At 36.3% G+C, this 59,438-nt stretch overlaps 1 protein-coding gene across 1 annotated transcript; it reads right to left on the reverse strand.

The window, feature by feature from the left end:
* Positions 1 to 12,878: 12,878 nt before the first annotated feature.
* Positions 12,879 to 54,268, reverse strand: LOC102855048 (transcription cofactor vestigial-like protein 3-like). Its single transcript, XM_006884486.1, has 4 exons — positions 53,773 to 54,268; positions 37,990 to 38,275; positions 21,793 to 22,334; positions 12,879 to 12,890 (listed from the first exon to the last, which is right to left on the reverse strand). The coding sequence occupies exons 1-4, from the start codon at positions 53,896 to 53,898 to the stop codon at positions 12,879 to 12,881; spliced, it is 966 nt and encodes a 321-aa protein (XP_006884548.1). The 5' UTR covers positions 53,899 to 54,268.
* Between the last annotated feature and the right edge of the window lie 5,170 nt (positions 54,269 to 59,438).

The raw sequence follows: 59,438 nt of genomic DNA on the forward strand, positions 1-59,438 counted from the left end.
AGTTCTCTGCTGATGTGCTGTTCCAGTCGTTTTTGGATAATCTTCAGTAGAATCATACTTGCATGTGAAATCAATGATATGCCTGTAGTTTTCTCAGTCAGTTGGGTCACCCTTCTTTGGAATGGGAACAAACATAGATCTCTTCCAGTCTGTTGGCCAAGTGGTTGTTCTCCAGATTTCTTGGCACAACTTGGTGAGCACATCAAGGGCAGCATCTGTTACCTGAAATATGTCAATTGGTATACCATCTATTCCTGAGGCCTTATTTTTTGCTATTCCCTTCAAAGCAGCTTGAACATCTTTCTTCATCACCATAGGCTCTTGCTCAAATATTATTTCATTAAATTTTTCTGTATCTGCCCAAATTAACCCAGGATATTAAGAAAAGTACGTTTTCTGTACATCCTGTGGTCATTAATGCTTCTTACTATATTCACTCCACCTAGAAACACTGAATGTGAACTTACTTATAAATGGGGGCTCTATGCCCACAATTCATTAATATGATACCATACAGGATAAAAACAGTTCTTAAGTCTAATAACTGATGTCCTTACAGCAAGGGTATCTGGAAATGCAGAGTAAGGGACATACAAAGGAAAACAGCCAGGAAAATAAAGATTTGGAGGGATATATATGTAAACCAAGGAATACGTAGGATCACCATCAAAGACTAGACATTGGCAAAGAGGATACAGATTGGTATGAAAGTTACTTCATAAAGTATCCAGAACACACCTTAACATCTGAGAAAATATTAGAAGCACAGCTTCTTAGTTTTATGGAAAATTTTGCAACCTACATTTAGCAAGTAATTTGTGGACCTGGTAGCAACTTTGGTTTTGTTTTTCTCTGCCTGGCAAAACAGAACATATTTGAGAAATAATACTGATTTTCCATGGTATGTGAATAAGTTTTAATTGGTAAAATATGAACCAAATGTTTAATATATGGCTATAATCATAGTATGGGGTAAGTTTATATAATGAAACAAAGCCACTATTCCATGGTTGGAAATTATGTAACATTTTGGCTAATATTAATGATTTTTTGAGTTGCCAGAAAAATAGCTCAACACATGTTAATTGTCTGTAAGAAGCAGACTGTGTATGGTATGGCAGTTATTTTTTGTTCTTTCTAAAAATGTTATACTATTTCAATTATGTGCATCTAAGCATCTTAGCTAATGATACTAAATCCTAAGAATCTTAGCAAAAAGAATATGCATACCTTAACCTAAGCTTTGTTTAGTTTCGTTTAGTTTTTCCGAAATCCTTCAAAATAAAAACATGACTTTATACAAGAATATTAAAGCTAGAATAGTATAAGAGACACTAATGAGATTAAACCAGTGGATTCACAGATGAAAACAATCTCAAGTCATAAATTTTGTGTTTATAGTGAAGAATCATGACTCCCTTTCCTTTTGGTAAATTTGGATATTGTTGAGGAAGTAGAAGTTATAAATAAAGTCAACTTTGCATGTCTATGGAAAGGCCTCATTAACTAATCTTTATTTTAAAAATTAATCTAAAGTGGCTTGGATGCATAGCACTGTTTATATTACATTAGGCAAAAGTACTGTTTATATTACTTTAGGCAAATCAGATAACATAAGAATGACACAGTATTTCAATGAAGTGTATTATATCTAAAAGGTGAATACTAGATTAGAATTTAGAATTCACACATATGAACACATAAACACACACACGGACAATCTATGAATGATAAGACATATATTCTGGCATTCATATACGCATGTCTATTAATACATTTGATCACAATCACAGATAAATGGTTTGCATTTAATTCCTTCTCGCCAGTCAATATTCTGAAATTGCTGGAGTCTATCTTTGAAGTCCTATAACCATCCCTTCTTCAGCTATCCCTTTTACTTTCCCATTCTAGGTATTATTTTCAACTCTAGTGGCTCTTCTAAAACATCTTCATAACAAATGTATTAAATATTTTCAATGGCAACAGAGTAGTTCTTATATACAAACGCATATTTCATAAGACTTGATTCCTTGCTTTAAAGACTTAAGGTCATGAGGTTATTCTAGCCTAATAATATCTTAATGCTTTTACTGGTAATGTAGTGAACAAGTGTGAGCTACTAAATTAAAGGTGAACAGTCCAAATCTGCTCGCAGCAACATGAGACAAAGATAGGCCATTTCCTCCCATTGAGATTTACAGCATTGGACATCAATAGAGAGTCAATACAAATCCAAACCACTTTTGACAGAAATGGGTTATATCCTTAAGTTCATTGTGTTTGTGCATCTTAAAAGTTTGCAGGCAAACATGCTAGACACAAAAATTGGTATGAAGCAACAGAAGAAGGAGTGTAAGATATAAGAAGAAATGGAATGTGTAGTTAATTGCTTTCATAAGCAACTACTTCATTTGCTGTGGGACAAGAAGAATTGACTGATGTTCAGGTATTATCACTGAATATTTTGATCAAAGATTTCCAAAGAAGAATCTTGACTGAAAAGCAAGAATGTAGAATATAACTTTAAATTTTCATGGTTTTGAGACTTTCTGGAGTCACTGACGCTGAAGAACTCCTGAAACTACTAACAACAACTTTACACTATAGCCTATAGAATAAAAGAAATTATAAGGACAAGAGCTGAAATCATTGAGGTAGAAAGCAGTAAAAAATTGAACCACCAACAAGACCAGGAGCTGTTTCTTCGAAAGGGCTAATAAGATTGACAAACAATTGGCAAACTTAACAAAAGAAAATAAATAAATAACTTGGATAATAAACAATAGAGATGACATCAAAACAGAACAATATTGGAATATTGTGAAAAGCTCTACTCAGATTTGACAAACTAGGGGAAATGGACAAGTTCTTTGAAACTCACACCCTACCCAGATTGACACAGACAGATGTAGACCAACACTTGAACAAATCCATCACAAAAGAAGAAATTAAGCAGGTCATAAAAATAATGCCCCTCAAAAAAAGTCCTGGACTAGATGGCTTCATAGCTGAATTCTACCAAACACTCAGAAAAGATCTATTACTCGTTCTACTTAAATTATTTCAAAAAATAGAAAATAAGGAACACTTCTAGAGTCATTGTATGAAGCAAGCATAACACTAATACCAAAACCATGCAAAGATATCACCATAAAAAGAAAACTACAGACCAATCTCTCATGAATATAGATGAAAAAAACTCTTCACAAAATTCTGGCCAATAGAAATAAGCAGCACTTAAAAAAATCATCCTGACGAAGTAAGATTTTAATAAATTATTCAAGAATGGTTCATTATAAGAAAAACAATCAATGTAATTCATCACCTCAACAAAACAAAGAACAGGAATCACATAATCCTGTCAATTAGGACATAAAAGGCCTTAGAAAAAATCCAGTACCTCTTCCTAATTAAAATACTCAGCAAAATAGAAACAGAGGCAATTTTCTCAGCTCAGTGAAAAGTATATACTCAAAACCAAGAGCCATCATGATTTTCAATGGAGAAAAACTAAAGGCATTCTTGTGAACAGGGAGGCAAAAATGTCCACTCTCACCACTCCTACTCAACATTGTATTGGAAGTACTTGCTAGAGCATTATAACAAGAGAAGAAGATAAGAGGCATCCAAATTGGCAAAGAGGTAGTAAAAATGCCACTATATGGAGATGACGTTACAGTGTATGTAAAATACCCCAAGGACTCAATTTATTAACTCTTAGACCTAGTAGACCAATTTTGTAGAGTGGCAGGATATACGATCAATGTATAAAAATCAATGCAATTACTCCAAAGTAATAAAAAAGACACAGACAACAACCAACTACAAATTGAGATACTTGGAAGCAAACTTAACCAGAGACACAAAAGACCTTAACAAAGAAAATTATAAACACTATTTTAAGAAACAATAAGAGACCTAGATAAATGGAAAATGTTAATGGATAGGAAGACTCAATATAGTGAAAATGACAGTTCTACCAAAAACAATACAATACATCTGTTCAATGCAATCCCAAAATAAATACCAAATTAATTTTTCAAACAGGTAGAAAACACAATTGGCAAGTTTATTTGGAAATAAATAAGACAATGAATAAGCAAAGCACTTCTAAAAAACAAGAATGAAGTGGGAAGCATAGCACTTTCTGATCATAAAATCTACAACACAGGTGGAATAACCAAAACAGTGTGGTACTGATACAATGAAGTATATAGACCAACGAAACAGAATCAAGAATGCAGAAATTAACTCATCTATTTACAATCACCTGGTGTTCTCAGGAAATAAGTCTTATCAAATGCAGAAACAGCAAACTTTTCAACAATTGTTGGAAAAACTGGACTTCTACCTGCAGAAAGTTAAAGCAGGATTTACACAGCACGCCACACACAAAAAGCGACTCAAAGTGGTTCAGAGTCCTAGGTGTAAATCTCCAAACCATATGATCCTAAGAGACCAAATGAGACTAAACTTGGAAGACCTAGCCTATTCTATAAATAGGCTTGCAAAATACAGCCAGAAATTCACGTGGAGAGGATAGCATCAGTGAGCGGACTTTTCCTAAAGATTAAGTCACTGCTTACATTGACTATTTTTCTTTTTTTTTTTTAAACAATTGGGTGACAAGAAAATCTACTACTGACTGGGAAAAAAAGTATTTGGCAATGTCATCCCAGACAATGGTCTCACAACAAAATTTAAATATTACTACAGGGCCTCCACAAGAAAAATACTGATAACTCAATTACAAAATAGGCCAAAGACATTGGAAGACTTTTCACAGAGGAAGACATTCAGATGGCCAATAGACATATGAAGATATCATTGGCAATAAGAGAGATGTAAGCCAAAACCACACTAAGATACCATCTCACTCCTGTATCAGTGGCAAAGCTTAACAGGACAACAAATAAAAAATGTGTGACAGGATATAGAGAGATTGAAACTCCCATGCACTGTTGGAGGGATTGAAAAAATGATACAACAATTTTAGAAGGCAATTTGGCATTTCCTCAAAAAACTGTACATAAAAATGCCCTATGACCCACTATTCTACTGCTAGGAATACACCGCAAGGAAAATAGAACCAAGACATTAAGGAAGATTTGTATTTATAGCAGCATTATTCACAACAGCAAGAAAATGTAAATAGCCCAGATGACCAACAACAAAAATGGACTGAGAAATAGTACATGTGCATGAGGGAACACTATGCAGCACTCAGGAGAATGATTTTGAAAAATAATATCTAACATGGGAGATACTGGAGGGCATTATGCTGAGTGAACTAAGTTATGTAAGGAGATACTGCGTAAGACCATTATTATAAAAATAGATTACTATTAAGATGTTTAGCATAGTCCAAAGCGAAGAGGGAGGACAGGTATGAAAGGTGGGGAAGGGGTAATCTTTCAAGGTCCCAGAGGTTGTTGGGCCAACCAAGAGGGCAAAAGAAAAGATTCAGTGGGGACCTGAAGAGCTGGGGTAATGGCTGGCATGGATCAATGGTGATTAATTTTATAAGACATAAAGTATGATAATGACAATACAAAACCCAATGTGAATGGTGGAATGCATGAAACACAATGTATAGAAATAAAACACAATGTGTAAAACTTTTGTATGTAAACCAGTTTAAAATTTAAAAATAAAAATCCCCTGAAGTCATCTTAAAAGAAACAAAATGCTTAGCTTAACTAATTAAAAAAAGTTTGTCTTGAATATTTATGCTCTTTTAAAAAATTATCTATATGGGATCAATTTGACAACAGATACCAGAAAGATTAAATAGAAACCCTGGGGGCAGTGAATTTATGTTAATGGAAGAGAAATAATTCTGAAAAGGAAGATGTAAATTGTTGTATAACTCAAAGTTTCAACAACTTTACTAAATTGTACATGAGGAAACTATTAAATGCTGGCATGATCTGCAACAACATACTAAATTGAGAAAAACATTATTGATAAAAGTTAAAAGAATGGCTTTTATTATGGGCAGAAATTAAGTTACATAGCATTTCCGAAAGAGAGTCATATCATGAGAAGATATAAATAAAATATGCCTTTCCTTAGGCACATCAGTTTAAAAAAACTTTTAACAAAATAATTTAACCTGAAAAATAAAATTACAAACCATTTTATGATAAAGAGAATATTCTCTCCAAGAGATATGTGCATAGCGGACAATTTTACCACATTTATTTCACCATGAGCCTTTTTTTTTTCCAATTTAGCCATTATTATCACATTCTGGAATTACTGTAATTATGATACTCCTGGAGCCGAGTTCTAAGATTGAGAAGGCAAAAAGATGCATTTTAAGATTGAGGGCATGTACAGATGCTTCACAATCATACCAGCATAGGGGACATTCCAACATGTCTAGATTTACTAGAGGAGGGAAAATAAGAATGATTTGAAGAAAGTGAAGAATAGAATTGAGCCAACTCAGGAAGCAAAATAAAAATTTAAGAAGACGCTCTAAAAATGAGGGGCTATTTAAAAATACAATCCTTACAGACCTGATTCTCCAAATTCTAGTCCCTTTCATCCTATGGAAAGATTTTTCTTTTCCTTTCAAACCGCTGAATTCCTTTTTTATTGTTGTTGTTCTTGGTATGTGCTGTCAAGTAAACTACAACTCAAACAATCCTATGAACAATAGATCCGAACCTTGGCCTATCCTGAGTCAACTTCATCATCTCCAACACATCTTACCCCTATTGTTGCAGTCACTGCATCTCACCCTGGATCTTCTTCTTCTTCAGTGATTTCCACACTTCCAAGAATAGTTGATGTCTTTCTCCAAGGAATGGTCTCTCCTGGCAACATGCCCCAAGGATATGACAGAGAATTACAAAATCCTTGCCTCCAAGAAGCAACCTGGTTTCACCCTCTCTGAGACAGACTTGTTTGTTCTTTTGGCAGTCCATGATATGTCAATACTCTTCTCCAGAAGCACAACTCAAAGGCATAGATTTTTATTTTCTTCTGTTATCCTTAGTTATTGTACAACTGTTAGATGTATAGTAAGCAATTGAGATGATCATAGCCTAGATAAGGCTTACCTTATTCTCTAGATTGCTATCATTGCTCGTTAGCACTTTGGAGAGGTCCATGACAGTAGACTTTCCTAAACTAACTACCTTATTCTCTAGATTGCTATCATTGCTCTTCAGCATTTTGGAGAGGTCCGTGACAGTAGACTTTCCTAAACCAAATCATCTTTTGATTTTCTGACTCCTAGTGCAAAAAATGTTTCTTTGGATCAGAGCAAGATAAAAAAAATTGTTAACAACTTCAACCCTCTCTACATTTATCATGATGCTATTCATTGGCCTGGTGGTGAGAATCTTTGTTTTCCTGATGGTGAGGTGGAATTCATATTGAAGATGAAGTCCTTGACCTTCTGCAGCAAACGCTACTTGTTCTTATTGTTGTTATTGTGTATGTAGAGTGGGAATCAACTCATAGCTGAATCTCCAGTGGGTTTTCAGATGCAGTTAATCGTAATTTGAGGAGATTGCCTACCCTTCCCCATAGAGCCGCTGGTGGCCTCAAACTGCATGCCTTAAGGATTGCAGTGCAGCTTCTTGCCACTAGGCCACCAGAGCTCCCTTATTCATATTATAAAGTATTAATTAAAATTAAATTCACCTTGAAGAATAATTGATATAATACAGAAATTTTCTTTTAAAGACTAAATGTACAGTTTTCTCAATCCAATACTCTTAGGTCTACACTCAAAGATCTGAAAAAACATTTCTTCATAAAATCTTATCCACAAAATGCTCATAGTATCCTTACTCATACAGTCAATACTAAGAAATAAATTTCCAACATCTACTATACTACCCAAGAAATGAAAAGATCTATTCAATAAACAGATAAAACTGTATATTTCTATTTCTATTTATATATTAACTTTATATCTTTCAATCGTAAGAAGAAATCAGTTACTATACATCTATAATAGGGACAAAATTTTAAAAACTCATTCTAGGTGAGAAAAGTGATGCATAAAAAATTCACATCTTATGATTCCATGTATATCAATACACTATAAAGGAAAATTCACAGAGGCATAAAGTATGTTAAAATATATTAGTGGTTACCAGATATAAGGGATGAAGGAAATAGTAGGAAGTGATTGCTAATAGACACATGTTTTTTATTAGAATGATAGAGATATTTTGGAATTAGACAGTGGTAATGGCTAAATAAAATTGTCTTGTTCTTTATTTAAGTTTTGCCTATGTCTACTTCTAAAACACCAGAGTTGCATAGCTGTGACAAAAAATACAAACCCGAAAGGGTGAAATATTTCTATCAGGGAGAAAAAGCTGGCTCATCATTGGATTTTGTATTACATATGACATTCTAAAATATTATTTTTACATTAAAAACTGCATCATGCCAATGATTCCACATGTTAACCTTGCATTTTAGAGTTGTCTATATCTTTCCAACATATTTATTAAATATGCATCATGAGTAAATAATCTACGTAGCTGGACTGTATGAAGAATGTGATATAAGGATACAAGGAAAGCCATTAACAACCTGCAATATGCACATAACACAACCGTGCTTGAAGGGAAGAATATGTGAAATAGTTACTGATAGAAAAACAGACTACAGCTCTTGGTATAGCAACGAAGGAAACAGAAGTCTTCACAACAGAATCAATAAATACTTTGTGAAAAAGGGGGTGATGAAATTGTCAATGATCTCATTTAACATGGATCCACAATCAATGTTCATAGAAGCAGCAGTAAAGAAATGGAAAATTAAATTTCTTTCAGCAATTTGCTGTCAAGAAGGTTCTAAAAGTGCTTAAGAGCAAAGATGTCAATTTGAGGAGTAACATTTGCTTGACAAAAGTCATGATATTTTCAACCAGGGAAAGTTGGTCAATTAATACAGAAGATAAAAAAAAATAATGCCTTTGAATTGTGATATTCCTGAAGAATCTTAACGTTATTATTAATCAAATAAAGAAATCTACACTGGAAAAAGTGTTGACCAGAATGTTCTATAGAAAAGGATAGAAGACTTAATCTCACATTGTTTGAGCATGTTATCAAAATGATCCAATGCCTGGTTAAAAACTACATGCTGGGTAATGTTGAATGTAAATGAAAAGGAAGAAGATCCTGAACAAGAAGAATTTTCACAGTGACTACAATAAAACACAAGAAAGATTGTGAGCATAGTGCTTGATAGAGCTTCATTCTTTTGTACAAAGGGTTAATATGAGTTATAGCTGCCTTAATCGTACCAAACAACAATTTATCCAGAATGTATACACATTGTCTTCGTTTCTTTAAAGGCTGCAAAACAAATATATCTTTAAAACAATGTAAACACAGGACCTCCTCTTCTAATGGCACTGTCCATGGGACACCTTTTCCTGATGCTGACACACATCATGGGACCTCCTGACACCAACATGCCATTGGATGGGAGTGCTGCTGGAACTTGAGTGAGTTACTTCGTGGAGGGTCACTGCGGTTTGGCTGGATCATGTGGGGCCCCTTAAACTCAATCAGAAGGGAGTGAAAAGCTGAAATTTATTCTTGAAGGAAAAAATTCTAGGCTTCCTAACTTTCCAATCAAGTCTCTGTGGCTCCTTACATCCAGTTCATCAACTGTCTTTAGCCCAGAGTACCTTGGGCTAGCCTAGCTGAAGCAGTTGTCTGACAGATGAGGTTGTTTTCACAGGTCTTTTCTCTACCAAACTGAAGCAGATCTTCCCTAGGGTCAGAAGACAGAGAGAAACTGAGGCATAATAGCTGTCCCACCCTCTTCTGGAGTGGTGACTTCAGATCAAGAGTTGGCTATCTCCTCAGACATGAAAAACTCTATGACAGCAATGTCACATAGGAAACAGGCTATCGCACACCCTATGCCAGCCAAAGCAAGATATCACCCCCAAAAAGTGACACATTGTCAATGGATTTCCTGAAGCCAGAAAGTCTGATGAAACTTTCTCACACAGAATTTAGAAGAAAAAAGTGCAACAATGAATGAATGGAAATCCAAAATCTCTGTAAATATTCAATAAAATTAATATTTTTTTTAAAAAAAGAACAATGATTGAATATTTTCAATGGGTAAAACACAAACTTGAAGAATTACAGGACACTGCAAGCAAAAAACAGGAGAAGCTTAAAAAAATTGAAAACAATACAGATAAAACAAATGAGGTATTAGGGGCTCTGGGAAAACAAGAAACTACAATCCAAAATATGAGTACCAATGTTTCAGATGCTGTCAACATGATGGAGGGACACAGGAACAGGGTTGAAGAAATGTAAAACAGAACCAGTGAAATAGAAGATAGAATTGTCACCACTGATCTGCTAGAACAAAAAGCAGAATCAAAAAGGAAGGAAAAAGAAGAAAACCTAAGAATAATGTGGGACACCTTTAAGAGAAATAACATAAGTGTACTTAAAATCCCAGAACAGGAAAAAGCAACTAAAGGCACCAAAACAGTTGTGGAAGAATTATTAGAAGAAAAAGTTACAGGCATCATGAAGACTGAGAGAATATATATTCAAGAAGCTGAGAGAACACAATATAGAATAGACACCAAAAGAAAAACTACAAGGCATATAATAGTCAAATTTACCAGAACCAAAGACAAGGAGAGAATCCTGAAAAGCAGTGAGGGAGAAACAAAGAGTAACCTAAAAAAAGAGAGCAAATAAGAATAAGTGCTGATTTCTCAGCAGAAACCATACAAGCAAAAAAGTCAATGACATATATAAAACACTCAAAGAACACAACTGTCAACTAAGAATATTGTTCTAGTAAAATTGTCTATCAAATATGAAGGAGAGACCAAGATATCCCCAGAAAAATGGAAACTAAGAGAGTTTGTAAAAACAAGACCAGTATTGCAGGAAACACATATAGGCATTCTTCTACAGAGGTGCCACACAAGGCAGGATGGACCACAGTAACTACCAAAAACACCAAAAAGAACTGTTGTTGTTGTTGTTGTTGTGTGCCGTCGAGTAGCTTGTGACTCATAGCGACCCTATGTACAACAACCCTAAACCCAGCTCTATCCTGTGCCAATCATACTGCCTCTGACAGACCCATCCTGATTATCCCAGTTAGTGAATCAATCCAACTCATAGAGGGTCTTCCCCTCCTGCACTGTTCCTCCACCCTATCAAGCACGATGTCCCTCTCCAAGGACCTGTTCCTCCTTACAACATGTCCAAAGTATGTCAGTGAAGCCCCAGAATCCTTGCTTCCAAGGAGTAGCCTGGTTTAACACACTCCAGGATGAATCTTTTTGTTTTCTTGGCAGTCCAGGGTACCCTCAATACTCTTCTCCAGCACCACAGCTCAAAGGCATCAATTCTCCTTCTATCCTCCTTAGTCATTGTCCAACTCTCTGATGCATAACAAGTGATTGCAAAGACCATGGCCTGTATCAGGCGCACCTTAGTCTCCAGAGAGACACTGTTGCTCCTGAGTACTTTAGAGAGGTCCCTAACAGCAGACTATCCCATCGCAATACGTTTTTTGATTTCCTGGCTGCTGGTGCCAAGAGTGTTGTCTGTGGAAGCTGTGACCAATTTCAATCTCTTCGCCATCCTTCCTGATACTGCCAATTGGTCCTGTGGTGAAAATCTTTGTCTTCTTGACACTGAGCTTCAGTCCATACTGAAGGCTGCAGTGCTTGACCCTCTGCAGCTAGCATTTCAGGTGCTCCTCAATTTCAGCAAGCAGAGTTGTGTCATCTGCATAATGCAGATTGTTAATACATCTTCCACCCATCCTGATGCCACACTTCTCCTCATAGAGCCCAGCCTCTCGGATAATCTGCTCTGCATACAGGTTGAAAAGGTATGGAAATAGGACACATCCCTGGTGTACACCCCAAAAAGAACCAAAAAAAAATTATAGCAACAAACGTTGCCTGTCAATAACCATACTGAATGTAAATGGCTTAAATGCACCACTGGAGAGTAGCAGACAGGATTAAAAAAAAATAAAAACCACACAAGAAAACAAACAAAATCCATAAATATGCTGTCTACAAGAGCTACTCCTGAAAAAAATGAAGATAAAGAAAGACTAAAAATAAAAGGGGGGGGGGAGATAACAAGCAAATGGCAACCAGAAAAAACCAGGAGTAGTGATTTTAATTTATAATAAAATAGATTTCAATGCAAAAATTATCATAAAGGACAAGGGGTCAATAGAACAAGAACACATAACAATAATAAACATCTATGCACCAAATGAAAGACCTGCAAAGTACCTAAAACAAACATTATCAAAACTGTAAAAGAAAATCAACAACATTATTATAGTAGTTAGAGACTTCAATACAGCAATCTCAAGAAAAGATAGAACTTCCAGAAAGAAACTCAACAAAGATGCTGAAGAATTAAACCACACAATAAACCAACATGATCTCATAGATATTTATAGGCTAATGCACCCCAAAAAAACACAGTATATGTTCTTCTCCAATGTGCTTGGAAAATTCTCCAGAATAGATCACATTTTAGGGTCAAAAAGTAAGCATCAATAATTCAAAAGCATAGAAAAAATACAAAGTATCTTCTCAGATCACAACAGTACAATACTAGAAATTAATAACAAGAGCATAAAGCAGGAAAAAACCATATGTTTGGAAGCTGAATAACTACAACACCTTGCTTGAACATGAGTGGGTATTAGAAGAAATAAAAAATGAAATAAAAAAGTTTCTTGACACAAATGACAATACAAATAAAAATACAACTTAATAAAACCTCTGGGAAATAGCCAAAGCAGTAATCAGAGGTCAATTTATAGCAATAAGCTAACACATTGAAAGACAGGGAAAAGTGACCATTGACACTCTAACGCAACACCTGCAACAAATTGAAAAAAACAAAACAAAACACAAAAAAAAACAACAACAGCAAGAAAAGCCAACACTCTCCAAAAAATCCCAGAAACAGAAACTCTAAAAATTAGGGTAGAAATAAGTGAAATAGAAAACAGAAAAACCATCAACAAAACCAGCAGTTGGTTCTCAAAAAGGTCAACAAAATTAACAAACCACTAGTGAAACTAACAAAAGAAAAGAAGGAAAGGATACAAATAATCCAAATATGAGATGAAATGGGCAATGTCACAACAGAAAAAAGGAAAGTAAAAATATTAACATACAAATATTATTAAAAACTATACTCAAACATATATGAATACCTAGAGGAAATGGACAAATGTTTAGAAAATCACAAACTACCTAAACTGACACAAAGTGAAATTGAATACATGAACAGACCAATTAAAAAAAAGTAATTTAAAAGGTATTAAAATAACTTCCAAGCAATAAAAGCCCTGGACCAGATGGTTTTACAAGTGAATTTTATTAAGCATTCAGAAAAGAACTATCATCACTTCTACATGAGCTATCTCAGAAAATAGAAAAAGATGGAATTCTCCCAGACTCATTCTATGAAGTAAACACATCCTTGACACCAAAGCCAGGTAAAGACACCACCAAATAGAAAACTAAAGGCCAACATCTCTCATAAACATAGATGCAAAAATCCTGAATAAAATCCTGGTAAGTAGAATCCAACAATACATTAAAAAAATGATTAACCATGACCAAATAGGATTCATAAAGGGTGTGCAATATTAGATGGTTCAACATAAGAAAAACAATCAGTATGATTCATCACATTAACAAAAACAAGAACCAAATGATCCTAATAATTGATGCAGAAAAAGCCTTTGACAAAATCCAACACTCTTTCCTGATTAAAACACTCAACAAAATAGGAATAAAAGGGAACTTCCTCAACACTGTAAAAAGTATATATGCAAACCCAAGAGCCAATACTGTTCTCAATGGAGAGTAGTTAAAGGCATTCTCTTTGAGAACATGAACAAGGCTAGAATGTCCACTATCACCTCTCTTTTTCAATATTGTATTAGAAGTCTTAGCCGTAGCAATAAGACAAGAGAAGGGAATAAGAGGTATCCAAATTGGAAAAGAGGAGGTAAAATTATCCTTATATGCATATGATATGATAGTATACTTAGAAAACCCTAAAGACTCATCAGGAAACTACTGGACATAGTTGACCAATTCAGCAAAGTGGCAGGATACAAGATCAACATTAAAAAAATCAATTGGATTTCTCTACAGTGACAAAGAGAATTTAGAACTGGAGCTAAGAAAATTAATATCCATCACAATAGATAATCACAAGATTAAACTTTGGAGTAAATCTAACTAGAAACACAAAGGATCTATTCAGAGAAAATTACAAAACACTACTACAAGAAACAAAGAAAGACCTGAAGAAGTGAAAGAATATCCCTTGCTCATGGATAGGAAGACGCAGTATTGTGAAAATAACAATTCTATCAAAGGCAATCTACATATTTACTGCAATCCCAATATAAATACTAATTCCATTCTTCAAAGAGATGGAAAAGGCAAGCTCCAATTTCCTTTGGAATAGAAAAAGAGGCCAAATAAGCAAAGCACTCCTTAAAAACAGAAACAAGGTAGAAGGAATCTCACTCCCTGATTTCAAATCCTGCTACACTGCTGTGGTGGTCGAGACATTGTGCTACTGGTACAACGACAGTAACATAGATCAACTGAATAGAATTGAGAACAAGAAATCAGCCCATCTACCTATGGTCAACTAATTTTTGACAAGGAGATGAAATCACTTAAGTGGGGAAATGACAGCGTTTTTAACAAATGGTGTTGGTGAAATTGGAAAACCATCTTCAGATAAACAAGATCCACACCATCATACACAAAAACGAACTCACAGTGGATCAAGGACCTGGGACTAAAATCAAGGACTATAAATTTCATTAGAGAAAAGCTTGGAAGAATCCTAGAAGCACTAATCTGAAACATAAACAATCTTCCAATTATCCTGTAAAAACATACAACCAGGAAAGGATAAAATTGATGAATGGGACCTTCTAGGAATCAAATCCATATGCATATCCAAAAACTTCTCCAATAGGGTGAAAAGGGAAGACACAAACTGGGAAAAAATATTTCGTAATGACATGTCTGACAAGGGATTTATATTTAGAATTTATAGAATACTTGAGCACCACAACAAGATTAAGGTAAACAAACCCAATTGCAAAATGGGCACAGATATAACCAGACACTTCACCAAAGAACATTCAGATGGTGAACAAGCACATGAAGAAATGTTCAAAATCTCTGGCTTTAAGAGAGTTGCAAATCAAAACAACTATGAGATATCATCTCACCTCAGGAAATATAGCAAAATTCAACAAAGCAGCAAACAACAAATGTTGGGAAGGTTGCGGAGAAACTGGAAATCTTATTCATTGTTGGTGGCAGTGTAAAATGGTGCAATCACTATGGAAGGCAGTATGACACTTTCTCAAAAAGTTGCAAATAGAAATATCATCTAACCCAGAAATTCCACTACTGGGAATATACCCTATAGAATCCAGAACTGCCACTAACGCAGATATATGCACACACATGTTTATTGCTGATTTGTTCACAATAGCAAAGAGTTGGAAACAACCCAAGTGCCCTTAAAAAAACAAATGGATAGAGAAGCGGTAGTATATTCACACCAAGGATTGTTATGAAGCACCAAAAAACAAAGAATTCATAAAAAATTATACAAAATGGGTGACTATGTAAGACATTATGCTGAGTGAAATATCTCATTCACAAAATGACAAATACTGCATAATGCCACTGCTATAAAGCAGGACTGATATGGGGTTTGGGGGGAAACTAAGAAAAGAGGGGATAATAAATGTACACATCATTGAAACAGATGAGGGAGAGAACTGTATAAAAAGAATATATGATTCGGTGCTATTGGCATGACAAGAGTCCAAATAAGAGCTGCATAGTAAAGTGGACTGGGGGTGGGGGGAGTGTATAACAATGAATTTTTTTTTTTCAAAGAAAAAAGCCAACTGGTGGGAGGAGCAAGGAGGAAATTGTACAACAATGAATAAATGGAAATCCAAGTTCTCTATAAACTTTCATTAAAATCGCAATAAAAAGGGGGGGGAACATTAACACCTCCTTGCTTAAGAAATTTTTATCTCTTACAAATTGCTCTCAAATAGATGAATTAATATGTTGGAGAAGGTGCAGCCAGAGTGCTCCATAGACGCAAGGATGATAGTTTTATCTCACATACATAAGACATATTGCTAAGAGAGATTTTTCTTTGCAGAGAGACAAAGTGCTTGGAAAGGTGGAGGGCTAGTGATAGAGAATAAAACTCTCCACCGGATGGACTGACACAATGACTGTAGCGGTGGACTCAAATGTGTTGGGTATTGTGGGGATGGCACAGGATAGGGTACGACACACATCTCTTATTCACGGGTATACTATGAGTCACGCTCAACTTAACAGCACCTGACAATGTAATAACAATAATTCACTTACTGTATAAATATGGCAGCTTAGGTAGCAGAACTTGAAGAAATTTTATGTCTTTCACATTTGAATCAAGGCTTGTGTCTTAGCTACTCAGCACCCAAGCAATACTACATTCAAGTCATGAGCTTATACTCTCTTCTGGGTTGTGTATATGGATGTTTAGAGGGAATCATCTCTTGCTTCAACCTCTTTACCTCTTTTCTGCTTGGATCTATTAAATGAGAACTATCCTTTTTCAACTGGAAGAGTTTAACAATAGTTAGTATTCTTTTGTTGTCTCTTGGGCCTTCACCATCAAATGGCGTGCCATCATATCCATTACCCTTCAAGATTGAGACATTATCTTCCCAGTCATTGGCAGCTCACAACTCAGAGTTTCTTTTTCTTTTTAGGGAACTGTATTCAAATGGAGAAAGCCACCTTCCCCAAAGTTATATTATTATTCAGGAGTCAGACAACAATCAATAACTGGATCAGTACAGGAATATGAAAGTTCAGCTTCCTTAACTCAAGACTGGGCTGCTGTGAAGAGTTATTCTAACTCCAGATATCTCTGTAGAATCTACAAAAGTCTCCATTGAAACTTTATCACAGTGTCATTACTGCCCAATTCTCTTATCCAAAGATATCATCTTGTGAGTATTCTTCAGTAAACCCATTATAAGCAATTTGAGTCTTAGAATCTGTTTTCTGTGGGACTTGACCTACAAACTCCTTCTAATGCGACAGATGTGATCTTTTATGTAATGTTTAAGTGCAAGAGAAGGAAATGGGCACATTAAGTCTCATCATGCAGAGGTGTGTGAGCTCCTCCTAATCCTGCCCTCAGTTGGGGAAATTGAGAATATGCCTCTGTTTCTGAGGTCTTTCCGGAACAACCTTTGATTTATTTTTATAATAACGGAAGGTCTGAGCTCTGGAGCAATATAAATATCCATGGTAATTTTCCTAAAGTCCAAATTTTCCCTTGATTTAGACCTCCCCAAATCTGAGCATAGTTTAAAATACTTAAGTGTTCAATTGTGACAGTAAAGTTCATTTTGGATCTTCAATTTTCTCTGATGAATGAATCATAAATAAACCAGAAATAAATATTTGATTTCTTTTTCTTAGTTTTCTTAATCGGATCAAAATGAATAGTGATGGTTGAATATGGTAATCATTGTCCTAAAATTATCCTGACACAAAGTAGAACTATATGGATTCTACAGAGAAACATTTATTCCTCCTTTCTGACAATTGGAACCACTTAATTTTCCTATACAGAGGTCTGCTGGCATAGTCCATAGAAAATTTCACTTCTAGCCCCAAAAAATGCACGTCCTAGGCAGTTCATACCCACCAGAGGCTCCATATGAGAAAGAAGTAGTCTCCTCCCTTTGTGATTTATACACTTGGAAACTGCTGGAAGGTCTCTACTGGTGGTAACCAATGCTCCAGCAGTTTGTTTAGATATTTTTTCTCTATGTACAGGAAATTACTACTTTTAGGCCCTTATAAATGGATGACTCAAATGTAAACTTGGGCACTTAACCATTGTGTCTATGACACTCAAAAATTCAATTAAAACTCATTGTCGTCTAATTGGAATGGACTCACAGATGGCCCATCATTAGATTCCAGAGGCTGTGAATTTAAGGAGCAGAGATTGTCCATCTTTCAATCACCAGAAAGGTGCTACCTTTGTGTTGTTGTTGTGCACCTTCAATTCAGAACTAACCTATAACTGACGCTCTAGTGTGTTATCAGAGGCAGTTAATTGCATGGGAGATTGCTCGTCCTTCTTTTATGGAGCAGCTGGTGGATTTGAACTGGGTGCTATTAGGATTGCAGCACAGCTTCTTGCCACTACGCCAGCAACTCTCTATAGATCATCACCAGATCTCCCCGTGACCTAGGAAAATAGGCTTCAAAGAACATAATTAACTCCGTTTATTTATAAATTAATCTAACAAGACCCATCTTGGATTTATCTTAAAGATTAAAAACAACAAGTATCTCATATAACTTTTTATATGCTGCAGTTAACTTCTGAGGAGTTGGTCTCATCCCCTGCACCATTCCCATGACCAATTACAGATTGGACCATTGTAATGCATAGCGTTGTCATTAGTTGCTGCTCAGAAATAAGGAGAGGACCTACTTCTGAGTCTTAGTCTGTAAATCTTGCTGAAAGCAATTTAGCATCATGGTAATATTCAAATTTCCACCAACAGATAGTTACTGAGTATGAAGAACAGAAATTGGAACTTGTCTCTCCTCCTTCATGAAAGCCCAAGGAGGCTGCCATCAAACCACTGCCACCTCTGATTTCTTATATAGTAGCTGCATAATAAATCTTAATCTACAACTCACAAAGTATCATCAACTATTATATTATATACTTAGATGAATCTCTTTAGATTTCCCAAAGAAGTAAAACCAAAATCTTCTCTGGAACACTTTTAAAGAGTTGAAATGACTTTCCTACTTCATGGACTATTTCAAACTAAATTAAAGGGTTAGCAGCACAACTTACTGAGAGTTCCCACAACTTGATTTTTTTGAACTCTGAATTCATTAGTCAGGTTCATACAAAAGTTGCAAGTACAAAGTAGGTGAAAATTGGCAGAGAATTACAGCATAGAATAACTACGAATCATAATCATCATAATTTCCTCCTCTATGTGATAAAACACATGTTTTATCAGGGATACCATCTCCCTTGGCTACTAGAACATTGTTACTCTGGCCACACAGTTACTACAGAAATGAAACAAAGAAAGCCTCCAGAATCTGGTTGCCCTTCGTGGCAGCTAGCAGAGATCTCAATCAGGTCTGGCTCCTGATCTCAGACAACTCTGAGTTGTCTTGATTCTGCTAATATATTACAAAGATAATGGCAAGCCTGTGAAAGTTGTTTCTCCACTCCCTCCTAAGAAGAAAAAAATGCTCTCTCTCTGTTGTTTCATTAAGAAAAATAACTTTGAATCCAATGATTCAATAAGAAGTTAAAAGGGTGAAGCAAGGCAATAACCAACACTGAAAAGCTCAATGGAGAACAATTAACCAGTATCAAAACATTATACTCCTATGAAGACAATTGTAATTGGATGCTGAATCTTCATTATGCTAAATAAGTCTATACTATGAATCATGATTCAGATTAAATATTTTGAAACTGCACAAAATAAGATATTTTTTTTTAAGTTTCTGGAAAGAAATTTCTAAAACTTCACCAAGTTTTTCAAGAAAAAAACTAGATTAAAAGTGAATCACCATAGAACATTTCTTGTTTGGAGCCACTGATGCCTGTAATTTTATTACTTCAAAGCTTTAAACTAGTAATTTACAAAAACCTTTTTCCTGTGTGCTGCGTAGTATGAATGTATCACAACTTTTCATTCCATTCATTTGTGGTTGGACATCAGGGCTGTTTTCATGTTCTTGCAATGGTGAATAATGCTGCTATGAACATTGGTGTACAAGTTTCCACTTGAGCCTCAGTTTTCATTTTCTTGGGATATATTCCAAGCAATGGAATAGCTGGGTCATATGGAATTTCTATGTTCAGCTATTTGAGGAAGTGCCAAATTGCCTTCCAGAATGGTTGTACCATTGAACAACCACATCAACAATGTAACAGAGTTCCTATCTCACTACATCCTCTCCAACATTTTTTTACTTGCTATCCTGTTAAACGTGGCTACTGGAATGAAATGGTATCTTACTGTGGTTTTGATTTGCATCTCTCTTATTGCCAGTGATTTGGAGTATTTCTTCTTATTTCTATTGGCCATTGAATATCTTCCTCTGTGAAAATCTTTCCATGTCTTCTGCCCATTTTGTAATTGGGTTATCATACTTTTTTCTTGTGGAGGCCCAGGAGTATTCTATAAACTTTCATTGTGAGACTCTTGTGTGAAGTGGTATTGAGAAGGACTGGAAAGCATTACGCTGAGCGAACTAACTCAGTCCCAAAAGGACAAATACTGCATAAAACCATTATTATAGAATGAGTACAAGGATCCAAGGGGGTGGGCAGAGAATAGAAGTGTGAAGATGGGGGGCTTAGGGTGTTAATCTATCATTTGTTTGATGCCGTTGAGTCGTAGATGACTCATAGGGTTGCACAATTCAATGGGTAGGTGGGGTAGAAGTAGTGGGAAGAATATTTTATGAAAACAATGCATTCAAACTTTGTAAATGAATCAGAATTTTAAAAAGCAACAACTTTATACTATTATAGTCAACTCAGTTCAAGAAAGAGAAGGCTCTGTGAAGAAATATTTCCCTAAGTATATATTTTATTATTGTGATGTGTACTGTCCAGTCAGAAACCACTCATAGCTGTTCCACCTGTGGGCTTTTAGAGGCAGTAAATCTCATGGGAGAAAACTGTTTGTCCTCCTATGAACAGTCATTGGATTTGAATCTATGTCTTTGGGTTGGTAGCACAATTTCTTTCCACTAAGCCACCAGATCTTCATATATACTTTTTACTGGTGTTTTGGGGTTTTGTTCTTTGTTTGTTTGTTTGTTTTTTTATTTTAGTTTCCTGTTACTTAAATCAGAGAGATAGAGAAGGAAGTTGAGCGAGAAACTGTGGGAAAGAAGGAAAAGAATACGAAGAGAAAAAGAAGGGTAAGACAAGCTCATTCCCTTAAAATGGGTTTCAAATAATTTTTCAGAAGAGTAAACTGTGTACTATATTTCAGAAAGTAATATATATATTTGTAGATATAAGTGAAATAAAAATCAAACTCACCATATTCAGTCCACTTCAACTGACAGAGACATTGTAGGACAGAGTGGAACTGTCCAATGGGTTTCCAAAGCTAAATCCCTCCGCTTTTTCCCATGTAATGGCTAGTGAGTTCAACTATGACATTTCAATTAGCAGCCTAACCCACTGTGCTACTAAGGCTCTCCAGATAAAATTAAGACTCCAGGAAAGGTAACGAAAAAAAAAATTACTAAAACAGAGTCATTTCTGAATTCTTTGAGGCACTATGCTTGGTAAAGTACTGAAAAAAGAAACACAGAGACACTTAAAGAATGTGTTCAATTCTTTGTTCAAAACATAACATACCAGAGATTCCAGCAGAAAAGAAAGATTATTATCTAAGCAATGATGGAAGAGTTCTGAGACCATTCTCAGGCTCTGCTTCATGAGATACTCATGCAAGTTTCTGCATGAAAGTGATACATCTTGCAAAATTATTAGGCTTTGTAAACATATTGACAAAGTGCAACTTTACATATGAAAGAAAGACACATCAAAGTTTTTTTTTTAAAATGCTTCCCCTTGGAAAAAAACTATCCTTCGGCTTAAAAAGAAAAATAAATAAATCCACCAGCTTACCTGTATCAAACCCCACAGTTGGCACTATGTCCACTGTTCCATGAAAGGCCCCGGCCCACGCTGAGGTAGCAGTGGTGACTGTAGTCAGATCTGTCTTTGTGATGTCACACTGAGGAGCAGGAATCCGGGCTGCACGTACTGATGGCATTAACAGAGGCCCGTACGGCGGGTCCAGCGTGGAACCAGCAGGAGGGTGGTGATGGTGGTGGTGGTGGTGGTGGCGGTGGTGCATGTGGGCATGGGGGTGGTGGTGCCGCATGTACATATCATGCATATGGCTGTAGGATGGGCTCACCTGAGATGCCAAAGGGTAGTGCCAGGACTCAGACACAGGGGGGTGAGGGCCTGGGCTAGTCTGATTCAAGCTGTGTCCTGGCCAAGGGCTGGGTTCTGCTGCAGTAAAGGTGCCTGGGGGTGCATTGACTTGGAAGTCGGGATGAACACCCCCTAAACAGGGTGCAGGTGGGGGCTGGTAAGAGCTGGTCCAAAAAGAAGTTGGAAAACTACTCCGCTGGCTTGAGAGAGTTGAACTGTCTAAGAAAACAAGAAAAATAATATATACATATTTATATAAGATTCAATTCTGGGATAGACTTGCCTTTACTTGTCCATTAATATTTCAAAGCTGAGTGATTTGTATGCAGCTATTTTCCCCCACAAAGTGTGAACTGATACCAAGTAAGCCTCCGGGCTCTCAGATCCCAAGTCAACACACAGTGTTAAAATTTGAGTCTTTCTTTATTTGTTCAATTGTCACAGTCTACCCTAGGATGTAAAAGTCTTGAATTTGAAAGCATCATTTCTACTGGATCAAGCCTGAGCAGAGGTCTTCATTATGCATTTAAAATGTAAAGAAACTTTATGCCATAGATGGTTTACCATAGGTTGTAAATTATGATTCTTTACATATGTGCTAGTTTGTGTGTGTGTATGTATACACACACATATTGTATAGCATTCTCTTCTAATTTCTTTTAAATGCAAATACAATTTTTATGCTATCAGAACATTTTAATGCAAAGTGTATCAAATTAATGTGTAACCACACTTAATTATACTCACCATCATTCATTTTCCATCCAGAAAAGTGTATTCCAAGTTTCTTCTAATTACTTCCCAAAGAGATCCAATGAATCTCTTAACTGAAAATCATAGCTAAGATTCAATAAACACTGATCAAATGTCCCCCATTATGCCAGAAGTTTGCAAGTGATGATCTCACTGAGTCTTGAAATAAATATTGATATCATCCCCATTTCACAGATGATGAAATTGAGGCAAAGAAAGCCAAGGCATTATAGTAGCAAAAACAAGACCCAGGAGCTCTAAGTAGTATTCATAAGTGTGCCACAAGAGGGCACACTTGTAACTATAACCTAGAATACCTAGAATTAGGTGAAGATCTGTGGTTATCAGGTTAGAGGAGATTCAAGAAATGGCAATAGACTTGAGGAGCTCATGGTGGTTGAAAATAAAGGAGAGAAATAAGAAATATAAAGTACTCACTGCAGCTCTGCATCAACTCAATTTTCTATTCAAATCAACATAGTTCTAGAAGTTGTAATAGTCTCAGAAATTTCAGGCATGTCCAGGCTGACTTTTTTATGGACAGTCTTCTGAGGCAGGCAGGCATGTGCACTGTGACATGATAGGTGCTGTCACAGGGCAAAAAATGACATGGGCCACCAAACCAAACCAACCAAGTGACAGCTAACCTGAAGTTGAGAAAATGACACGGTGACACCCCTGTGAAGAGGGAGAAGGGTATTTTATGCAAAGTGAATAGTGCAAGGTGGTGGTAGTGGGAGGTGGAACATTGCAAAAAAACGAAATAAAATGTGTTGCCTTTGAGGGAAGGAAAAGTTCAGAGGGTAGATGGAATTAAAATGAAATTGTAGGAACTACCAAGGCCAAGATGAGTGTAGTCTTGCTGGTCTAGAATGTAGACACAATCCTGAGGGAATTCTAGAGGGTGGTGGTGGGTTTTAACCAACTGACTGTAGACATAAAATATGAGTTTCTTGTTAGATGTTGTCCAGTCAAATACAACCACAGCAACCCTATAAATAGCAGACTGTGGCAGTCACTGTGTCAATTGATCTGGTTGACATTCTTCTTCTCCTTTACTAACCCTCTGCCTTTCCAAGTATCATTCAAGGAATAGCCCCTTCTAGTGACATGCCCAAAGTATGTGATGTGAAGCTTTGTCATCTTTAGCTCCAAAGAATACTCTGGATGCACCTTGTCTAAAACATATTTGTTTGTTCTGTTCATAGTTCATGGAATTTTCAAAACTCTTCTCCAACACCACAGCTCAAAGGTATCAATTCTTCTGTCAAACTTATTTATTGTCCAGATCTCAGATGCACAGCAAGTGATACCGTGGTGTGAATCAGGCACACCTTAGTCCCCAAACTGACATCATTATGCCTCAATAATTTGGAGAGGTTCCTAATAGAAGACTTTTCCAGTACACTGTATCCCTGATTTCCTGACTACTGGTAGCAAGGATGTTAACTGTGAATCCAAGTAAGATGAAGTTGTTGAGAGTTTCAATCTTTTCTCCATCTATCATGATGTTGCCAGTGGTTAGAATTTTTGTTTTCTTGATGTTGAGATTAATTCCACACTGAAGGCTGTATTATTTGATCGTCTGCACAAGTGCTTCAAGTCCTCCTCACAGCAAGCAAGGTTGTGTCATCTGCATAACGATAAGTTTTCCTCTGATCTTGAGGCTACATTCTTCTTCACAGAGTCCAACTTCTCAAATAATTTGTTAAGTATACATAATGAACAGACCTAGAGAGAGAATATAACTCTGATACACTCTCTTGTTAATTTAAACCATGCAGTATTCCCTTGGTCTGTTTACACAACAGCCTTTTTTTCTAGATATGTCTGTTGGTTTTTTAAAATTTTTTTATTATTAATTTCAGTGAAAATTTACAGAGACTTTGGATTTCCATTCATTCATTGTTGCACTTTTCTCCCTGCCCACCCCTCCCCTCCAGTACACTCCCCTCTTTGAAAAGTAAAATTCTTTCATTGTTTTACAATCCCTCCCCCCAGGTCCACTCCACTATGCAGCCTTTCCTCTGGACTCCCGTCATAACAAAAATACCTAATACCCCTTTTAAACTGTTTTCTCCCTCATCTGTTTCAATGCAGTATACATTATTTATCCCATCTTTCTCAGTCTCCCCTCAATCCCAATATAAGTCCTGTTTTACAACAGTGGCATCATGCAATATTTGTCCTTTTGTGACTGAGATACTTCACTCAGCATAATGTCCTCCAGGGTCACCCATTTTGAATAATATTGCATGACTTCCTTGTTTTTCAATGCAGCGTAGCATTCCATTGTGTGAATATACCACAGCTTCTCTATCCATTAGTTTGCTGATGAACACTTAGGTTGTTTCCAACTCCTTGCTATTGTGAATAAAGCTGCCATAAACATGGGTGTGCATTAGGTACAGGTTTTACATGAACACAATCAAGTACTCTAGTATTCCCATCCTCCTCAATGTTAGCCATAACTTGTTATGATCCATGCTGTCAAATGCCTTTCCATAATCAATAAAATATAAATATACATTCTTCTGGTATTCTTTACTTTCAGTCAGGATCCATGTGACATTAGCAATCATATTACCAGTGCCATGGCCTCTTCTAAATCATGCTGGAACTTCTGACACTTTCCTATCTGAACTTTTCTAGTAGATTTTGAATGATCTTCAGTAGTATTTTCAGTAGTATTTACTTGCATGTGATATTAATAATACTGTTTGAAAGTTTACACATTCAGTTGGATCATCTTTGTTGGGAATGGAAACAAATATGGACCTCTTCCAATCCATTGACCAGACAGCTGTCCTCCAAATTTCATGGCATAGACTGGTGAATGCATTCAGGGTTGCATCTGTTAGGTGAAACAAGTCAACTGGTATCCCACCAATACCTGGGGTCTTATTTTTTTTTGCCAATGCCTTCAACGAAGCTTCCACTTACTCCTTTTTTACCATTAGGTCCTGTTCAACTGCTAAGACCTGAAATTTTTCAGTGTCAATCAGTTCTTCATAAATTTGAAAAACAAATTTAAGCCTTGAGTCATAATATTGAAAGATGCAATGGTCAATGAACTGAATGACCCAGGACACATCTAAAGAAGTTGGAGGGAATACGCAGAGTCACAGAACCAAAAAGATCTGACTGAGTGATCTGAGTTTACAACAATCAATTCTCCAGGGGTAGTCTATACTGACAGTGTGATATGATTGAAATTTATACTGGCTTGTGAGTCTAGAGCTTGCCTCCAGAGCTATCTATTTCTTTATTTTATTTTTAACCTAATGGATTTCTTTTTAAATATCAATTTCTTCAAATTGGTATGCAAGCATTTGAATTAACTGAATACTAATTATTTCTAATATTATATTCGCATGAACTACTCTATAGAGTATTTCAATTTATAGATATAATAGGTTACTAAGAATACAAGGCACAAATGGACCATTATCCTATTTTTATACACAAGGTCCCATAAAAGAATCTTCCATTTTTGTTATTATGTGCCATTGAATTGACTGCAATTCAAAGACACTATGAACAACAGATCTGAACCTTGTCCTTTCCTGCTCCATCATCATGATTTTTGCCATACTTAAGCACTGTATAGCTGGCGGTCTTCTTCATTTCCTACTTTGAAGCCTTATTTCAATGGCAAGACTCTTTTTGATAGCACGCCTAAAGTATGTGAGATGGTGTTTCACCAGATTTGCCTCTACAGAGCATCCTGGTTGCAATTCCTCCAAGATAGGTTTGTTTGCTCTTTTGGTAGTCCATGGGGCATACAATGCTCTTTTGGCAGTCCATGGGGCATACAATACTCTTTACCAATGTCACAATTCAAAGGTATCAATTTATATTCTGTCACACTTATCCACTATCCAACTTTCGTATGCATTTGGGGAAAAAAATTAAAATACCATGGTTTAAGGCACACCTTAGGTCTTCAAACTGACTTTGTTGTTCTTTAGCACTTTGAAAAGGTCTTTGACAATAAACTGTCCCACTGCAACACAACTTTTGATTTTGTGACTGCTGTTACCAAGGATACTGAGTGTGGATCAGAGTAAAATGCAGTGGTTGACAGATCCAACCTCTTCTCCATTCACTGTGTTGTTTATTGGTACAGTGGTGAGGAACTTGTTTTCTTGATACTAAGGTGTAACCCAGATTGAAGGCCACAGTCTCCTTTCTTCTTCAGTATGTGCTTCAAGTCCTCTTTATTTTCTGCAAGCAAGGTTGTGCCACCTGTATAACACAGGTTCTTGATGAGTCTTCCTCAAGTCCCAACACCACATTCTTCTTTATATGGTCCAGCTTCCTTTGTCATACCTTCAACAGACTGAATGAGCATGAAAAAAGGATACACCCCTGATGCACACCTTTTGTGAGTTTTATACTGTTTAGTGTTCTTTTTATCTGTTTTGACAATTGTCTCTTGGTCTGTGTATAGGTTTTGCATGCGCACAAATATGTGTTCTATGATTCCCATTCTTCTCAATGTTATCCATAGTTTGTTATGATCTATGCAGTCAAATGCCTTTGCATAATCGTATCTCCCACTGAATGAAGGTTATTTAAAGAATTCTGAAATAGAAGTGTTAAAAAATTCTTATACAGCTTTGTTCTCATTTTGCAGGTTTCTAAGATACACCTTTTTTGCCTCAAGAAATTTACAAAAACTTGTGTCAACACTCTTATGTCATTTGACCACCATAATTAACCTGTAACTGTGGTGTTCAAATATTTCCTTTCTCTAGCATCTCTAAAAGCAAACTCTTCTAGCCCTGCACCTACACCATATTCATCTTCATTCACATCATTCATTCTGCACACAAAGAGCTCGCTATTCAGTCTCCCATTCAAGTCTCTCTCCTACAGTATCGCCATAGATCTCAAAGCTCCTAGAGACACCTAAGAAATTTATGTTTTCCATGAGGCAAAGTTCAGACTTTCCATTTCTAACTGAATGACCTTCTCAGAATCACAATCTATCAGAAAACAGCATTTACAATAAAATATATGGGCATTATATTTTTTTAGTCATTATCTTCCTATAACACATAAAATCTGCTTGATAAGGATAAGAGAGGGAACCTAGTGACAAGAAGCTGCTCTGAAATCCCAAAGATACATGGTTCAAATCCACCAGGTGCTCTATAGGAACAGGATGGACAATCTTCTCCTATGTTGATTAACTGCCTCTGAAAACCCATCAGAGGGTCAGCTATAGGTCTTTTCCAACCCTGCAGCACACAACAACAAGGATATGAAGGACAAAGGGCATAAGCTAGGAGAAGGAAATAAAATTTTCCTTACATTATGGCCATTTGTAGAATATTTCCATCACACTCACATTGAAAATAGCCAGTGACTAAAGTTAAAATTTTATAAGAGAGATCTATTGAGGATATTATATTATGTACTGCAGTTTTGCCACTACTAAACTGGCATTTATTGTCAATGCCCCATTTCTAAGTTTACCCATTAAATCAGCCTCTTGGTAGGATGAGATTCCCATTATGAAAACTGTTGAACTTCAGTCTACAAGGATCTGCCAAAAATAAAGTCTTCTTTATATTAGAATGTCAACATACATATCATTTCTCTCCTTTTCTTTCTTTTCATTTACATGTGCATGGAACCAATCTTATAGACATTTGAGTATTCAGGATATGCATTTAGAAATGTGAATAATGGACAAATTCTTTACCAAAAAATATTAGTGTACTATTTATGAGGCATTGTTCTGTGATTAGTGAACACATTATCATTGAAAGTGGAAATCTATTTTTAATATTGAAGTCTATAAAAATGGAACAAAGCTTTAAACTGCTCCAAGGAAAAACAAAATTAGAAGCAACTTAATATTTTCCTAGTCAGTACATCCCCTGAGATTAATATTAAATTTGCAGAAATATATGCAGATCTTTTAAAAAACATTGCTGGCATTTTAAAAGTAAGTGAAACAATACTGAAGAGAAAATATAGCCTTATGAATAAGTCTCTAGTTCAAAACCACTATTTGGTATCTTGCTTGTTAAAACAGAATCTTGATACAAAGAAACAGATGATATATTGTTGTTTCATGCTTGGGAATCAGTGTGCTTATTTCATATGTATGTAAATTTTTTTCATTACATGACTCTTTGCTTGGGAATACTTAATCACAGCCACATTTCTTGGATGAAAAAGCATATGAAAAACTTTGCATGAATATCTCCATACAGTATTACTTTTCAGGCCAGTGGAGGCAATGAAGAACTGTTAAATGTTAAGACTTCATGATGGTCTCAAGTTCTATGGTACTCAATTTTGGGGATGATGTGAACAGGGACAGCCTAGTATCTCAAAAAACCCTAAGTAAGCTTTGGGTTAGTAGGTTCAGTTTTCACTGAGATGAAAAATGTCTTTCTTTATATCTCTCTCACACACACTCTCACACTCCTCCATTTCTAAATAACAACAACAAAAAATGACAAAATTTATACATCCTCAGACACTGCATAGCCCACTCAGAATATAAACTGTATATTTGCCGTGCTGCCATTAATTTATACCAGAAAAATGTATCTTATAGATATGGAAGAGTTTGACATGGAGCATAAAAGTGGTTCATTCAATTCCATTATAAATGAGAAACATTTTACATTAACTCTATCTTTGAACCAATCTAAGAGCAAACAATTTCATCAATATGATTCAAAGTTTAATTTTAAATTGAAACATTTTATTGCTTAGTCAGTTTTGGAAAAAAATTAAAAGCAAACTGTTGTAGAAACCTTCAGAATAATCTCAAAGATCTTCAGGGAAAAACCCTCTTAAGAATGCTAATTTTAAAAAATAACATTTTAATAAGCTCAGTAAAAATATATTCTCAGATATTAAAATGTAAAGATTCTTCATATAATTCATACATTCTTGTTTTGCTTCCCATAGAAATAAAGTGTTAAGTCAGAAGTGAAATCGTTTATGTGCCAATATTTTCTGTCATTCAGGAGTTATGCATGAACTTTTTGTCCAAAAATTGTCCTCTAGCTACTTTGTACTATGATTGCTCAAAATGTCTCTCATGACTTTAAATTCGAAGTTGAGAGACCACCCTCTTCGGAGGCTGTAAGATGAGGTAAAATCAGACTTCACTATCTTCTCTAACTATCCTATTGTTAGTTCTAAACTTTCTAGTAGTGATAACTTCTAATACCTCCTGAAGAATCAACTCAATTCTTCCTTTATTTTCTGTGATCCTTTTGATGTTTAAAGTTAGTACTCATTTTAAGAGATCTTTTATAGAGAATGGATCACTTGTGATCTCCAAAGGAAACTGTGCTGAACCTAGGAAGGTAACTGTCCAGTGGCTCTATCCCAGCAGCAGGTCCTTGGGAGAAAGATAGACAATCTCCCTCATGATTTACTGCCTCTGAAAACTGACTCAAAGCCACACAATAACAAGTCTTTAAAATGAAGAATTTTCAAACAGAGAAAACTACAGCAAAGACAGCAAAGTTCTGTTTATAAATGGAAAGTAAATAACATTCTATCACAGAAGGCTAAAGAAAGCATTCTAATGATCACTTAATGCCTTTGTTATAAATAATAATATTATAATCTAAAGATTTCATACATCTCATTATATAACTCTTCACTTGGTTTTTGTTTCCCAATCCTAACATCATAGTTTGAATTTGTTTCATAAATTCATTTATATCTTAAAAATTTATTTCAGATTTTCCATATAGAAATACATTATCTTGAACATCAGGGAAAATGATGTGTGACAACTAGGTATGACATATGTAGGCTTAGTAAGAGATGAGCAGTAGAAATTGAAGGGTATGTTGCCTTTGTTTGGGTTACTCTTGTAAACCAATTTTATCCTAAAAATATATGATGTCTTTTGGTCTTCATATTACTCCACTCTTATACACTCTTTACTCAACCCTCAATCAGAGACTTTGCACTAACTGTGCCCTCTACCTGAAGCTATTTTCCCATAGATATTTATACATGAGCACTCTTATTTCCATCACATTTTTGTGCAAATGTAGCAACCTAAGAAAAAGTGTTTCCATTATAATTTCCACTAAAAGGGCACCTAGTATTGAAGAGTATGTAGTCTTTGATGGGGTTACCCTCATAAACCAACTTTGAGGAAATCTGTTGTCAAGGACCTCTCCAAATAAAGTTCAATAATACCTGCTGAAAGACTAAGTGCATCTGATCCAGGGTCTTTTATAATACTTCTTATGCATCTGAAAGTTAGACAATAAAAATGGAGGACAGAAGAATCGACGCCTTGGAGTTGTGCCATTGGTGATGAGCACTGAATAGCCCATGGATATCAAACAGTCAAACAAATATGTCTTGAAATAAGTGAAACCAGGGTCCTCCTCAGAGGCAAGGATGATGAAATTTAATCTCATATACTCTAGACATATTGCTAGGAAATGCTAGTCATTAGAAAAAACATTATTCTTGAAAAGATGAATGATAAGCAAAAGAGAGGAAGATCCTCAAGAAAGGGCACGACACAGTAACTGCAACAATGGATTCAAGCACATTTAAGATGATGATGATGGTGACTGGATATGACAGGGCAGGATTCAAATCTGCTGTTCTCATGATCAATAAGTTGTAAAAGTTGTTGTCGACTCAAGGGCAGTTGACAACAAAGTATTATAATATGTACTTATTTTTTTTATTGTTTCTTCAAATAAACTGTCAGTTCTATGCGTGCAGAACTGACATCTTCTGTTTAGCTTTTTTACTTCTGCATCTTTTTTTCCCCCTTTGTTTTGGTTTCTTGATGCCCTAGTTCAATTTTCGGAGTCTCTTCTGACATCAATTTCAGTTTCTTCTTTAGCCTCTGTAATGATCTCTCGATGGATGATATTCTTGTTGGCATCCCACAAAACAGTTGGTCTTTTGATCATTGGTGTTCAAGATCTCAAAACTATTCTGCAGATTATTTTGAAATTCAGGTGGAATAGACTTAAGACCAAGTTTCTGTTCTCATAGACTTGTTTTTTGGTTTTTTATTTATTTTTTTTTTTTTTGCTTCAATTTGAACTTGTACATGAGTAATCAATTGTCCATTCCACAATCCACACCTGGCCTAGTTTGGATAGCTGATATTGAGTTTCTCCAATGACTCCTTACACAAATATATCTGTGAAAGATGACTCTGATTCCTATGGAGTCCATCAGGTGATGTCCATGTGTAAAGTCATCACTTGCAGGGTTTTTATAAAGGTATTTACAATGAAGAAATCATTGAATATACAAATTTGACAGGGTTCAGACCTGTTGTTCATAGGTTATTAAGTCATACTTGACTCACAGCACCTAACAACAACAATTCACTGGCATAGAGCTAGCTGCAGCAATACCATGAGGGCCTAACACTCTCAGGAGTAGTGATACCAAAGTGGTTCAAGTATCTATGACAGCCCCCATTGGAAAAAAAGGATCGTGTCCATCTCGGTCAATGGGAGAAGAGAAGAGCTGTGAGAAGAGTCAAAGGGAACAGAGTCAGAAGGTTTGGAGCCACCCAAATTTGGAGGCAGATCAAGTGACAGGGCAGAACAAGTTGCTCTGCCGAAACCAGTTTAGCATCCTTGTTGTCAGGTGATATTTAGCGACTGCTGATTCATAGTGACCCAGTGTAAAACAAAACAAAATGCTGCCTGGTCCTGAGCCATCCTCATAACCATTGCTATGTTTGAGCCCATTGCTTCAGGCACTGGGTCAATTCATAATAATCATCATAAATTTTAAGTTTTAGAATAGAATTCCAGGCCGTTTTTGCTAGATCCCATTAAGTTGGTTATGACTCACAGCCACTCTATGTACTACAAAACTACCCAGTCATGTGCCATCCTTACAAACTTTGCTATATTGGAGACAACTACGACAATCAATGCTTCAACTATCTCCTTGAGATTCTCTTTTCCTTGATCTGTTACCTTACCAAACACAAAATCATACTATAGGGACATGTCTAAAGCAATTGAAATGATGTCTCACCATCTGTCCTTCTAAGGATCATTCTGATTATACTTTTCTAATCCAAATGTTTCCATTTTTCTGGAAGTTCATGGCATAGTCAGCATTTTTCACCAACATTATTAAATTAAAGGATGATATCCACCCCCACCTTCTTTATTGCCCAGGTTTCACGTGTGTATGAGGGAACTGAATATACTGTAACCTGGGCTAGGTACATCCTACTCCTCAAACTGTTATCTCTGCTATTTAAGATACTCAAGAGTTCATTTCAGCAGATTTTCCCAATACAGGACATCATTTGATTTCGTAAGTGCTGCTTCTATGGGCACTGGTAAGTAAAATAAAATTTTTACAACTTAAATTTTTTTCCTCCACTTTTCATGATGTTGTTTCCTTAGTTTATTTGTGAATTTTTTTCCCTTTCTTTCTGTTGAGATGTAGTCCTTAATGAAAGTTGTAGTCTTTGATTTTTATTCATAAGCACTTCAAGAGTTCTTCATTTTGAAAGCAATGTTGTTTCTTCTACTTAAAACAGACTATTAGCAAGTCTTCTTCCAACTCTGTTTTTGTATCCTTCCTCATATAGTCTATCTCATATTATTTGTCCACTAAACAAATTGATTAAGGTAAAAAATATAAATGCCTTTCTTGATTTTTAAACCAGATTTCAAATTTTTCTGTTCATATGATAGTTATATGATTTTTTAAAAATATACAATTTGTGTATATTCTACAGGAATGCAGTTTAAAGTACTATAATCTTCTTAGTGTTATTATTATAATGTAATTCATGTTATCCTGGATTTGTTATAATTCATACAAATAAAAAGCCTCTCCATAGTCAATAAAACACATATAACCATCTTCATGTTATATTTTATTTTATCCTGTAGTGCAATAAACTGACTATTCAAAATAGCTTTACTAGCCCATTGGCTTTGACTTTTGCTATATACCTCAGTGGAACTATGCTAATGATATGAATTATGCAAACAGAACCTTTTGAGTGGGAACATGCAAACAAGGTGTGAAAACTACAAATGATGGGATTGGTGAATGTTGAACTTCCTAAGAGTTTAAAGTGAACATATGCACTCATAAAAAATGGAAAGGCTGCTATTACCAAGAAAGAAGAATATTGTTTATCTTGTACGGTGTTACACTGCTGCCCTAACTTTTGGTGGACTTACTGGGATTTTCTATTCATAGGATCACAGCATTTTGCAATAAAAATACTTCTACTACTATTTTTCCAGTTTGACTATTTCCCTTCTTGTCAATTGTACTAGCGTTAACTTTTAGTACAATATTGCATAAGAACTGTGATAAAAGGTATCTTTATCTGGTTACTTTTCTCAAAGGAAATGCTCTCAATCTATCTCCATTGTAGATAATATTGACTGTTAGTTTTCCATGCTATTGTTGTTAGGTGCTGTTGAGTTCACTCTGACTAGTAGAACAGATCTAAACGACCTTGAATAACAGTGTTACATTCATAAAAGTTTCTAGTGCACTACTGTTGTTGTTATTGTTGTTGTGCACCACTAAGAAGTGACTGATAGCTGACATTCCAGGAGACTTTCGGAGGAACTAAATTGCACAAGAAGAGATTTTCTATATTTCTCCCTCAGAGCAGCTAGTGAATTCAAACTTCATGCTTTCTTGTTGGCAGTTCAGTTCCTTCCTACTAGGCCACCAGAGCTCCCCTGGTTGTGTATTGCTGTTGTTGCATGTACCGCTGAGTAGGAACTGACCCATAGTTGAACCTCCAGTGGATTTTCAGAGGCAGTTAATCGCAAAGGAGGAGATTGTCCATCCTTCTACTGTGGAGCCAGTGGTGGATTCAAACCCCAAGCCTTTGGGATTGAAGTACAGTTTCTTACCACTAGGCCACCAAAACTCCCTCTGGAAGTATATGTTGTTGTTAAGTGCCATCGAGTCATAGGTGACTAAAAGTGACCCTATGAACCAAAGACCTAAATACTTGTATATAACTTGCTTCCACTGGAAGTGTATATACGCCCTTAATTATGTTGTGGAATATCTCTTCTATTGCTTTTTTATTTAAAGTCTGTGGTTGGGTTGTTGTTTGTGATTTTTTTTTTTCTAAATCAAGAAAAGGTATTGGATTTTACCTAATGTCTTTTTTGCTTGAATTGAGATGATCCTGTCTTAGCTGTATGAGGAATTTTGACTAGTTTCCTAATGATGAAATAACCTAGCATCCTTGGCTTGAATTATATACTTAATCAGAACGTTGAACTCTGTTTCCCAGGATTTGGCTGAAAACTTCTTCTACCCCTATATACATATGAGAGCTATTATTTTGTAATTTTTCTAGAAATATCTTTGCTGATTTTGTTATAAGAATTCTGCTAGTTTCATAGAATGAACCTGGGAATATTTTTTTATTACCTGAAATAGTTTAATAGCTTGAGTATATATTTCTTTCAATAATCAAAGATCAGTATTAGTATCACTTCTGCATTCTTTCAGTTACTGATTGTAACTGAACTGTATGATGTATATATAAATATATATTCATTCTTGACAGTATTTTAGCTCCTGTGGGCTTGTTTTCATTTTCTCTAGCTTTAACTTAAAATTGCTTATGAGCAACAGGTAGTCTGTTCCACAATTGGCCCCTGGTCTTATTCTGACTGTTGATTCCTTTCCATTGTCTTTTCCACAAATGTGATTGGTTTGATGCTTGTGTGTTCCATTTAGCGATGTCCACGGACACAGTAACTGTTTATATTGTTGGGAAAAGATTATAGAGGTCATCAGTCTAAAAAAAAAAATTCCTCCATGTGTGACATCTAGTGTCTTTTCCAACTACAAATTCTTCCGTGTTTCCAATTCTCACATTATAAATCACTAATAATTATCAGTATGTCCTGACTGCACGTTTGCTCAACTGCATAAGTAGGTTAAAAAATATCTTCACTATCTTCATCTTTGCTATTAAGAGCTGATATGTAAATCAGAATAATAGTTATATTTACAGGTCTTTCTTTCAGGTGTATGGATATTATTCTATCACTGACAGTAGTATACTTTAAGATAAAGCTTTAAATATTATTTTTTACAATGAATATAACACTGTTCTTCTATTTGATATTTCTGCCATATTAAACCATGTAATTATCCTAATCTAAATGACTACACCAATTCTTTTCAGCTTGCTAGTTTCTAGGACACTGATCTTCAAGTGTTTAATTTCGTATTTGACAACTTCCAATTTTCCTAGATTTATATTGCATGCATTCCATGCACTAATGGCTACGTGCAGCTGTTTATTCTCATTTTGAGACATGTCACATCAGGAAATGAAATCCCCAAAGCTTTACTCATTCACACCATTTAGGCCGACTCTACTTCGAGGATACAGCTCTTCCCCAATCATATTTTGAGTGCCTTCCAACCTTAGTAACTCATCTCTTGGCACTGTAGCAGACAGCGTTCCACTGCTATTCATTAAGTTTTTACAGATTTTTTTTTCCCTAACAAGTAGATCACCATGTCCTTCTTCCTAGTGTGTTTCAGCCTGGAAATTCCACTGAAACTTATTCGTCAGGAATAAGCTTTCTGGTATGTGAAATACTATTGGAACAGCTTTGAGCATCACACCAGCACAGAAAGAATCCCATTAGAACAAACTGACAGTCAAGTTGTGAGTTTAGCATCGTAAAATATGAATACTTCCACTGACAGGATAAGGGGTGGGTAACTGCACTAGCCTGCAGCATAAAAGGCTATATTTCTACTGCTGAGTCTCACTCTCCCACATACTCACTCACTCATTGCCATTAAATCAGAATCAACTCATAGCTGACTCTCCAGTGAGTTTTCTGAGGCAACATATCACATTGGAGGAATACCATCTCTCTCTCTCTCTCTCTCTCTCTCTCTCTCTCTCTCTCATCTAGAGGTAGTGGATTCTCAGGAAGCAGCTCTTGGATTTGAACCACCCATTATTGAATCGATAGTGCAACTCAACTATGCTATCTGAGGTAGCAGCTTATTAAATACTTGCTAACTAAATATAAGACAATGATAAAAAAAATCCTCATGACATTTACTGAAGCAGTATCATATCCACTCTTTCTGTGGTGAAATTTGATACCACTTTAGGAATTACTCTAATTCATCATATAGAAGCTCTAGGAGGAAAGAGCATTATTTTAGCTTTTGTTCATATATACTTCACTGGTTATGATACTGAAGATAGGCAGGTTTAATCTAGGGCTTCAGCTTCTATTTTCTACATTAAATGAAATTAGATTATACATGCCACTATGTTAAAAGAAATATTCATTATATTTCTTATTAACAGCTGCCTCATCACCTTGATAAGATAAATTTTAACATTTCTCAGAAATTATCATTGTTTCGTTTTGTGAATTTTTTTTTCTCCCCTGCAGTATTATACTTATCTTGGTTAGGATATTGCCAAGAACTTTCTGAGCTTGAAACTGTTTCTAAACATCCTTTTGTGACCACTACAGAGAGGCAAATAAACAAACAGATACACAAGCTACAATTTTACCTTATCCAGGTAAAAACCAATAGTGTAAACCAAGTAGATGCAGTTGATAATACCAGGATTGTATATGACAAAATAGGTAATAGCACGACAAATAATAGGATACTGAAAGTGACCAGAGATTATGGAACATATTCAAAGGCTGTGTTCCTGGGTCAGACTCAGACCTGTGCTATACGTCACCACATAGCACCTAGTGGAATGAACAAGAGCTAATTTTTCAAAAGCAGATTCAGGCACGCCTGTTGTTCAGAAATCCAAATTGGGCCATCGGGGCTTCAGGAATGGTGCTTTGCAGCTTGATCCTGCCACCATAAACTCGGGCTGGTTGCATCACTACTTTCCGTGAGGAATTTAAGGGGTGTGACTGCATCCTTTCCAACCCTGCATTCCACATGTGACAAAACTGATCCAGCTGTTTGTCTGAAAGAAATTCCTTGCTGTCCTGAAAAATTAAAAAGCAAGTGGATATCCATCCTCCAGGGGCACACTTCCAGCTGGAACCTGGTATGGGCAGTTGTGAAACAGAGACAGTGCCCTGGAGAGCATCTGCTTTGGAATTCTTACCTCGCCATAGGGGGGTTAGCCCCAGCTTGCTTTTTGAAATGGCAGATTCTGGATGGAGGGTGCTTGCTTGGCCCAAAGCTCTTGAGAAGTGTTCATCCACTACTGACCCAATGTCTCCCTGGAAATAAGTGAAAAGGACACAGCGAGAGTTAAGGTACTCCATCTCCGCAGGCTGGTCTTTCTCCTCCTCCTCCTCATCCTCCTCCTCCTCCTCCTCCTCCTCTTGTTTGCTGGGAAGGGTGACTTCCAGAGAGTCCTGCATCTTGCTGTATACCGCTAACTTCTTCTGGGATGGAATAAACAAAACACAGTATCAAAGACAGTTTGTAAAAAACGCATCCACTTGTTAACTTTTTACGTTTAAAAAAGAATCTAAATATTAACACATGTTTGCAAATGTATTCTTCATCTGTTTTACTCCATATTTACTCTATCTTTTCCCTCCTCCAACCAGCTTTCTCCTTCCCACACCATGGGAAAAACAAAAAAATATTTTTCATTATAAGTTTGGCACTTAACAAAAAAGTCTGTTATAAAATGTTGCATTTTTCAGTGTGTTACACAGGTTTGTTTATTTGTTTTTAATTCAGATATATAAAAAGAAGGACTTTTTTCTTAAATTGATGGCAGATTCTTCCCAGTTTTTAATCCCACTTCTCTACTTTCAGCTACATTACAGTTCAGAATGGGAGGGAGTTGGGTACAGGAGGCCTTAGTGTCTGGGAGAGGGGTGGAGAAGAAAAGAACTTCCCATAAATGAAATAAACTAAAATAAAAACAGGAATGTAGCATCTTATAAAAGGATTTGGCAGATGTGCCAAACTCATTTCTCAAAAATCAAACTAAAATGACAAAATAAGTCTGTGTGAAGATTCATTTTGCATGGAACATATTTTTCAGATGTTCCACTTGCCATCATTATCATAGAGGGGGAGTAAAACCAAGAAAAGGTGTTCTGGCCTGCTGAAAATGAGACAACTTACAAGCAAAGGCTAACTTTGTAAATCAAAAAGAGAAACATTTAATAATATATCTTTAGAACATATAAGCATGACTAAAATAATTACTAGTATGTATGAGTCAAGTATGCATCTAAAAAAGTTACATTTACATGTGATCTCATTTAATTGTCACAATTGTATGTGGCTATTATTACTATCCTCATTTTACTAAGGAAGATAGAAATTACATAACTTGCCAAAAGCCACAGAAAAGGTAAATGGTGGAGCAGGAATGAATAATAAAAATATACAAATGTCTTTATAGATGGGTCCATTTGTGTTAGTGGTGGGGTATAGCTGTATGTATATATATAGACAGAGAGAGAGATATTTACTACTTTTTTTCCCTGTTGGCAATTCATTGTTATTTTCTTATCTTTGCTTTTCAATATTCTTATATTTTTTCATTGCATATAGAATATTTCCATTATGACCAACTTCAATGTGAGTTGCATATATGAAGATAATACCAAAGGTTATACATTACAATATTCTAATAATCAAATTTCTTTATCATCTAGATACCTGAAAACACTATTAATCTCTGCCATACCACTTTCATTGTTCGGTTTTTCATTTTGTCTTTTTTTATATACTTGAAAATAAATGCAAGTAAATAAAAGTCATTCTACAAAATCCAATAAACAGATTCATAACTGTTAGCAATGCACTTAACTTATACTCTCAATTTCTAATTTAAAACTATCTATAAATCTAATATTTCAAATTATAATATATTATTTAGTAAATTAAACATTTTATCATTAGCAATAAATTTGTTGTTCATGTATCCAATAAATTCTGAAATGTCCAGGTGGAATATGAGCTAATAGTTATTATTTAAAGGTTGTTATTATGTGATTCTTCTTATATAAAACTTGTGCTATTATAATTGTCACTTGTTGATAAAGAGATAAATCATCCCTATTAAGTGACTATGTGTGGTTGATAAATAGCTGATTGTAATATCTGAGTGGTAATATTTCTCACAACCTCCTTTGCATTGATCTGAATATATTTATATTTTACTTCAATAGTAAGAACACCATAATGACAAAGATCCAAAGTGAGGGATTAAATGAAATATTCATCAAAATTATTTTTTTTAAATTCTAAGAAGAAATGAGTATTCCCATTTACTCGTCAAACTTTAACATTAATTCTCTGCATGAAATGGCTTTTCCATGAGTATACAATTGTGAGCACAAGCATGTACTTTCTGTCATATATGCATTAATTTTAGAAGTAAGTACTCCTATAAACAGGAGAGGATAAAATAGATAAATAGGACCACCTAGGAATAAAATCCCTATGCACATCAAAAACTTCTCCAACAGAGAAAAAAGAGAGGCCACTGGGGGGGAAAAATTTGGTAATTACATGTCTGATAAGTGACTTATATCTAGAATACAAAATCTTCGAGCACCACAACAAAATAAAGGTAAACAATCCAACTGCAAAATGGGCACAGGATATGCACAGACACTTCACCGAAGAAGACATTAAGATGGTGAACAAACACACGAAGAAATGTTCAAAATCCCTGACTCTAAGAAAGATGCAAATCAAAACAACTATGAGATATCATCTCACCCCAGTAAGAATAGCAAAATTTAACAAAATAGCAACCACCAAATGCTGGTGAGCTTGTGGAGAAACTGGAACCGTTATTCATGGTTGGTGGGAATGCAAAGCGGTGCAACCACTATGGAAGGCTGTATAGCGCTTTCTCAAAAAGTTGGAAATTGAAATGCCATTTGACCCAGCAATTCCATTACCAGGAATTTACCCTAAAGAAACTATCACTGCCACCCACGCAAATATAATCACACCCATGTTATTGCTACATTGTTCACAATACCAAAGGGATGGAAACAACCCAAGGGCCCATCAACAAGCAAATGGATAGAGAAGCTGTGGTATAGTCACCCGGTGGAATACTATGCATCACTGAAAAACAAGGAAGTAATGAGATATACAATATGGGTGACCCTGGAGAACATTATGCTCAGTGAAATATCTCAGTCACAAAATGACAAATGCTGCATAATGCCACTGTTGAAAAACAGGACTGACATTGAAGTTGGGGAGAAACCAAAAGAAGAGGGGGTAAATAATGTACACTGCATAAAAAAAGATGAGGGAAAGAACTGCTTAAAAGGAATATATGATTAGATATTATTTGTATGGTAACAGTCTAGAATAAGAACTGTATAGTAAAGTGAACTGGTGTGGGAGTGGAGAAATATACAACAATGATTTTCTTTTTTTTTAAAAAAAGAGAAAAGTGAACTGGAGGGGGCAGGAAAGAAAATGTGCTACAATGAATGAGTGAAAATCCATGTTCTTTATAAACTTTCATTAAAATCTCAAAAAAGAAGTAATAATTTTATGTGAAAAGCAATACTAATATATAGACTAGCTTCACTGCCCACCAGTGTCCATCATTACCTAAGAAATAGATCTTTTTTCCTGTTTAATACAGCTCAGTACCATTTTGTAAAAGTTGTGCCTTATACATAATTGTTTTGTTTACTTTTTTTTTAACATTCAGCTTTTAAATGAAATAAAGTCTTGACTGAGCTAATCAACAAAAAAAGCAAGTTTTCTTTTTCCTTAAATCAACAGACATTGTCTCTTGGATGACATAAAAATTAAGTAAAATTATACATAAATATAGATATACATATACATATATATTTTCATGTAAATAACTGAAAATTATGAACTTTAATTCAGACATATTAAATAGTATTATAGTCAGTAATATTTATCTTAAATTTTAAACTGATAGCAGTTGATTTTATCCTACAGCCAATGAACCTACTTAAGGTTTTATAATGTTTCAAATCGATCCATTGCTTTGTGTTGTTTTTCATATTTCTTGTTGATTAGATACAAATTAATCTAAAAGTTGACATTTTTCAATTTGGCATGGGAAAGGAATATGATCTGTTTTGACAACAAAAAATTTTAATTAGTCAATCTTTTAAAAAAATTACTATCTGCCAATGGATTCATTGATTACTTATATTTTTTCATTTTTGTGCATATTCTTTAACATACATATTCATATATTTGCAATGATATTGCAAACACTGATGCTTTCATGAAAATAATGTGCTGACACTTCTATTCAAATAAATATCGTCTGAAATTATCATAAGACTTACTTTTTAAATTTTTTTCTCTCACTATCAGATCTTTAAGAAATATTTCTGCTTATTGATAAATTTGCTAAAAAGTATTTTAAAAAAAACAAGACAAAGGAAGCTATAACATACCTACTATCAATAGGTAAGATGAAAGGCATATCTATTATTCTCACTTGCAATGTGTTCAGCTAAAAATAAGATCGATTGTCACAAATTGTAAATCTGGAACTAATGTATATATTTTAAAATGTGTCTTCTGGCAGAGAAAATGATACCATTTGCAATCACTAATGCACATACATGTTTATAACCTCACCAAGTATAAACAAATAGTCTGATTACTAGCTCAAATGATAAGAATAAATTCACATGCATATATATATATATATATTTAATATTCAGTGTGAGCATCAAGAAAACATGAGTAATTTAAAAAATAATTATTTAATATGCTGACATTCATTTACTTTTTCAAAGACTCTGAGGCTTAACTAAAGTAATTAAGGTATCCTTAAGTAGGATACTTGTACTTTGGTGACAATAAATCTGTAATTTTCTTTCTCTGTTTTTTTGTTTGTTTTAAATTAAGTATAAGGAAGGTTGGTGAAAAACAGTTAAGAGCTCAGTGGCTAACTGCTGAGTTGATTCAAACTCATACAGTAGCCCACAGGGAGAAAGACCTGAAGAGCTGCTTCTATAAAGATTGTTGTTTTTGTTGTGTCAGAACTGACTCATAGCTGACCCTGCACTGGGTTTTAAGAGGCCAGGAAATCACAAGAAAAGGAGAAGAGGAGATTGTCTACCTCTCCCTCTGAACAGCTGGTGAATTCAAGCTATGTGCCTTTGAGTTAGTGCAATTCCTTACCATTTAAGCCACCATAGTACCCTCACTGTGATGATTACACCAAGCACATTCTCTGGGGTGTTCTCTGGGATGTCACATAAGATCACTATGAGTTGGAATTGACTGACACAAAGTCACAATACACTCAAGTGAACGTTCACCATATTCTGTATTCAGATTGCATTTTTCTCTTTAGAATGGCCTCTTTCCAATGTTACACTCTTTCTTAGGGCTAATGTTTAATATTAAAAATGCTGATATTAAATTTTCTATTATCAGACCAATATTACCCAAATCAAGGTTCAAATCTAGTACTGGTCATATTGTTCTCTAGGTGAAAATTCCTTTCCTAAAAGTATACAAATCTGTCAGAAATGTTCATACTTTTCCTACAAAAAAAATGAAATGTTGTTAATAGAAAAGAAAGAAATAATTCAAAGGATCTCCAAAGACTATAAAAATTGGTTCACTTAATGTGCATGAACTAGTGCATCCCTACATGCTCAGTGTAATGCAGTATTTTTCCCCCAGGTTAAATTACTCTCATTTTAGGTGAAACCATGAACCAGTAAACAGACCCAAAATGAACAGCTAACACAAGTTAAAGCAGCAGCATTGAAGGAGGGCCAGCCTGGGCTGTGAAAACCATACCCACCACCTCAAAGCATATCATAAGGCACAGCAGAAACAAACTTTAACAGGAATGTGCAGGGGGAAAGATTTGTCTGACAAGAGAAAGACTTCCATATCAGGAGCCAAATACCATTAACTCCCCAAGGCTTCAGTCTGCAAAATGCCAAGTGATTACTGTGCATATGTGGAAACTTTATTTTTAAAGTATTTTAATGAATCATTGGCTTTTGTTGTCTAGCTTTTATTTTATTCTTCAATTTCTATTGGCCCTCTGTGCTCTTTAAATGCAATGATTCTTTTACATTAAAGATACATTATTGGACCTTCTAAGAAAGAACTGTTAGTCAAGGACAAACTATTTAAAATTGTAAAGTTCAATAAAGCCTACATTACTCTTTGTCCATATTTTTCTTAATTTTGTTGGATAATGGACTTTTCTAAAAACAGCTCATGGAGATTTGACATTTCAGTTCCTAGTCTCTTTGGCCAGGCAAGCTGTTTCAATGGAAATATGTCCTAGACTTTTATAATTTCATATATTTTCTTTCACTTTACACACACACATACCTTAAGAAGCTGTGAGAAAATTATTCTTTATTTACAAATACACAGTTAAGTTACTAGCCTTGGGTCACCAATTAGTAGAATGAGAGTGTAAGAACCTATTGTAATCTAAAAAAGGAGGTGCAAAAACAAAATAAAACAAAAAAACAACAACACACACACAAGGATTGAAGGAAATGTATCTCTATGTAATTTTCTTTGAATAAGCAAACATAAGTTCATAGTAAGCATGGAATCACATGCTAACTGAAGAAAATCTAATTTCATTTGTAACATAAAAATTAGTAGAGATATAAACTTATCACAGATGTCTGTTAAGTAATAAAATGCTCCTAAAAATATATGTCTATCTAGACAACACTAAAATCGGCATCATCCCCTTCACAAACCATATACATAATTCAAATACATATAAAATTTCTGGAAATCCTTTTCAGGAAGTATGACCACAGCCAATTTGTGAAACATCTTTAGTTACACTTCAAGAGTGTATGATGTGTGTGTGCTTGTGTCTGTTGTATGTTTTAAATATAGGTAAATGTAAACAAAAATGTATAATTTACATTATGAATTATTTTGAACACTTGACTCTAAATCACTCTGGTAATTATTAAAAAAAAAAATCAAACTTATCCCCCTTAGGATCAAAATTTTCCAGTTTTAAGGATGTTAAAAAAAATGTCCGACAAGCTTAGAGGCAATTTCAAAATTTGCATTCTCAAAATATTTTATGGAATGATCACATCAGTTGGGGATGTTTCAGCTCTCAAACTGACAATTGAATGAAACAATTCCCAATGTGCAAATTTCTACTTTCTTTGTATAAACTTATTATTAAACTTAAAGAATTATTTCATTTAAAGATTTTTTTTCTCTCATCCTTCCTTTCATGAAACTGAGAATTATTTACTATTTTATGTCTGCCATTTTACAAGGACTTGGAGACAAAAAAGATGAAAGGCATAATCTTCCCCTAAACTCATAAGTAGGGAGACCATTACAAGTGCAATTACAAATAGAGCTTCACAGCTATGGTTAACCAACTCATAGTTACTCTTCCAAAGAACTAATAGTTCAACATCAAAAAATAAGAAGAAAGTAACATTAAGTAAATGACTAATGGCTTCCTAGTTTTTAAGGAAGCTCAAACAGGAAGGTAACGGTACAAACAACTAAAATGGGAATGATTGGTCTGGAACTAGTTCTATGAGTCTGGACAAGTAACTAAACCTCTGGCCCTCAGCTTCCTCTTTTAAAACTGAGGAATTCTGACTTGATTATCTCAGATATCTATTCCAATTCTACATCAAGTAAACAATATGCTGGGATCTAGACAAATTCACGTAAAATTCAGTCCGTTATACTGGCTGCCTCTTCTGATTTTGCAGGGCATTAGCAAAAAAAAAAAAAAAAACCACCCCAAAACCAAATAAAATCAAACCTACAGACCACTGAAGACTAAATTATTTCAAGACCAGGGTCATCTAACCCAATACCTTAGATTTAAATTAAAATACTTCCTTTTGCTACCAACGAACAAGAAAAGTTACATTCTTATAGCCCCTCCCTCATTCCAGGGTGTTTGATCTCTACTAAAATGAGACAGCTTAAATGGAGAATACATGTTTAGTTTAAATTATTCTTTTTCTCTCTTTTCAAAAAGGAAATGGGTGAAGAATAGTCCAAATAATCTGCTTCTGACCACATATATAAATTAATGACATAGATCTGAAGTCCCTGCAACTGTAGTATTTATGAGTTAACCATCAGTAGCTATTTGAGTCTAATGGTTCAGTTGCCAGAACCCCATCTGACTAATCACAAATCCATATGTTTGAGAGTAGGACAATGTTTCAAAAGTTGGTTTTTGTTTGTTTTTTAAAGTTGATGTTTCAGATTCAAACTTATAACCTTTCTGCTAGCAACTGAGCCAATTATAGTAAACTGCTACACCCAGAGAATCCCAGGACATTCTGGATTTTCAATCCAGGAGAGCAGCAGTTTAAAGAGGTGAGTTTTGGAAGGTTCATGCTAGAACTTTACCCAAAATTATTTCCTTCATTATCTTCATGAAAGGCTGATACTGAATCTCTGTTCTTTGATCAAAAATATTTTTCATAGAGATAAGACCAAGGGAACTTAGAGTGTGTGTCAGGAGTATATCCTTTCTCTATACCCATTAAATCTGTATGCTGAGCAAATAATTTGTGAAGCTGGATTCCATGAAGAGGAATGTGACATCAAGATTATAGGAAAGACTTCAACAACCTATAGTATACAGACTGACACAACTTTGCCTGCTGAAAGTGAGGAGGACATGAAACATTTGCTACAGAGGTTCAAATGCTACACTACAGCCTTTAAAGGGATTACATCTCAACATCAAGAAAGCATAGGTCCTCACTACAAGACCAACTGTCAACATCACAATAGATGGATAAAGAATTTCATCTTGCTTGGATTAATAATCAATATCGTTGCTACCACCAGTCAGATAGCAGAGAGACTTACTGCATTGGACAAGTCTGCAGTTAGGAACCTTTCCAAATACTTAAGACATCAATTTGTTGTACCTAATTCAGGCCAGGGTCTTTTCAATCGCCTTCTATGCATCAGAGAGCTGGACAATAAATACAAATGATAGAAGAATTGATACCTTTGAATTGTGGTGCTAGGAATGAGTACTGAATGTTCCATGTAACCAAAAGAACAAATGAGTATATCTTGGAAAAAGTGCAGCCAGAGTACTCCTTGGAAGCAAAGATGGCAAAGCTTTAATTTCTCATACTTTGGACATGCTACTAGGGAAGTTATTCCTTAAAAAGGGACATTATGCTTGGAAAAAGAAGTGTCAGTGACAGAAAGAAAGATCCCCAAGAAATGGATTGGCACAGTGACTGAAGCAATGATCCCAAGAGTGTCAGAGATGTTGAGGATGGCACAGGATAGGGCAGAGTTCAGATCTGTTGTTCATAGCTCACCAAGAGTCATACTCTACTTGATGGTTCCTAATAACAACTACTACATGTATTATGGAGCTCTAGCAACCTATAGGGTAAGGAGTTGTCATTATGCTGCTCATCCAAAAGCAAGACAGTTCAAATCTAACAGCTGTTGCTTGGGAAAAAGACTGGCACTTCTGAAAACCCACAAAGAGGGTCACCTATGAATTAGTTCAAACTTCATGGCAGGTCAGCACAATGACATGTATTAAGGGAATTCTTGTGGCCTAGTAGGAAGAAGTCACAGAACAAATCCAAACTCTGGTGGGTGAATTCACCAACCGCTCCTCAGAAGACAATCTATTTCTGAGTAATATATAGCCTCTGATAACCCGCTGAAGGGTCAGCTATGAGTGTGCTCTGATTTGTCAACAATGAACTGTGAGTTTGTTGAGATGATTACGTGTATTAATTTTTAGATTTTTTTTTAAGTTAGCCTAAAAGTGGGATCTTACAGGAATAGCAACCAAGTTAAGCACTTAGGTTTTACAAAGATAGTCACCTAACTCACAAGTTTGTTTTGAGAACTGCCTTGGGCATCATATGCATGTTTTTAAATTTCTTATTGAAAATTCCCTTTTCACAGACACATACAAGCTACAAAGATTGAAACAACTGATAGCTAACCCTGTCCCACTGATTTGATGAAGTTGTAGATTACATTAGAGGAGACGACCCTTCTCTCTCCCTGGTGGATTTGAACCCCAGAGAGGTGAGGACTTTGGTATAGCAGAACAACTCTTTAGAGATTAAAACAGCTTGTAATAAATAAATTATCCAAAAGAGTCAGCTTAACATCCCTTCATCAGTGGCTGAAAGTGACATTCCACAGGAGAATAAGGCTCTACATTCTTCACAATCTCAATTGTTTCAGGAGTGAGTAGGTCCCTACAGTATTCAGCCTTATGAGTCTTGAGATTTTACTAAAGACAATGTGGATCATAGTAGGATCCTTGATTTCCACACAAGAGATTCAAGATTGGTTCCTAGATAAGAGACCACATGCTCAACCATAGTCCATCTGTAAGCAGGGGCCTGGAAATCTCTATGAAGCTGAACAGATTTCAAGAGAGTGCCTAGACCAACACTAGGGGAAAATTCCTGGCGATCTACTTCCAGAGTCAATGAAAAGCCTTATGGATCACACCAGTTTGATACCCAATTGATCAGGGGGATGTCATCAACTGCATGACATTTTGTTTCATTGTGTACAGGGGGCCAAGCGGACGCAAGGTACTAACAATAGCAGGAGTAGTAAAATGACCTTAACTTAAATTTCTAAAATGTGTCTCAAATGTGTCTCCTTGTTGTAGGAACCTGATGTGTCAGATTTCATGGATTGCAATCTTACTCTTACCATCATCATTGCAATCACTACTCTGGTTAACTGCCACAGACAATAGTCCAGTTTAGTTACTTCAAAGTTAATGTTTCCCCTAGCTTTGAATTTTCTGGCTAGAAAGTTCCTGGGAAAATGAAACTCAGAGACACTTTAAGCTTCTAAGTCCCTGCAGTCAAGTTAATTTGTGTAGTGTAGAATTATAGAGGCTGTGATTTCTCAAAGAAGTCCTGTACGATTTCTTGCAAATCTACTTAATCTTTGCTTACCATTACATGAATATCAAATCCTCTGCCTTAAAAAAGACTTTGATGATGCATTCAAGTTATTTAGGGTAAAATTGTAATCTTTCCTCTTAATGATTCTAATCTAGGGTTTGAGTATCAATGATATATGAGGTACTTAAAAATTACAATTAATACAATTTCCCTTATTTTTTAATTTTCCATGTTTTATTGGAAAATACATGAATGTTAATTTGCTGAGTGGATATCCTGCCTTATCAAGAAAGGAAACAACATGCATCGCAAAATTCATTAGCATAATACAAATGCTAGCAAAGGACCCTTGGAATGCCTAAACTTTAATAGTATACTACCAAGAACTTGGAAAGAATTTCAAGTTCCGAAGCCAAAGAATCTACTGCATATTAATCTTCTTTATCAAAGAAGTTGATTTGGGGGCATGAAAATAATTTTTTTTAAAAAAGCCTATTGTGCAATAGCAAAAAAATTTAGGAGACTGCTTGGTAGTGTGAAAAGATGTTGTATTAGAGAAGGGTGACCTTGTGGTCACAATAAGGCCACCAATTTGCTCTGAATTCTTTCACTCACTATTATCAAGTTAGTTCCAACTCAAGGTAACCCTTCATTGGGTTTCCAAGGTTGTAAATCCTAACAAGAGAAGGCTGCCCATCTTTGTCCCTGGGAGCCACTAGGCCACCACAGCTCTTCCCCGTCTTTAGGTTAGCAAGGCAGCTTGCTACTGAGTAAACCATGGCAGCTCCTATCTTTAGCAGTTCTTTCATCATTTCAGACATATAACCAACCATCTATTTTCCCCAATGCATAAAAAAGAGGGATGAACTTTATTTTTCCAGGGTTTTGTCCTAACAAACAATCTCTTAAGTCATATTTATGACTTAAGAAAGTGTAGAAGGGAGAGAAAGAGTTTGGAAAAACTCCTTGCACATTTATAACGAGAACACTGCCTCCTACAAGGATTTAATTACTTTTTGTGAAAGTATGCATGCTGATTCACCATCGAGGAGAGTAGATATATTTTCATATTTATGAAGCTCAAAGTTTGACTGTTAAAATCACCTCTGCACAACTGAAAAAAAATGGTGATTGTGGCTTTCAACATCTCATTCATTTATAAAATACACAAGTCTGTATTAGGTTTTCTGTAGAAAACCAAACTGAAGCTCCATATCTTCCTGACATTATCATTCTGGATATGGAGAGGATTTATACAGTGGACAATATTAAAAATTAGAATCCATTGGATGGGAAGAGAATCAATGGCATCACTCACATTATTTCACCAAAGCCTTCCCATACCTATGTGGAAATGTTCTTTTGATTATTCCTTTTGTCACTACTAGAAAATAAGTGCTTTCTTGTTGCAATCATACTGCAGTGTCAGCGTATCTTTGGAGCATGAACTAGGGGACTTAGCCAAGAGTTCCACTGAAAGAGATGCTGGGGACTGAAGGCAAAAGCTAGTAAGAGATGGTGGATATGAGAACACCACCTTTCAAAAATGTTCACGTTCTCTGAAGACCGCTGCAAGATTAATGTACAAGCGTACAATTTGTAGTAATTACTCTCCAGACCCATTCACATATATTTTTTTGTTCATGCAGCCTTCTATATCTATATAAGTGACACGCACCTGTTATGTATATGAAGTTAACTTTTTAAACTGTATATAAATATGAGTGTGAGTGTCTTGAAGGCACTCACCTGTTATATATCTTAGACCATTTCTGTAGAAAACCATACTGAGTAAAATATATATTTGGTCAAATACATATTTCTGCATATGGGGGTTAACTAAGAGTATACATATACAGAATATGCAGTTCTAGTATTTCAGAAGGAATTTTTGAAGGTATGTGACTACATAAAAAAAGAAAACATTAATATTAAAAATTAATCATAATAGAGCATTATAAATTACTAATTTAAAGGTACTTCAGGTTTCATATATTGAGGGAAGTAAGTTCCAACATAAAGTGCTAAAACTGAACAGTGAAGTTCTCTGAAACTTGAGCACTCTTTGTAGCATTTCATAAATGTCTATTAAACTTTCTTGAAAACTGTCAATTTTTCTGTTTCCTTCTCTTTTTTTCCCATTCTAAACAAACAAATCTTCAAACGCAATAGAAGTTGTAGCTCTTACTATTGTCTCCCAGGCAAGATGCTATTAAGGGTCACTTCCCATGTACGGAGAAAACAATCTTTATGGACAATAATGATAAAACCTTATGGAATGCAAAAACAACCAAAATATGTATTCTCAGATGACTGCATTAGGGCCAAGTGAATATTAGTCCCACTTCACCCACGCATCGCATTAGTCTAAAAATGCTGTCAGCCTGATAAGAATTTCCTAATTTACTTTTTTTCCCAATAGAAAATATGGGTCATCACAATAAACTCTTGACAGTAAAAGAACAGTAGCTATACTGTCAAGTCTCTTACCAACTTCTTGGCCAGAGATGGTTAGTTTCTTTGCTTGACAAAAAAAAAAATACAAGAGGGAAAAAAATAATCTCAGACAAGCCATTTTAGTACAAGCACCATGAAAATGTCCAGAAACACTTTGCAACTAAAATTTTATGGTCAGTTCAGCCGAACAACTACTTAAGCCATAACCACAAAAGCCCAAAATATAGCAAAAGTTACTAATTAGTTACAAATATAAATGAAGACAATTCACAGGTGGTTTGTTGGTTTTTGTTGTTTTTTAAAAAAGTCCATCCTTGAGTTTGCACACAGTTTTAACAAAAGAAAGAAGTTAGGTACTGAAATACAGAGCTATTGCAAAAGTTCAATAAAGGACTAGGGTCCTTTCTTCTGAAAAACTAAATTTGGCAGTTGCTTATTTTTATTTCTTTTCTGAATTTTATTTTCCACTTCTAAAAGTATTATAATATTGTATACCATAGATGCATATTTTAATGACATTGTACATTCCTCTACTACTTCAAGTTAGTTTTAAGGGAGAAAAGTACTTTTCTGAATGATTAGTAAAGTTCAAGTGTGTTGCTCATCCACATTCCAGTTTGGGCAGGGTTTGAGTTGTTGACCACAGTGTCACTAAGTGTATAAGGAGACTAGTCTCTTAAGGTGTTCTGATGGCACAGCAGTCAAATGCTCAGATGTTAACAAAAAAAGTCTACAGTTTGAACTCACCATCTTTATGCAAGAAAGAGGTTGAGGTCCCTTTCTGTAAGGATTTCTACTGTTGAAAACCTATGGGGTCATTCTATTCCGTCCAATAGACACTAGGAGCTTAAATACATTCAAGACAAAAATCTATTGCTTCTGTACAGTTTCCAAAGCAGAGGAAAGGAGGCATGGGTGGTTCATCTGAGACCAAGTGACTAGAAAACACAATTGACCTGCTATATAAGGTCACTAAGCAGTACTTTCCTGCTTTTAACACCTAAATGATTCTCATAATTACTTATGCAATTTTTTATCTATTTAAAGCCACAGAAAAGCACGCATCATAATTAAAATCACCCCCCAACCTCCCTGACCAGAAATTACTTTTCCATCTCCTGCCCCTCAAAAGTTACTTTGCTTTGAAAATTGGAAGCTGCTAAAGATTAAAGAAAAAATTGATAAGCATCAATTGATCAATGATACTTCATCTTTCTCCCTAACTGATCTTGTAATTTTCTTGCTGTCTAATAGGTAAATCTAGAGCACTCACCCTTCCAGAATCATCTGCATTTCCAACCTCTACATTTTAAACAGAAGTTGTCATTCCTTTTCAAAAAGGAAGGCTTCATATCCAGAAAAGTGAGACAGATAAAAGAAATATAGGAATCGCTAGGTCAGATAGATTAAAAGGATAAGCCAATAAGATTTAATGTTCCCAAGAAACTAAAATAGTAAATCAGTAATTTCTGTGGATGGCAATTTCCTAATCTTATCTAGTTCCCACAAAGGAATCTCTAAGTCAGAGTGCATAAATTATAGTTGTTAATACTAAATGAAACCACTCTAATCGGCAAAGTCTGAGAATTCTATTGTGGAACAGGCCTTTGCCACATGTGCAATATGAGTTTTATGTAGAAAATCTAAGCCTGACACATTTTCCTTGTGGATAAAGAATGCCCAGGGCACCCGGTGCCAATTTCCCCAGAAACTCTACCTCCCCTTCCAAACTAACTATATTATTATCTCAACTGTTTCTTCTTCCCTAATTTAATCCTTTTTACCATCAGCATATTCAGTCACTCCTGTTAGGTGCCTTTGAGTCGAGTATGATTTCATAGTAAGCCTATAAACATCTATCTTAGCATGGTAAAAACCCAATTTCCAGAGATCTCAAGGTTGCCTGTCAGCTGGGGGACACACTTTCAACAGATTAAACACTTATTCTACTAGCTCTGTTCTGTTGATGGGATTAAAAAATGAATGAGAATGTGGGATGAGGCCCAGCTCTTTCAATCACAGTGATAGAAAGAAGACAGACTCCAGGGAGAAGTTACAGTAACATAGAGGCTTTTACAGCTGATGCCTGTTCTGTCTTAAAAGTCCCTTCAGGGGCATTTCAGATCACTGTCCAGTTGGCCTCCCATATCCTGAGGCAGGAATACAAGAAAACCCTTGTATATTCTACCTTTTCAAAGAAACACAGTAATTGGCTTAGGGAAGTTTACTCACATATTTGTCTAAGGCAGATGCTCTAGGTGATCTTCAAAGAACTGAGTCCTAAAGCAGGGTAACTATGAGGTCCAACCTCCGCACTCGCTCAGTTGCCAACAGGTCAATGCAGCCCCTAGCCAGGTAATGACTCATATGGAATACCCACCCGTCCAGCCTGGCTGTACTGCTCGTCCCTTTTCAAAGCTGTCTGGTGGCTTTTTGCTCAAGGGCACTCCCAAAGGTCTCAGAGCATCCTCAGTGCCACCCGTCCCGGCAAGATGTCGCCTGAACCCCAGACCGATACTTCTGGTGCCCCTTGCCCCCGCCCCCAGCAGGCTGCCGGGTCGGTGACTCACCTGCTGGCCAGGTTGGGGCACTGGATGGTAGTAGGCTGTGGGGCAGGTTGCAGCTGCCACAGGGTTGGGCAGATACTGGGACGCTCCATAAGGCTGAGGGTGATACATCACCTCCGCACAACTCATGGCAGCCGGGGCAGCGGCGGCCCCCAAACTGCCGTCGCCGCCGCTCTACGCGCTCGCGTGAGGGGCGCCACCGCTGCCGCCTCTGTAGCGGCTCCAGCTGCTGCTGCGGCGAAGGCGGGTCCTCTGCTGCCGCGGGCCCCGCGCGGGGCGCAGGCTCCGGAGGGGTTGGCAATCAGCAGGGGCCCATGAGCGGGCACCTTCATCTTCAGCCCCTCGGGGTGCGTCCTTGTCCGCACTTACAGAGCAGCTCCAAGATACAGCCGCCCACCGCGCAGCCGGGACATGATCATGCGGGGCTCCAGGGAGCGAGGGCGGCGTAGCCCAGGGCAGCTCCAGCCCCAGCCGCTGCGCGGGTACTGGACAGACAGCCCGGGGCGGCGGGCCAGGTTTGCATGCACACAAAGCGCGCCCGGAGCGGGCGAGGGCCGAGGGGGCAGGGTGAGGGGCGCTGGGAGGAGGGCGAGACTGTGCCTCCCCAGGCTCTGTCGCCTGCTGAGATTTGCAAAGTTCCGCCAACTAAGGACCAAGGCGGGTGTGTCGCCCAGCAGGGGGACCCAGGAGAGGGCAGGCAGGCTGCGGATTGGAGCGAAGTTTGCAGCCCTCTCCGCCTCCGAGCAGTGGGATTGCTGTGGGAGGGGAATGGTATGTGAGAGCCTCCGCGCCCTGGAAGCTCCGTGCGATCCCACCCTCTCTCTGTCACCTGGCCGCCAGGGTGCGGCTTCTTGGCTCCAAGGAGCTCTTTGGGTTTATTATTGTTGTTGTTTTTATTTTACTGTGTTCATCGACTCAGAGGTCAGGGCCAAAAGAAGACTAAAATGTGCAGAGATAGAAAAATAAAAAGAAAAAAAAAAAAACCCAAAACAACCCTTCCCCCAAAAAACCCACCCAAAACAAAACAGGGCCAAAATAAAGTAGCTCCTCTCTCGTGGCTTAAAAATAAGGAACTGCCCTTCCAAACCAAAGGCACAGGGTTTAAATTGAATAGATGCTCTAAGGGACCCAGATGGCCAATTTCCTCCCTTGAGATTTGCAGCCTCTGCAAACTACCTGGAGAATAAGCTTTGGATCAGTTCACAACTCTACTCTACACAATCTGCTGTTCACAGGGTCATCTTCAACTCCAATGACACCTAACGGTAATAGTTTGGTGGTAACCTGTGCTGAAATCCACAGGTATGGGGTTCGAATACACCAGCTGTTCTGGGGGACAAGGATGAGCAATCTCCTCCCATGTGATTTACTGCATCTGAAAACTTGCTGAGGGATTAGCTATGAGCCCGCTTAGACTCAAGGACAAACCACAACAACAATAAATGTAACTGTAAATAGTAGCTAACATTTTTTCCCCCAACTGCGAATACCCAAGAATGCAACAGTTGTATACAAGTGATTTCTTCTTTAAGTTCACACCAGCAATTGAAAATAATAATTGGTTATACACTCAGAGTTGGATAATGACTAAAGATGACAAAAGAAGAAGAATAGATGTCTTCAAGTTGTGGTGCTGGAGAAAAGTCTTGAACATACAGACCGCCAAGAAAACAAATCAGTCTGTCTTGGAAAGGGTGAAAACAAGTTTCTCCTTAGAGGCTAGGATTCTGAAGTTCTGCCTCACTTACTTTGGGCATGTGACCAGGAGAGATTGGTCTTGGAGAAAGACATCAATCTCAGGAGGGTGGACAGACAGCACAGGAGAGGAAGACCCAGGATGAGATGGATTGATACAGTGACTGGGGCAATAGGGATTGGCGTGTCAGAATTAGTGAGATTGACTCAGCACATTGAAGGGTTCTGTACATGCCGTCTCTATGCATCGCAGGAGACTCAATGGCACATAACAGCACTAGCATACTATGACAGGTTTGGAAGCAGGAGTGACATCCACTTTTTACACAACATGCCTCTGGAATCTCTATGAACTTTGATAAATGCCAATAGTTGTAGAGTGTCTTCAGGCTTTTATTCATAGCATTGCTATGAGTCAATTTTCTTTTTAATGAAAGTTATAAAGACTTTGGATTTCTATTCATATATTGTTGCACATTTTCCTCCATGCTTACCCCCCAGTTCACTTATCTCCTTGAAGAGAAAAAAACATTCTTGCATTGTCATACAATCCTCCCCCCCTCAGTCTACTGCACTATACAGCTCTTATTCTGAACTCTTCCCATGAAAGTAATACCTAATCATATATTTATTTTAAATAGTTCTCGACCTCATCTGTATCAATGCAGTATACATTATTTATCCCTTCTTTTCTTAGGTTCCCCCAACCTCGATAGCAATCCTGTTTTACAAGAGTGGCACTATGCAATATTTGTCCTTTTTTTTTCCTGATATTTCACTCAATATAATGTCATCCAGAGTCACACATTTTGTATAATATTTCATGAGTTCCTTGTTTTTCCAATGCAGCGTAGTATTCCATTGTGTGAATATAGCACAGTTTCTTGGGTTGTTTCCAACTCTTTGCTATTGTGAACAAAGCAGCAATAAACATGGGTGTGCACATATCTGCTTGGGTGGCGGTTCTGGTTTCTTTAGGGAATATTCCCAGTAGCGAAATTACTGGCTCAAATGTTATTTCTATTTGCAACTTTTTGAGAAAGTGCCATACTGCCTTCCAGAGTGGTTGCAATGTTTTACACTCCCACGAACAGTAAATAAGGTTTTCAGTTTCTCCACAACCTCGCCAGCATTTGTTGTTTGCTGTTCTGTTGAATTTTGCTATTCTTACTGGGGTGAGATATCTCATAGTTGGTTTGATTTGCATCTCTCTTAGAGGTAGGGATTTTGAGCACATCTTCATGTGTTTGTTCTCCATCTGAATGTCTTCTTTGGTGAAGTGACAGCTTTTTTTTTTAGCTTCTATTTTAATGTTTGTTTGTTTGTTTGTTTGTTTGCAAGTGGTTCATTAATGTCTCCCAAGAAAGGGGGAGGGGAGAAGACCTGCAGGACTATCATTGTTTTCCATGGAATCCCGTAAAGTAGAAAAGACTTAGAAAAAAAAAAAAGAGCTAACTCTAGTTTGACTTTTAATAAATAACTCTCTACTTTGAAATTAGAATTTCTGGTGCCATAGGCCATTGAAAGTTGTGTTGCTAACTCAAAGACAAGCGCTTCTGGCAGTTGAATCTACAGCAACTCAGAGGGAGAAAGATGGGTACTCTATTTTGCCATTTATACCCTCAGAAAACTCAGTAAAGGGTCAACTGTGAGTTGGTTCTGACTCTATGACAATGAGTTGAGTTACATGTGTGACACAGAACACTATCTCTTATTTTAGTGAAGAGTTCTCTCCTTTGTCAGAGGATAAAGTCAGAATCTAAATGTCTAATATCTCTTTTTGAACACTGTACTATAGAAATCATTATATAAGTGTGTATTGTGTATGCATAACCACACAGAGATACAAATATTTACACACATAAATTATAATCAATGGAATAACATAGCTATGCTATTCAAAACCAAACCAGCTTCAGTAGAGTTAATTCTAACTGAAGGCAAATCTATGTGTGACAGGGAAGACCTGTCATCCATAGGCTTATTTTAATAGTTATGGGAATTGGAAAGTAGTTTTCTAGAAAGATTCCAAGACATCTAAGGTAGATTGAAACTGACACCTTTTCCACAGCCAAGTACTTAACCATTTACATTGCTTAAGGACTCCTCTACTACCTTATAAATTCACAGACACACTTCCTATTAGTAGGTTCTTGTGAAGGGCAGCTCTCTGAAGCTTTAAATCTTGGTGGGAAGAGATTCCCAACCTTTCTTCTCTGCAAGAGCTGATGGACTGGAACCATTGCTCTTTCTATTAGCAATCCAACGCATAGCACACTAACTCACAGGGCATTTCTTAATAATTCACTCATTCTTACTTTCTTATTTGATTATTTTTAATTATTTGATTATTTTTAGTTATCTGTTTTTGTTGTAGTTGTTGTTGTTTTTAGCAAGAGTTTATATCATTTATGAAGGGAAAGAAAAGGAAATTGTGACCTTTGTTGTGAGGTCTATTCCTATTAGTAAGATATGTAAGAATTTATCCTAAATGCTTACTACTGTCTTTTCTCAAATACATAACTCTTTAGTCAAATCCTTAACATACTTGTCTGTAAATAGAAAGCTAGAGGTTCCAGTCTCTCCAAAAGCACACTGGAAGAAAGAATAGGCAAGCTACTTCTTAAAACTTTCTCACTGAAAACTTTAAAGACACATTGTTGTTGTTGTTGTTGTTGTTATGTGCCATCAAGTCACTTGCTACTCATAGCCACCCTATGTACAAGAGCTCTAAATGCTGTTCTATACTGTGCCAACCTAGCCGAGTCTGTTATAAGGACTATTGCATACTCTGTATAAATCTTATCCTGCATTCCAGACTCACCTACTCAGTTACTTTCTGGAAAGCTCCACAGAGTTATTGCATAGTGATGGGATGGTATTAATAAATTTAAAGTTATCCAAACACATCAATTAGTATAATTATAAAACTGACATTAGTTACCTCTAACTTACAAAACTAGTTATTTTGCCTTAGAATTCTTTTCTTTCCTTTCTTCAGTCATGTAAAGTACTTTAAACTGCCTGTTTACCAAGAGAGGAAATGCATTTTTCCTAGATTAGCATTTACCTCTTTGAAACAGTATTTTCTCAATCAAATGTAAATTATTTAACAAGTTATCTGTTTACTAATAACTGCATGTAAATGGTTCTTTTTGAATGTAGAAATTCTGTAACTTTAACTAACAAAATAATATGTTAACTAAATTATCATCAAACAAAAAAAAACCCCAACTATCAGATGAGGAAATGATTTTTGAGATGATTCTTACTGCTCTTCCAAATCTATAATAAAGTGCTTTATATATTACAACCCTGCTTGTTGAAACTGAGGAGGACCTGAAGCACTTGCTGCACAGGGTGAAGGACTGCAGCCTTTAGTATGTATTGAGGCTCAATATCAAGAAGACAAAGATTCTCACCACTGGGCCAAATGGAAGCATCAGGATGGATGGTGAAGAGATTAAGGTTGTTCATAGCTTTAGTTTGCTTGGCTTCACAGTCAACACTCTTGCCACCCGCAGCCAGGAAATGAAAAGACGTACTGTGATGGGAAAGTCTGCTGTTAGGGACCTCTCCAAAGTACTGAGCAGCAATGGTGTCTCTCTGGAGACTAAGGTGCATCTGATATAGGCCATGGTCTTTGCAATCACTTGTTATGCATGAGAGAGTTGGACAATGCCTAGGGAGGATAGAAGGAGAATTGATGCCTTTGAGCTGTGGTGCTGGAGAAGAGTATTGAATGTACCATGGACCATTAAGAAAACAAACGGGTTCACCCTGGAGAGGGTTAAACTGGTGGCTCCTTGGAGGCAAGGATTCTGAAGCTTCAGGCTTCGTCTGACATACTTTGGACATGTTGTAAGGAGGGGCAGGTCCTTAGAGAGGGACATCATGTTGGGAGGGTGGAGGGACAGTGCCGGAGGGGAAGGCTCTCTCTCTGAGGTGGATTGATTCAGTGACTGGGGTAATCG

The sequence above is a fragment of the Elephantulus edwardii genome, unplaced genomic scaffold (genome assembly GCF_000299155.1).
Source record: "Elephantulus edwardii isolate Elephantulus edwardi_28Jun2011 unplaced genomic scaffold, EleEdw1.0 scaffold00034, whole genome shotgun sequence".
NCBI classification, from domain to species: Eukaryota; Metazoa; Chordata; class Mammalia; order Macroscelidea; family Macroscelididae; genus Elephantulus; species Elephantulus edwardii.

What these genes read in the sequence shown, in the direction of transcription:
- LOC102855048 (XM_006884486.1), bottom strand. Translation starts at nt 53,898, where the DNA reads ATGAGTTGTGCGGAGGTGATGTATCACCCTCAGCCTTATGGAGCGTCC. An exon ending in TGCCCCAACCTGGCCAGCAG is followed by an intron (nt 38,276 to 53,772) that starts GTGAGTCACCGA and finishes ATTCCATCCCAG; the next exon opens with AAGAAGTTAGCGGTATACAG. An exon ending in GCTAACCCCCCTATGGCGAG is followed by an intron (nt 22,335 to 37,989) that starts GTAAGAATTCCA and finishes TTGTTTTCTTAG; the next exon opens with ACAGTTCAACTCTCTCAAGC.